The sequence below is a fragment of the Pinus tabuliformis genome, chromosome 8, assembly GCF_031772625.1.
Source record: "Pinus tabuliformis cultivar Carrire ecotype Pingquan chromosome 8, CPIR1, whole genome shotgun sequence".
NCBI lineage: Eukaryota > Viridiplantae > Streptophyta > Pinopsida > Pinales > Pinaceae > Pinus > Pinus tabuliformis.
In genome coordinates, this window is record NC_142294.1 from 1,549,594,705 (window position 1) to 1,549,666,793 (window position 72,089).

Sequence of the window (72,089 nt, forward strand, 5' to 3'; positions counted from 1 at the left end):
CTTCAGTTTCAGTGGTTTATTTTCTTATTTTGGTGCCTCACAGCTCCCTGGGAGACCCCTGGTCATGTTCACAGCTGGATCACACTTTTTGGGCCCATAATTGTGCTCTGGCTCGTAGGAAAGAGAGGAAAACCTGCGAGCTCGCAGGTTCTAGGCAGAAAAATACGATCTGGAGCTGAGAAGGAGAGTAGTCTGATGGCCTGGTGGCAGATGTAGGTTGAATAGTCAAGGCCAGTGTTTTCTTCTCTAAACTGACAATACATGTGGTGTTTGGTAGGTATGGCAGATTTTAAAATCAACTCGTGCAACCGAAATTCAGACACCCTTCAATCCAAGATTCATGGGGATCATGTGGTTCAAGGGACGCTAGCTCACTGTGGGGTTCTCAAGTTGTTAGAGAACCCATTGATGAGGGTAGGTGAGCCCTTGTATCGAGGATCATGAGCTATTGGGACCCTGACCAAGATTTCTTTATAGTGCATGGGGTAGAGGATCGAGTTCACGTTACAGGATATTTATTCTTTGGCTAGACTCTCCCCCTTGAGGGTGGTGGGGGATATACATCTGGTGTTGCCTCATGGGAGGAACATTTAAGGGTTTGTGGATCATCATTTTCCACGGGGTGTCTGTGTGAAGGGCATGACCATTCCAATCAATGATCTATATAGGCTAGAGACACGGGTTGTTGTCGCAGCAGTGCTATGGATTTTGGGCAGCCAGGCATTCCACCACATTACTGGTGGGAAGATGATGCTTGTGGAGAGTGTATTGATAGGGACCTACTATGTGTGGGCCCAAATGATGTTGTTGTTGGTGAAATGACAATTGAGTCTATGAAAGAGATAGGTGAACCATGACTTTGCATTTGGTACAGTGTTATGTGCTTTCTTATTTGAGAAGATACCCACCATCTGCCCTCCTGTACAGATCTTGGATGGAGGCCCACAAGAGCCCAGGATGTGCCACTGGGGGCATCTACTGCAGAGAAGGGGAAGAGGGGGGGTCGGGCATGTGTTCCGACCTGAATTTGTCACACACTAGGATCATATGCCCCTTTACATAGGTGATTATCCTTATAGCGGGATGAACTACAAAGGTGATCCTAACCTACCACTTCCACCCTAACGAGCACGGGGACCAGACGGTAAGTGTTAAGTTGCTATTTTTATGGTGCATTTCATATTTTTATCACATGTATATGGTACTGAATGTAAAATATGTGGTATGTATATATAGCACTGTAAAACCGATAGGATATGCAGGCTGAGCCTCAGCGCCTGGGGCTGCAGATCAGGGAACATCATCGTCACGGCAGGGTCCATACGACAGTGCTCTACTTGTTAATATACATCGAAGATGTGATGTACTCTTGAACAGAGTTTCTGAGCGCAAGTGGCATGAGTTAGAGGATCAATACACAGATGAGTGTACAAGCCTTACCTCGAAGTGGTGAGGGATCATGCGGCGCATGGCGATGGCTGGTCAGGTGGTACATGATTTACGGGTAGGTGTAGCAGAGCCTTTGAAGTGGGATCTTCCAGACAGTTACTAGGGATGGGGACATGTGGGTCCCCTTTGTTTTGATTTTTTGTAACATGCTATGGGCATGTCATATGTATTTAGAGATATGGGCTCCAAACACTTATATGTTTTATGTGATACATAATGTGATTATGCATCTTTTATATGATGATGATGGTTCACCATGTGTTGAGTTTACGGTTGTCTTATGTGGTATACATGTGATAAATGAAAATCCATAATGTTATTCACAATGGTATCTACAAAGTTATTTTGGGCTCTAGGAACATGACTGAAATTAATGGTTTCAAATTCACATACCAATAGCTTAACTCGTAGATATTTTCTAAATAGGACTTGGTTATGCGCATGATACACACCATTCAATTGCATGACAAGCAACAAGGAATCTAAACGAACATGAAGATGAAGGATGCGATGAGCAAAGGTATGGACTAACAAACCTATCACTGCATCATATTCGGCCTAGTTATTGGTGGAAGATCTAATGCACACACCATTAGAATGGATTGATGTATGCAAGGGGGTGAAAATGGCCCATGCTGTCGAGGCTAGATACCTGGAGAAGCGACTCCCACAGTTGGAATAACCGATATACAGTTTGGATGATGGATCTATCTAGAGGGTGCAGAAGATAACAAATGAGATGATGCAACCTACCTAAATGCATGGCAAAAATAAATATAAGCAAATCAATGGCATATTCTATGGGTAAAATTTCTTGAGGTAGAGTGCATTGTGAGGACTAGGAAGGGGTTGGCCTTCAAAATCCTCCAGAAGATATGCCCCCTTTCCTAAGTCTTTACGAATGATGTAAGCTCCTAGCCATAATGATTTGAATTTCCCATGTCCCACAGTATCATGGGCTTGGTCATACACCAAAACAAGATCACCTTCATGGAAGGCACAAGGGTTGACTTTTCGATCATACTAGGCTTTGGTGCGCTTTTTGGCAACTTCAATGGTTTGAAAAGCAACACGATAGTCTTGAGAGGCGCACTCAAGCATGATAAGTCTTTGTTCTAATGGTTGCGTGTCAGGGAAAAGTTCGACCGCTAGGTGAAGAGAAGGGATCTCACACTCGATCGGTAAGACTACCTCCTCACCAAAAACAAGGTGGAAAGGAGTAAACGTGGTGGCAGTTTTAAAAAAAGTTCTATAGGCCCACAAAGTTGGGAAGAGCATAAGATGCCAGTTGGTCTTGTGCTTATTCATTTTCCATTGAAGCATCATTTTGAGAATCTTGTTGACTGCTTCAACTTGTCCATTGCCTTTTGGGTAATAAGATGATGAATATTGGTGCGGGAATCCCAACAACGAACATAGCTCATGCCATACCTCGTCTTCAAAATGTCGGCCATGGTTGGAGACCAATTACTTCGGAACCCTGAATCAAGCAATAACATGGTTAAAAATGAAAAGGGTCACGGTGGTCGACACTCCATAAAAGCAATGGCCCATTTACATAAAGGACCAATGGCGATGAAAGGATGGAGGGGAGCCAGTGGGGCTCTTGCCTTAGGGAAAAAATGCTGGTAGTTGGGGCAGCGTTTGTCTGCCTCAATGCAATCGCTGAAGAAAGAAGGCTAAAAGTAACCAGCGCGCATGATTTTATGGGCAATGGCCATACCGGAGAGGTAACCACCACAAGCGCCACTGTGACAGGCATTAAGAACTTCCTCTACTTCAGGATGGGTGAGACAATGAAAAAGGATAGAATCCACACTAAGACAATAAAGCTCATCACTGATGAGAAGATAGCGAGGGGCCCAGTATTGAATTTGTCATCGATCATCACGAGTGAGATGCGGGGAGAATTTCGTGGTTCACAAATATGGAAGGAAGTACGCAAGATGGTGCATATCATCCCAAGGGTAGTCAGGGGTAGTCATGGCTTCCATTATGTCCTCATTAGAATGGAAGATGGGCGGACGGGAGGAATATTGACTACATGATGCGGAAGAACTACTTGGTGCATCATCCTAAGAAAGAAGGTTCACATATGCATCATATGAAATGGTAGATGACAAGCTAGTAGATGAAAAATATACTGATGTTGAGACCTAGGTTTTTGATGAAGGAGGTTCGATAAAAGCATGGGCAGAAACCTCAGAAAGGTTTGCATGCGAAGAACGCAAGGATGATGACAAGTAAATAATATGGATCGTGGAGTCCGTCATCTCGACATCGGGGGGAGGGATCACGATGGTGGGACCAGGGTCCCCCTGTTCTAGTGTACTGGTGGTACCAGAATCCATAAGTAGAGGGGTAGATAATCCACCGTGAGTGGCCTCGAAGTCACAAAGAACTTGGAGGCAATAACAAAATTTGTCGAGACAAGGGCAATAATGGGAATAATGACCATAATGGTCACACAAGGCACAAATATGCTTTGTGCGCAATGTTTTAAGGCTCTTGGCTTAATCTGGTAAGGTAACTTGGACCTCAGGGTTATTAGAATCAAGAAATGTTTCATGAACCACAGGTTTAAGACGAGGAAGTTCAGGATAGTTATCGGTGGCATGCCCAACAACATCACACAAACTACATGCAAATGTCAACTTTGGAGGCTTAGGCACTCAAGGTGCTTGGGGAGCCTTGTCCTTAGGTTCCTTCTTCTTGGCTTTGCCCCCTTGTCCAGATGTTTTCGCAACAGGAGTGGGTTCCTGTTGAGGTTGCAGTGGAACTGGACTAGCGGCAAGGTTTGTAGGAACCGTTGAACTGGGGTCAAAGCATGATATGGTATGAACTGACTAGGCGGATTGCTTGTTGGGGGATCAATGTACTAGACTAGGAGACTCAATGAAGCCATGACAAGGACAAAAAATATTCCGGGAGGGCAAAACAAAAAAGGTATCTATCCTAGAGGTAGTGTCCTAGTAGAATAGCTCCTAGATGGTTAAGACCTAGAGGAGTTTTCCTGGTGGGAACAAAAGGGAGGCACCCAGAAAAGGAGGAGGTCCTGTAGGGGTGGATCTGGATGGCTCGGCTGAGATGGTAATAGCAGGGTGTTGAGAAGTTGGTTGTTGACCATAGGTACCAGACGACTTTTGAGCAGCCCGTGACGCTTGTAACTTGCAAACACTCAATGAGTTGGGCTCAAAGATGGGAGGGGGGGGACTAGGGAAAGCACCCAACAAGGTGGAATCTTTGTAGAATCCAGGTGAAACATTGGTAACAGGGGTGGTAGACTACTTGCCAAACATCGATGAGATAATGGACTCAGGGGAGGTTAAGGATGATGGCTCGTAATTGGCCAACTAATCAATAGTGGAGAACTTCCCGTCATGGGGGAAGCACATCTTGCGAAAATCCACAGACGTGACTGCTGACATGCTGTATGTGTAACTATGACCCAAGAGAATGTTGTAATCTAGAGGGTCATCAATAACATCAATGTCCACATTGACAGTCTTTTCTATAAGAGTCACTGGACAATTGTGATACATGTTGAGAGCCTTGGAGGGGTGACCGCCTTAAGCACGCAAAGTGATGGTGGATGGGGCCAGTTGGGGTAAATTGAGTAGCTTTGAAATAGCAGCAGACATCACGCAGGTGGATGCACCTTCGTCGATAATGCATCGGGAGATGATGGCATTACGAACTCAATATGGTATCTTGAAAGCAACAAATGGAGGTAAGGGAGCATGTTCTGATGCATCAACAGGAAAGACAATCAAATGATCGTATGAAGGATCTACTACTTCCAAAGCAATTGGTAGAGCTTTCTTTTGATATGGGCACTACTGGAGAACCTCCAGCATCAACATGGAAGAAGGTGATTGCTCCAAGTCCTCTACTATATTGTATGTGTGGGCAACCCATTTAGAAGTTGCGTTACAATGTAATGGCCATTTGGGGATCTTGGGAATTGACTCAAATTTAGGCAGAGGGATCTGTAACGAACCATTTGGTGTCATAAGAGGTTCAATAGATTCTTTTGTTTTGGTCTCAGTTGCGGAGGAAATCGATGGGTTATCGTATTGACGCGACTGTGTTTGCAAGATGACATCGGAGGTATTGACCTCGCCAATATTCATCATGAGGATCTGGTAATCACCAGGACCAAAAGTTTGGGGAGGATGGGTTGCTTGATCTTACCAAGGTTGAGCAGTAGCAAATCCTTGCTGAGGGAAAGGATTTGTAAGCACAGTCGGTTGAGATGGTGTAGGATTCTGAGGTGGTTGTTGCATGGGCGTTTGACCTCTAGAAGTTGCTTGGGCTTCCCACATTTGGCACATTTGGGTAAGAGAGGACACTCATGAGTATAATGGACATGTACACCACAACATGCACAAGGCTTGTTTGTACGAATGTCCTTGTTCTGCTTGGGTCAGTTGCCCTTTTACTGGTTGTTAGTGTTAGGCTGGTTCCCATGGGGTTGATTACACTTCCCCTTATTATTTTTCTTCGAATTTTGGGGATTGGTCGCACTCTATTGTGCATACACTTGGCCCTAAGGGGGCAGTCACTGTTGCAGCTGAGGATACATGGGAAGCAGAGACGCTAATGCCTGAGGGGCTGGAGTGCTCGATAGTGCATAGGTGTAAGATGGTGAAGGCGCAACGGTCTGGTAGACAGGTTGAGCACTAGCTGGCCCTGACATTTGATGATGTGGTTGGGTGAACACATAAGATGTTCTTTGTCCTAAATAAACGTTGTTCATAGGAAGGGGATAAGCATTGGAGGAACTGGTACCCCCGTGCGGATGGCCATAACCCTGCTGAGTCTATGGAGAAGGATGTGAAATAGATCCAATGATACCATCGACGACGTCAGATTCCCTTGGTGCATTGGCACCACCAAGAAGAGGGAGGTCTGGTATAATGGTATAGACATAACCGGATTGAGCATAAATCAAGTAATATCTCAGAGCGGTCTGGAGAGCTTCTTCCTCTGTCTGAGGAAAGTGAGATGCGACATATTTGGCGATGGGTGCTAAAACAGTCCTAAGAAACTAATCAAGGTAGACACGGTCTTCAAAGGAAGGAGCATTTCGTATGCTCCTTCTTCTACTCCATTCCTGGAAATGGTCGGAAATACGTGTGGAAGAGGACTGATGAAATGTGGTCAAGAGCTTCGTATTGATGTCGTATCGAAGAGGTAACTGAAAATATGAAACAAACACTTTATCAAGCGTCGCAAAAGTGGAATGAGAAGCAGAGGGTTGATCAATGTACCATTTCATAGCATCTCCAGTGAGCGTGCATTGGAACAATGAAAGATGAATGGATTCATCGGTGAAGGAATTAGACGAACACCACATATGAAAGGAGTGGACGTGATTAGTGGTGTCCTCTCTAGAATTCCCCACAAACTTGGGGATATCTAAGGGAATCTTAGTTAACATAGCTAACCAAACAACATCGTGGTGTATGGAGTCATTTATCAACTGGTTGATATCCGAAAAGCTTAACCCAGCCATAAAAGGAAGCATAGGAGCTGTCAGAACAATTCCTGTAATGGTTCCACTAGATGTGACTACCGGGATAGAACCAAAGCCACCAACAGGTTGGTATCCTAGACCTACAGTGGGTCCTGACATGATGACAGTGTGTGGTGAAGGAGGCTCGGAATCAGATGAGGAATCAAATGAACCAGAAGAAAAGTCAGTATGGGGACTTAGAGGATGACTAACACGAACCTTGCAGGGAGGAGTAAGACGTCCAAGAGGAAACTAAGGATGAATACCTAAAATTCCCTGCGACAAACACCTTAGTGGAGCAATAGTTACAAGACAAAAGTGACATAGAAATGGTGAAGGGAGATAAACAAAACGTCTTTGTCTCTGTTTTGGGAGATAAATTAATTAAGTCTTGGCTTGGTGGTGTAAACCAAGCGCCCTTCACTTAAGGTGTGCTTGTGTGTGAAAGTGTGTTTATCAATTAAGCCCAAGTTGTGTTTGAAAAAAATAAAAAGATTGTTGAAATTAACTGAAATTAAAAACATCACATGAAGAACAAATTAACTATCTAAAACCCCACCTAAACTAGGTTATCAAACATTGTGTTGGTTGGTGGTGAAATCAATTGAAAACACACAAAAAAGACCAAGAGATCTAAGCGTCGATGTGACTCGGATCAAATGACACTATGATGTTGGAAAGTGGTGCAGCAACATCAAAAAAAAGTGAGGAAAATCGCTGCAAAAGATAGGGAGATGGGTGTAAAACATAGGGAAAACACACAAAAAAGGCCAAGAGTTCTAAGTGTCAATGTGACTGGGATCAAATGACACTATGTTGCTGGAAAGTGGTGCAGCAACATCAAAAAACAGTGAGGAAAATCACTCCAAAAGATAGGGAGATGGGTGTCAAACCTAGGGCAAACAATGGCACCTTATGGCAAATGACCAAATAAGGTTCAAGAGGGAACTTTGGATGGAAACAACCTATCTATGAAGATCTAAAAAAGGAAGGTACAGATCGAGAAAATATGGCTAAAAGCTCTGTAAAAACTTAGACTTCTTACTCATCTAAACTCCTCCTATAAAGGTGGAAGCATACTAGATGCCCTAAGGGGATAAATTCCACTTTGATGAGCAAAAAAGAGTAGATCAAGGCCTAAGAAGGCTAAGATAGTGGTCAACCAACCCGGCAGACTGCTCTCGACAAAACCCATAAAAAAATCAAAAAAAAATTCCATATACCCTAAAATTGCAGGTACGGACTTGATCAAGGGGACATCACACTTTTTGGGCTAAAATGTGCGCTCTTGACCTCCAGACCACAGGTTTGGGGTAGAAAAGTGTGATTTATGTTCCTTATTTTTCGGGCGGCAAGTCTTGAAAAAATTTCCCGTCTATATCACGGCTAGTTCTTGTGACCTGCAGAAATAACTAGAAAACTTGCAGAAGTTAGAAATTTGATTGATTTAGGGTTATAATGCTAGTAAACAACATTAAGAGATTGAAGAAAGAAAAACCCTAAACTAAAAATTGAAGGTCACCCAGGTTTTTGAATCAAAATTAAAAACACAGTGGACTCATCATTTGTTGGAGTGTTTTCTTCTCGAAGGTGTACAAAAAGAAACCACTTTAGACTGTGGATGAAAAATAGACTCAACAGTAAAAATGATTGTTAAACAGTATAGATCTACAACAAATGATAGAAAAAAAACCTGCCAAAGCCCTGATCTATGCAACAAAAATAGTTAAACAGTAAAATGGAATAAGAAAATGAGCGCATGTAACTCAAATAATCCAATGGAAACCAGATATATAAAGAATATATTTTATTAAATGACACCTGTGAAGGGAACCAATAATGTTACCAGTCCCGTCTATGGGATGGGTTCTTGGCTATCCTCAATGTCTTTAGCTTTTTGTAGAGTCTCTCTCCTCTATAATGTGTAAAACCCAACAAACAAAATGTTTGAGCTCAATGAGAACTAGAAATAAAAAGGCAAATGGTGAGCGACAATGATAATAATCAGAGCTACAAAAGTGAGTGCAACAATGAAAATGATCAAAAGTGAAGAATGAATGTAAAACCTTCTATTTATAACAAAATATTAGGTTATTCTTGAATAATGGGAAATAATAAAATATTATTAACCAAATTCTAGAATTAACCATCTGGAATATTTTATTATATTTGGTTGGAGCTAAAAAGTATTTAAATTGGTTAAATACTTTTATTCGGAAATAATAAATAAATAAATGATTTATTTATCGTCTCAAGAAATATGGTTAAGAAATAATAAACAAATAATTATTTATTTAAGTATTCCTAGGGGATTTAGTCAAACTTGACAAGGAACAATAACTAATTAGTTATTAATTAATTATTCCTAGAGAAAAATAAGATAAATAATGATTTAGCTATTTATTTCTCATGATTGGGTCAAATATGACAAGGAATATTACTTAAACAATGGTTTAATAAATTATTCCTGAAAGATAATTAAATAAATAATGATTTATTTAATTATTCTTCTTGGGTTTAAGAAGAAATAACTTAACAAATGTGGTTTGTTAAGTAATTTCTTACAGTAAATGCAAAATTTTTTCTATGGTAAAATTGGCCCTACATGGTGTACTTCGATCCATCTAGTAAATTATGACTAGATGACCAATTTTTTGGTGATAAAAGATTTCCCCCCAACGTACGAGTGTTTGGAACAAAACGTATGACCGAAGTATGTTGTAAGGACACAATCACTAGACACCAAAGGAGAGTCAGAGAGAGAGAGAGAGAGACCAATGGCGTTGAATCAAAAGAGGATAGTGATAGAGGGGACGATACCAACTAACTGATGTAAGTCTCCTTTTATGTTGTGGTACCTGATCTCAGTGAGGTGGGGAAGGCATACCTATACCCGCCGAGATAACTCGGTACACAAATAATGATGCGCCTAGAAAAATGAAACTTAGCAATAAAGTACATGTTGAATGGTACATGACATGCTTGCATAAATGAGCTAGAAAATAATACAATGTGTCCCATATGCATAATGCACCTCGAAAAACATGAGTCAGGAATGAATATAATAACATCTTAATACATGAGATATAATGTCCCTTCCCTCAAAAAATGGGTGTGAGGGAGGGTATAACAATGAAAGAAGCCCTGGTGAACAGGAAAAGGGCTATGCAAAACTGAATGGATCATCTTAAGGAGACATGCATGCTATGAGCACTGCAAGTGGCAGGAATCCAACCCATCAAATCTGTGGAACTGCATCTTAGGCTATAACATAATATTAAGTCATATGGGCATGTGGGGGGCTACCTGAAGGACCACCACCTCATGAGGTCTAAAACATCTCACACACACCCAGGAATCACTAGCACAATCTGTTGCATCATTGGTGTAGGTTTTAACCCCATACAGAAATTTCCTGCATACGATTTCTAAAACACATAAAATAAACAATGCGAGAGCATAACACATAAAACACATATACACAAAGATTTTCCCCTGGATCCCAAAACCGGGACTACTAGCTTGATTTTTCATTATGTTCCTTTCAATGTTACAATACATATTTATACATGCCGAAGCATCCAATACCATGGTCCAAAAACCATCGCGTCCAAAACCATGGATCGAAAACCATCACGTCCAAAAAACATGTGCGAAAATCATGCACAAAACCATAGGTGGGTCTGCCCAACCTAACATAGGTTCCAAAACCAAAAATTTTCGGGGGCTGCCTCGGACCCCATAAAGTGGAGTTACAGGTACCCCTCAAACCCCCTGTGACCGCCCCCCTCTAACCCCCGGTTAACTACATGGGCTAGTCATGGAAAGAATATAACACAACCTAACAACTGGACCATCAAGTGTACAAATCATGAGCATGAAACAATCAAGTCAAAGGGTAATGATGACTCCCTTTGCTTGATTTGAGGCACCGAACAAGAGTGGAAGATGAAACCAAGAGACACCACCCTCTTGATGAGCCCCAATTTTTGGTATAATTTGGGCTCATTTGGCCTACTTGTTTTGCTCAAACCATTCACTTTTTACTGCTTATGCATGCATTTCTTAGTTTATTCGTGTTGTTTGTAGGAAGAAGGGTAGACACTTTATCTACGTGACTAATGCATTATGATTTCAGGTTTTTGCATTAAAAGGGAGAAAAGACCACGTGAAAAGGAGACAAGGAGACAATGAGGTGGCACTGCTGGTTTTTAGGAGAGGATGTCCACAGTCTTGGGACCCTCCTCGTGATTCCCACCATAGCTCCGAGCTCCAATCCATCTCCCCACCGAGCTTAGAAGCAGCCAGCTGTTCTACAGGAACAACAGTTATAACTGTTCTACAGGAACAACAATTATGACTGTCCTACAGGATCAGCAGTTTAAACTTCAGTTGGACAGCTGAGCCCCTAAAATCAAGGACACCTGTTGGATGATCGTTTTGCATAAGTATGGAGGCCGTAGCCTTTGATAGGTTGTTGAAACTTTCGCATTACTGTTGTAATTTTTGAGCACAGCTCGGTCTTTGTTCCTTTTTGTAAGCCAATTTGGCATGACATCAGATTATGAATAAAGAAGGCAGATTTTGATCTAGTTCTGAGTTTTCTCAAGGAGCTATAGCTCTCAGGTTAGGGCCTAACCTGAGAGCAATATATCTCCTCAGTGTTGTAATGTGTTTGCATTTCGTTCCAGCACTTTGAGTTTGGTTATTTTTACATGCAATTCGAATTCACAGTTTGGTAATTTAGTCGTTTTCATGAGCATAGATAGGACTAGTTTATGGTTGAATTGCTTTCGGTTGTTCAGTAGATTAGCAGGTTGATAATACATTGGAGCTCCAACAAAAAAAAGGTTGAGAAAGTCTCCACTACCATCTCCGTTTGGAGATTGGAGTGCAGCCTATACCAGCCACAAAAATACGCAGTTCTTCACTTTATACATGCTGCAACATAGTCTCGGTTATTATAGATCTTTCCATGCACTTCACTCTTGCTCCATACACCTTCATCACCGCTTCATGCACATTCTTCTACACGCTTTATATTGTTGTTCATTGAGTTCAGGTAGCTTAGGTTAATGAATTTTTATCTTAACAGTCATAAGCCATTTGTTTCATTTACACTGCTTTTCGTCATTCTATAACCTCCTTCTTCATCTTGATCACGCATACAACCACATTCTTGACCTCTGTTACGCTCTGTTATCTCCCAAACTCCTCCACTCCTCACGTAACTTCGTTCTTTAGACATTTCGTTGTTATCACCTTTCATCCATCAACCCACTTCACACACTCGTTCTCCATCCTACTTCTCCACTCCTGAGCCATCACCAGCCCTATTCCTACCTTACACACCTTCCCCTACCATTCCATCACTCCTCCATCACTTCAAACACCCATGGTAGGTCATCAGGTAGCAATTTGTAGACATCCTGTAGAAACCCCTGCGTTTCCTGTAGAATCCCCTGCAGACATCCTGTAGGAGGCCACTCACTCGGTTGCTGAGCCTCTGAACGTGAGGAACCTCTGTGGATGGATGCTAAGGATCTCTGGGAACCTCTCCTAGCCTCCCCAACCTTTCCCAAGCTTTCCTTCCTTCTACATCACATCTGCACAACCAAACCCTAATAAGCACAAAATCACAATCACTCCATCCACTTAAAGAAAAAATACAAAAACATGTCTTTTAAGCTGCAAGTAGATTAGATTCATGCATCTTCACTTATTAGAGGTAATGGCATCATTGGTAGAAGTTTCCTTCACATTCTTTGCATCATAGAGGTTAGACTAGTTAAATTAGGGTTTCCTAGGGTTTCCATGTTTTGATTTGCTTTCAGTTCATTCTTGCCAAGTAGATTAGTCTTCTTTGAGCTAGCTTTCATCCATCATTGATAAAGCTTCTTCTGTGAGCCTATAGAAGTTGGCTTGAGCCCTAGCGGACTTGTGCCAGCTGACCAAGTGACAGCTGCGACAAGAGCTAGTACTTGTGCATACAGCACCGTCGCTTCCAAGTTTGTACGAACTACCGGGTTGATAAAATTAAGAGACAGGAAGCCCCAGGAGTTGTAGCATTATTGCTACAATACTGGAGCTCACCATCTTTTTGGCGCCGTTGCCGGGGAAGCGTCAGAGTATTAGTAATTGTTGCTTTTCTTCTACTTTCTTACTCTTGCCTTCTGCTAGTAGTTTACTTCATTTCCATTCTGCAAAAGTAGCATAGACATTTCCTGCTTTCATAGATTAGCATTTCCTGCTTTCATAGATTAGCCTTTCCTGCTTTCATAGACTAGCATTTCCTTTCCGCAATTTCATTTGAGCAAAGTAGATTAGTTCTTTCCTGCTTTCAGTTAATTTTGCATCTTTCATAGTTAGTTGTAGATCAATCTGTCTCAGTTTTGCAGGTACCAAAAGAAAAGCAAAGCAAAAGCAAGAAAAAAGAAAAAGAAAGTCTTTTCCATTTCATGCCTCGTAGGAACCGAGATAGATCAGGCAAATTCCTACCAAACACCCCCACCACATCACTGAGTCACCCTTCTCTCTTCTTTGGTGACAGTGACCTAGAGGAACCTATAGGTGAACAACCTGAGATATCCAAAGACCCTATAGTAGAAGAAGAGTTAGAAACCAATCCATCTGAAGCTATGGCTGACAATAGAAGAGAAGATGAGAGAATAGAAGGTGCCTTCCCCATCCGAGAGACCAATGGAGAGATGAAAATGAAAAACATTAGCCCCTCCGCCTTACCTCACTTCCATGGGTTGACCACTGAAGATCCAGATACCTTCCTGTTTGAGTTTGCTGTCCTTTGTAGAACCTATGACTATACTGAAGATGAGCAAAAGTTGAAACTTTTCCCTTCCACTCTCAAGGATGCAGCACTACGCTGGTTCATGGGTTTACCTGGGAATAGTATCACTACTTGGGCTCAAATGCAACAAGCTTTCAACACCAAGTACCGGGATTACTGTAGGTCCAAGGAAACAAAGGGGGAAATCTTTCGGATGTCCATGGGAAATGATGAGTCCTTAGAGGATTATGAGGAGAGGTTCCAACTAAGCTATAAGCGGGCCAGGTGCACACTTGACCCTGAATCCCTCAAGTTGGTCCTACTCCGAGGAGTCCCTGAGGACCTCTTAGATACCCTTCACATGTTAGCTGGGGGGGACATTTACCAACTGCCTTATGAGGACATCAAGACGGTGTTTAGAAACCACTCCAGGGCAGCTCGGAAACGAGGTAGAGGAAACCACCTCTCAACTAGTGTCCCTTTCTCCAAACATGAGCTTGCAAACCAATTAGAAGATCTTAAGAGTGAGGTGAGACAAACCATTGCCATGCAGCTTGATACATTCAGGATTCAGCAAAAGAAAGAAGAGGCTGAGAGAGCCTTGGCTGTCTTCTGTCCTAGGTGCACAAGGAGGCACCCTAAGAACGAATGTCCATTGCATTCGGTTGAAGTGTGTTTCGTTTGTGAGGAGGACCATCCCACAAATAAATGTCCAACCTTACCTGGGTTTAAAGCCATGTACCAAGGGACCGAAGCTCCCATAGAGCCTCTCTATTACCTCAACCAAAGGAGGCCACAAGGATCTAGACCTTATCAGCAGGGGATGCAAGGGGCACCTCAAGCTTATTACAACCCCAACCAGTCAACTCCTATGCCTTCCTGGGGTCCCCCTGCTCATCCTTCATGGTCCATGCCTCCTCCATGGTCTTATCCACCTCAGTACCCCACTCAACCTACTTCTCATCTATACCACTCACATACCCAGCCACAGCCTCAATGGAATGCACCTCAGTCGGGGTGGAGGCCCCAATACAACACTCCTCCTGCCATTTTGCCTCCACCACCAGTGCAACCTCAACCATTACCTCCTGCTCCTCCAAGGCAACCTCAAATGCCTGCTCAACCGAACCCGAACCCCAACAATAGACAGGCCCAGCAGGTATACACTGGGGAAACCTCATGCCCTACCTATGTTGTGGAGATCCAGGAGATCAATCTTAGATCTGGAAAGACTCTTCCAGATCGCCAGCCTCCTCCCCCAGAGGATGAGGAAGACCATCAGGAGAGTGAACCAAAGCCTATTCCACCCTTTCCTGAGAGACTAACAGCCACCACACAACCTAACCCAGAAGAAGATGAGCTTTTGGGTGAGCTCAAGCAGTTGTGTGTAAAAATCCCACTTCTCCAAGCCATCAAGGATGTGCCAATATATAATAAGCTGATTAAGGAGAAGTGTTTCAAACACCCAGGCAGACGGAAGAAAGATGCTTCAACTATCAATGTCATAGGACAACTGTCTGACCTTATGCTAGGACAAGTCATCTGCCCTAAGTACCTAGATCCTGGAAGTCCTGTAGTAGATGTTCACATCAATGGCACCATCATACCTCACACCTTGATTGATCTGGGGGCTGCCATTAATGTGATGACCAGGGATACCATGCTTAAACTCAATCTACAGGGTTCCTTGAGGAAGACCTCGACAGTACTGCAATTAGCAGATCGCTCCACCGTGACTCCCGAAGGGATTGTGGAGGATGTCATGGTCTCCATTGATTCTTGGGAATACCCTGCAGACTTCCTGGTTCTGCAACCAAAGGCCAAGCTTACTGGATATCCTCTCATTTTGGGAAGGCCTTGGTTAGCTACTGCAGATGCTTACATAAGTTGTCGGGCAGGAAACATGACCATCAAAAGTGGTCCCATGTCCAAGCAGCTAGTCCTATACCCTCCTGCCCAACCTTCTTTAGAGCATGATTTACCACTCTGGTTGGAAGAAGGAGAAGAAGACGAGGTGTACTCAGCACCTCTGTGCACCTTAGATACCACTAGAAAAGACCCTCCAACCGAGGATGACTTGATCGAGACCTTGATCCAGAATCCACCTTCCAGTGCACTACCCTTAGAGGAATTGGTGGAGGATGCCCAAGCTAGCACCTTAGTGGATCTTTGTACAACCAACCCTGTTACTCCCAGAGTCAAGAATGTGGAGTTCGGCCCTGAGAAAGCATTGAAGATCAGCTCCTCCTTATCTCCTTCTCAGGAGAAGGAGCTGTGTAGTTTGTTGGCCAACCACCTAGATGCTTTTGCTTGGAGCTAAAAGGAAATGAAAGGAGTCCATCCTTCAGTCTGTACCCATCATATATACATCAAAGAGGATTGTAAACCGGTTAGGCAACCTCAGAGGAGAATGAATCCAGCCCTTAAGGACATTGTCAAGGAAGAATTGCAGAAACTGTTAGATGCCGGATTCATCTACCCCATCTCAGATAGTGAATGGGTGTCCCCTTTAGTGTTGGTTCCTAAGAAGAATGGGAAGTGGAGAATCTGTGTGGATTACTGGGAGCTGAACAAAGCTACCAAGAAGGACCACTTCCCTCTACCTTTCATAGATCAAGTGTTGGATGGACTGGCAGGAAAGAAGTTCTTCTCTTTCCTAGATGGGTTTAGCGGGTACAATCAAATCCAAATCAGCCCGGAAGACCAAGATAAGACCACCTTCACTTGTCCTTGGGGTACCTTTGCCTACCGAGTCCTTCCCTTTGGGCTATGCAATGCTCCTGCTACCTTTCAGAGAGTTGTCCTGAGCATCTTCTCGGAGCTGGTCCATGATGCAGTGGAAATATACATGGATGACTTTACTCCTTATGGGGCCAACTTCCAGGAAGCATTGTCCAATCTGGGAAAAGTCCTAGCCAAATGCATTGAGATGAACTTGTCCCTTAGTCCTGAAAAATGTGAATTCCTAATGACTGAGGGGACCGTGCTAGGCCATACCATTTCTTCCCAAGGATTGCAGGTGGATCCTAACAAAATTGCTCTCATCAAGAGGGTTCCACCTCCTCAAAAGGTAAGGGATGTCCGAAGTTTCTTGGGATTAGCAGGATACTACCGGAGATTCATTAAAGATTTCAGCAAGCTAGCCTCACCATTGTTTGGCCTATTGGCAAAAGATGTGGAGTTTAAATGGACTGACGATTGTCAGAGGGCTTTGAATGAGTTAAAGGACAAGTTGGTGTCAGCCCCAATCCTGAGAGGTCCAAACTGGGCCCTACCTTTCCACATCCACACTGATGCCTCGAACAAAGCCATAGGTGCAGCTTTAGGACAAGTTGAGCAGAAACTTCCATATGCCATTTACTTTGTTAGCAAAAACTTGTCCAAAGCTGAGCTGAATTACACTGTAACCGAGAAGGAATTCTTGGCTGTGGTCCATGCATTGAACAAGTTCCGACATTATATTACTGGTTACCAGACCTTTATACATACTGACCATGCTGCTATTAGATATTTGATGAATAAACCAGATGTGAATGCTCGTATTATTAGATGGTTACTTTTATTGCAGCAGTTTGATCTAACCATTGTTGATAAACCAGGTAGAGAAAATGTTGTTGCTGACTTTTTGTCTAGATTGGATTTGTCTGCAGAGGAAGATGGGACGGTGGATGACCAGATGCCTGATGAGCATCTGTTTGCTATCTCAGTACTCTCTCCATGGTTTGCTGATATAGCAAACTACCTTGTTTCAGCTCAGTCCCCTTCGCATCTCTCTTCAAAAGAGAAGAGCAGAATCATCAGAAAAAGTGCCTCATTTACTTGGATCGGGGGCAACCTGTTCAAGCTTGGCCCCGATCAGATCTTAAGGCGTTGTGTAAGGGAGGAGGAAGTCTTTGATATCCTCCTCACTTGTCATGATGGGCCTTGTGGAGGGCATTTTGCAGCAAAGAGAACTGCCTTCAAGATCCTGCAGGCAGGCTACTATTGGCCCACACTTCATCAAGATGTCAGAAGATATGTCAGTCAGTGTGACCAATGCCAAAGAATGGGGAAACCGACCCAAAGGGATGAGATGCCTCTCCAACCTCAAGTGACTCTTGAGCCATTTGAGAAGTGGGGCATGGACTTTGTGGGTCCAATCAATCCCTCTTCGAAGCAAAGATCCTACATCATTGTGTGTACTGACTACTTGACAAAGTGGGCAGAGACTAAAGCAATCAAAGCAGCAACAGAAGAGAAGGTGGCCGAGTTCTTAAGAGAGAACATCTTCTACAAGTTTGGCTACCCAAGAGAGCTGGTGACCGATCAAGGGAGCCAGTTCACATCCAACTTGGTTGAAGATCTCCTAGCTCCTCACAAGATCAAGCATAGGACTTCCACTCCCTATCATCCTCAAGCAAATGGGCAGGTGGAAGTCACCAATAGAGCATTAGAAGGGATCTTGACCAAAGTGGTGAGCAGCAGCAGAAAAGATTGGGCAGATCGCCTGGTTGAGGCCACATGGGCCTACAACACCACTTGGAAGACCACCACCGGCTTCACACCTTATGAGCTGGTCTATGGGAAGAAAGCTTTGCTGTCCATTGAGTTTGAGTATAACACTTTGAGGATGGCAGCTCAGCTGGACCTAGATCTCAGCCATGCACAACAAGAAAGGCTGTTGCAGCTGAATGGACTGGATGAGCACCGCATGCAGGCCCTCCTTCACTCAGAAGTGGTTCAACTTCAGAGGATGGTGTGGCATGACCAACATCTCCATGACAAGCAATTTCAGCCGGGAGATTGGGCTTTGTTGTATGATTCCAGATACAAAGATTTCAAGGGGAAGTTAAGAACCAGATGGATAGGACCATATACAGTGGAGAAGTGCCATGACAATGGATCTGTCCTCATTCGAACCATTGATGAGGAAGCCATTCCCATGCTTTTCAATGGGCATCAATTGAAGATCTACAGGAGACCTCTCTCAAGGCAAGAGTTTATCAAAACTATGGAAAAATCTGTATTGGTCATAGAGAAGGGTTCTGCCTCTGCCTCTGGCACACCCTGAAAGAAGATCTGAAAAAAAAAAAAAAAAAAAAAAAAAAGAAATAAAGATCCTTGGGTGAAAACCTCTCTGAGGCGCCCAAGGCAGGTAGTAGGGGTGAAAACCTCATTGAGGCGCTCCTATTGCTTTTTCAAAAAAAAAAAAGAGAAAAGGTTGAAAAAGATCCTTGAGTGAAAACCTCTCTGAGGCGCTCAGGGCAGATGACACGGGTGAAAACCTCCTTGAGGCACCCCTGTTATCTTTCAAAAAAAAAAAAAAAGAAAAAAAAAAAAAATAATAAGCACAATATGAAAATTGCATGCAGGTTGCAGATGTTCTATGGAGGAGAAGAAGCCTCTTCAATCACAGCCAAGGGTCCTTATCATGCTGTCAAGGAACCTCATCAGTACTTTCTCCAAGAGCACCCATGTTTTTCAAGGTATGTGCAATTTTATCATGGTTTGAATCTTCTACAGGAAGCTGCTATCTTTCTACAGGAAGGCACAGTCTTTCTACAGGAGGGCGCAGCCTTTCTACAGGAAGGCGCGGATTTTCTACAGGAAAGTGCAGACTTTCTACAGGAAGGCCGAACTTTCTACAGGAAGCTCTGTGTCTACAGGAAACTTCCTGTAGAAGTTTGGGACGGCCAAAAATTTGTTTCAAACAGAGATCTAGCGGCTAAGGAATGGGTTGGATGCATGCATGCCACTGTTGGCACCCCTGAACATTGCTGTTACCTTGCTCCACCATCCTCGTCGCCATGCAACCAAGATCCCTGCACCAGTGAACCAGATCAATGAGTTCTCGTGGTAAAGCCATTTGTCAAAGAAAAACAAGCACCGAGAGCTCATACCATATCCATGTCGAGCATCAGAAGCTCCGGGAGCGTGATCAGAAGATTCTATCCATCGTCGTGCAGCATGCACCCAAGGAGGCGAGACTGTTACAAGGCACCCCGCGGGAATCCTGTAACAGTCAAACCTGCATGAGTGGATACCATTCACAGCACCGCCCTCTGCAAACAACACACGGGCGCAGGCAACCAGATCACCCACTCCATCGCCAGCATCCTGTAACCATGAGCCTCCGGAACTGTGTAAGCCGCATGCAGCAGGTAGATCCGCTCCCCGTCGTCCAAAAACCGAAAAATCGTGTGCAGCCGCGCAGGTAAGTGTCTCAACCCTTCCTTCCACCAAATCGCATGAGTATTACTTTGATTTTTTTTGCATGGCGTAGAAATGAATGGTTGAGCGGCCGTATGGCCAGTTGACTGGCCACGTCGGCTAGTTATGGTATAGTCAGATGCTTGGGTGGCAGCCACGACAAAGAAAATACGCAGCACGCACGTGAGGATAGTCCCGTCAACCGAGAAACGAGTTTAACCGAAAAGGGCCGCGGCAGATCTGTGGGAATGAATGCGGCAGCGAGTGAATATGCAGGTGAATGATGGGTGACGTTGCCCAACGGTCCGGCGGGGACAGCTCACCCCCGCGCCACGAGCTGCGCCGATTCGAAATCTAATCGGCTAGATTATGCACATGTATTCATCAACCTCCACTTCAAAACTCGAGTGGCTCTTCTGATTTCCTCTAAACGTTGATACGCCGAGCTTTCGGCTACCAGAACACCGGTGAAGCACCTCTCGACCGCTGGCCAACTACAGTCCTCCCCGAAGTTTGCACACCGCTCCTACAGGAAAAGTTTCTACAGGAACGCAGTCCTACAGGAAGCAGTCTCTACAGGAACGCGGTTCTACAGGAAGGTGAATTCTTCACGTAAGAAAAGGTGGCAGAAAAAAGGTAACCCTGAAACTCCTTCCGCAATTGGATTTCAAAGGTGGCAAGATCATTATTCACAGTCTGGTCATAAAAATATCGGATTGCAGTGCCTATACTATCGCTTCTACAGGATAGCAGTATAATTAGACTGTGTTTTGTGAATTGTATGCATGCTCTGCCTAAAATAGACCGAATCTCCTTTGCATTTGTCACCTTTAGTCAAAACCCCCGTGTTCATCATGCCGGGTGGGTTTATCAGGCGGGAACCCACAGATTCCACTAACTTAAGGAGAAACCCCGCAGTGGTAGAGCTCTTTACCAGAGCACAATGGATGCCTTTTTGTGATAAGCTGCAAGGCTACGATGATGAAGTAGTCGAGGAATTCTTGCAGGCTTTGAAGCCTAAATCCCAGACACTGGCCACAGTAAGCTTCAGAGGTCTAAGCCTCAAACTCACCCCAGAACATATCAGTCGGATCACAGAACTTCCTATGGGTCTGCCGTGGGATAAAGAAGAGCGAAAGCAGAGCCAGCAAGCAAAGAAAGAATTCTTTCCACCTGAGGAAGAATTCTCGGAGGATAAAAACGGGGTGAGAAGAACGAGTTTATCACCACCTTGGAATGAAGTCAGTTTGCAAATCATGAAATATATTACTTGTGAAGGTCGGTTCAGCATCGTGTATGCATATCACTTTCGGTTACTCACTGAGTTGAGGCACCGAATTGACCTTCCTGTAGAGCAAAAACTGAGAATCCCTCATTATCTCCTGCAGTCCCTAATGGAGTGTGCTACAAAGCTAAGAGAGGGCATACCTGATCAGATAGCCCACCATGGGTTAATAAAATGGCTTGTGGAGGATGCACTGCACTCATATAAAGTTCCCCTCTCCTGGGAGTCATTTAGGAATCTAACACGAGATGGGGACATTAAAATGTTGATCGAAGATAGTGGCTCCTCCAGCAGTGAAGACAAGGAAGCAGTGGCTGAGGAAAAGAAGGACGAAGAAAAGGGTGGCACACCGATCCTGTCAGCAAGGGAAAGGAGGATGAAAGGCAGAATGGACAAAGCAGAGGAGGCCCACATCAGCCCAAGTACCTCCACAGCACCTGCACCCAAAGCAAAAAGCAAAATTCAGGCAGGTAAGCAAGCAAAGACGGAGACACCTGTGTCTACAGGAAAGCAAAAATAGGCTTCTACAAGAAGCCCGAAAACAAAGACAAAGGCTTCTACAGGAAGCCCAAAGATCAGTGAGAAACAGGCTTCTACAGGAAGCCCAAAAACGAAAACAAAGGCTTCTACAGGAAGCCCAAAAGCAAAGACCAAGGCTTCTACAGGAAGCCCGAAAATTGTTAAAGAACAGGCTTCTACGGGAAGCCCAAAAATGGAGACAAAGGCTTCTACAGGAAGCCCGAAAGTGCAACCACAGGCTTCTACAGGAAGCCCGAAATTGGAGAAAGGGGCTTCCACCAGAGGCCCAAAAGTCATTGAGAAACAGCCTCCTACAGAGAGTCTGAAGACAGAGAAAGAATCTTCTACAGGAGGCCCGGAAGTGGGCAAAGCAGGGTCTTCCATAGGAAGCCCGAAATCTGAAAAGGAGGGGCCCTCTACAAGGAGCTCTGAGAGAACAAGACGCAAGAAAGAGAAGGCTGACATTCTCGAAAAGGAGGCAGCAGCGGCACTGTCTGCCCTCAGCACACCTCCAAAACCGAAGGAGAAAAGGGAGAGGGAGACCCCTCTACCATCTGAAGCCAGGAGAAGCAAGAGGCTGACCACGGGCAAGCCACAGCCTCCACCCAGCAGCCAAACCACTTCAGGGGATGTCCCTACTTCACCCAATGCAAGAACCCCTTCTAAAACATCAGCCACCCCCGAAAAGGGGAGCCCAAAAATAACTTCCTGGACACGAAAGATAGGCCAGTCGCCTTCCGAAGCCCGGCTCAAGGAAATAGGAAAGGGGAAGGAAGCATCACCTTCGTCACCACCAGGGGCAGCAAAGGCAGGGCCGCCAAGAACAGGAAAGGAAGAAGCACCAACCTCGGCAGAAAAGGCAGAACCACCAAAATCAGGGGAGGAAAAGCGTGCTCCGGGCTCTAGTTCTTGGCCAAAGACGAGGAGCCAGGGCAAAGTTGCTCAAGGATGAGCAAATAGTTTTGCTGGGGGGTGATGATGAGCCCCAATTTTTGGTATAATTTGGGCTCATTTGGCCTACTTGTTTTGCTCAAACCATTCACTTTTTACTGCTTATGCATGCATTTCTTAGTTTATTCGTGTTGTTTGTAGGAAGAAGGGTAGACACTTTATCTACGTGACTAATGCATTATGATTTCAGGTTTTTGCATTAAAAGGGAGAAAAGACCACGTGAAAAGGAGACAAGGAGACAATGAGGTGGCACTGCTGGTTTTTAGGAGAGGATGTCCACAGTCTTGGGACCCTCCTCGTGATTCCCACCATAGGTCGAGCTCCAATCCATCTCCCCACCGAGCTTAGAAGCAGCCAGCTGTTCTACAGGAACAGCAGTTATAACTGTTCTACAGGAACAGCAATTATGACTATCCTACAGGATCAGCAGTTTAAACTTCAGTTGGACAGCCGAGCCCCTAAAATCAAGGACACCTGTTGGATGATCGTTTTGCATAAGTATGGAGGTCGTAGCCTTTGATAGGTTGTTGAAACTTTCGCATTACTGTTGTAATTTTTGAGCACAGCTCGGTCTTTGTTCCTTTTTGTAAGCCAATTTGGCATGACATCAGATTATGAATAAAGAAGGCAGATTTTGATCTAGTTCTGAGTTTTCTCAAGGAGCTATAGCTCTCAGGTTAGGGCCCAACCTGATAGCAATAGATCTCCTCAGTGTTGTAATGTGTTTGCATTTCGTTCTAGCACTTTGAGTTTGGTTATTTTTACATGCAATTCGAATTCACAGTTTGGTAATTTAGTCGTTTTCATGAGCATAGATAGGACTAGTTTATGGTTGAATTGCTTTCGGTTGTTCAGTAGATTAGCAGGTTGATAATACATTGGAGCTCTAGCAAAAAAAAGGTTGAGAAAGTCTCCACTGCCATCTCCGTTTGGAGATTGGAGTGCAGCCTATACCAGCCACAAAAATACGCAGTTCTTCACTTTATACATGCTGCAACATAGTCTCGGTTATGATAGATCTTTCCATGCACTTCACTCTTGCTCCATACACCTTCATCACTGCTTCATGCACATTCTTCTACACGCTTTATATTGCTGTTCATTGAGTTCAGGTAGCTTAGGTTAATGAATTTTTATCTTAACAGTCATAAGCCATTTGTTTCATTTACATTGCTTTTCGTCATTCTATCACCTCCTTCTTCATCTTGATCACGCATACAACCACATTTTTGACCTCTGTTACGCTCTGTTATCTCCCAAACTCCTCCACTCCTCACGTAACTTCGTTCTTTAGACATTTCATTGTTATCACCTTTCATCCATCAACCCACTTCACACACTCGTTCTCCATCCTACTTCTCCACTCCTGAGCCATCACCAGCCCTATTCCTACCTTACACACCTTCCCCTACCATTCCATCACTTCAAACACCCACGGTAGGTCATCCGGTAGCAATTTGTAGACATCCTGTAGAAACCCCTGCGTTTCCTGTAGAATCCCTGCAGACATCCTGTAGGAGGCCACTCACTCGGTTGCTGAGCCTCTGAACGTGAGGAACCTCTGTGGACGGATGCTAAGGATCTCTGGGAACCTCTCCTAGCCTCCCCAACCTTTCCCAAGCTTTCCTTCCTTCTGCAACACATCTGCACAACCAAACCCTAATAAGCACAAAATCACAATCACTCCATCCACTTAAAGAAAAAATACAAAAACATGTCTTTTAAGCTACAAGTAGATTAGATTCATGCATCTTCACTTATTAGAGGTAATGGCATCATTGGTAGAAGTTTCCTTCACATTCTTTGCATCATAGAGGTTAGACTAGTTAAATTAGGGTTTCCTAGGGTTTCCATGTTTTGATTTGCTTTCAGTTCATTCTTGCCAAGTAGATTAGTCTTCTTTGAGCTAGCTTTCGTCCATCATTGATAAAGCTTCTTCTGTGAGCCTATAGAAGTTGGCTTGAGCCCTAGCGGACTTGTGCCAGCTGACCAAGTGACAGCTGCGACAAGAGCTAGTACTTGTGCATACAGCACCGTCGCTTCCAAGTTTGTACGAACTACCGGGTTGATAAAATTAAGAGACAGGAAGCCCCAGGAGTTGTAGCATTATTGCTACAATACTGGAGCTCACCACCTCTAGGTCATTCTTCTGGAATAGATGTGCTGATGTCGACAAAATAGAGCCCGCCATAGGTGAGGCAATGAGGATCCTCAAGTAAGGCATGAGGGAGAATAGTAATGTGATTGATGGACTGACACCAGGGAAAATCAGGAAATGGGATTGAGGGACAAACAAACGACTTCCATTGTGAGAGCATAAAGTGCATGATTCACCTGGAAGTGACTGACACAACTCCGGAGGGGATGGGGGACAATATGACTAAAGGCCAAAATGGTCAACCCGGGATGAATGGTATGCAAATATGTATAGAATACTGTGACATGATATAATGGGATGCGAAACAGACTCCATGGATGCAAAGGTGACTCATCGCAGATGCTCTGAACTAGGGTGACTCGATGATGCTTCGACACAGAATAGGCTCAGTGGGGACCGTGAAAAGATGAGCAAATGATGGTTTCTCATGACGAAAATTGACACGTGAGACGACAAGCACCAAGGGAAGGTGGTCCCCAAAGTACAAGCATATCATATGAATAAATAAGATTTTAAGAGGTAACGAAGTGACTCTTCTTGGGAAAATGGCTTCCAGGTGAAGTGTCAAATAATCAAAAACTAAGAAAGACCCATTATATTACTCAATGATATCTTTCAAATGGTGATGATGGTTCATCAAATCAAGCTACGGTTTGGTCACAATGGGCAACAGAAAAACTGTGTGTTTTTCCATAAAAGGATGTTTTCCCTGCAATTCAAATTCATTTTCTAAGTGAGTTGTGTGGAATTCAGAGAGGAGGAAAAGGCCATAAATCTTGTGGAGATCATAGCAAATAAACTGACTGTCGCAATCAGGATCTGTAACTTTCAGGTAGGTGGCCTTACTCATCTCTTAAAGTTCAGTGGTTTATTTTCTGATTTTGGTGCCTCACAGATACCTGCGAGACCCCTACTCATCTTCACAGCTGAATCACACTTTTTGGGCCCAGAACTACGCTCGGTTTCGCAGGAAAGAGAGGAAAACCTATGAGCTCACAAGCTCTAGGAAGAAAACTGCGATTTGGAGCTTAGAAGGAGAGTAGTTTGTTGGCCTGGTGGGGGATGTGGGTTGAACAATTAATTCCAGTGTTTTCTTCTTTGAACTGAAAATACATGTGGCGTTTGGCAGGTATGGCAGATTTGAAAATCAACAGGCATGATCGAGATTTGGACACCCTTCGATCTGAGATTCATGGGGATCAGGTGGTTCAAGGGTGCTAGCTCATTGCAGGGTTCTCAAGTTGTTAGAGAACCCATTGATTAGGGCAGGTGAGCCCTTTTTATAGAGGATCATGAGCAATTGGGACCCCGACGAGGAGGTCTTTATAGTGTAGGGGCACAGGATCGATTTCATGTTATAGGATATTTATTTTTTGACTGGACTCCCCCCCCATGGGGGTGACGGGGGATATACATCTGGTGTTGCCTCGTGGGAGGAACATTATAGACTTTATGGATTGTCATTGTCCATGGGGTGTTTGTGCGAAGGGCATGACCATCCCGATCAGTTATCTAGATAGTCTAAAGACACGGGTTGTTTTGTAGCAGTGCTACAAATTCTGGGAAACTATGCATTCCACCACATCACTTGTGGGAAGGTGATTCTTGTGGACGGTGTATTGGTAGGGACCTACTATGGTTGGGCCCAAATGATGATGTCATCAATGAAATGACAGTTAAGCCTATGGAAGAGATAGGCGAACCACAACTGTGCATTTGGTACAGTGTTATGTTCTTTCTTCATTGAGAAGATACCCACCATGTGCCCTGATGTATCGATACAGGATGGGGGCCCATAGGAGCCCAGGAAGCGCCATTGAGGGCAACTACTATGAAGAGGGGGAGGAGGGAGGGTTGGGCATGTGTTTCGACCCAAATTTTTCACACACTGGAATCAGATGCCCCTTTACATGGATGATTATACTTATAATGGGATGAACTACCAAGGTGATCCTGACCTACCACTTCCACCCGAATGAGCATGGGGACTAGATAGTAAGTGTTAAGTTGTTATTTTTATGGTGTATTTCATATTTTTATCACATGTATATGGTACTGAGTGTAAAATATGTGGTATGAAGATATAGCACTGACAAAACTGGCAGGATATGCAGGTCGAGCCTCAGCGCCTGAGGTTGTAGAGCAGGCAACATCGTCATCACGCTAGGGTCCAGATGACAGTGCTCTACTCGCTGACATACATTGTAGATGTGATGTGCTCCTGACTGAAGTTTTTGAGCACGGGTGGCATGAGTTAAACGATCAGTACACAGATGAGTATAAAGACCTTCCCTTAGAGTGGTGAGGGATCATGCGGTGCATGGCGATGGAAATTCGGGTGATACGTGATCTATGGGCGGGTGGAGTAGAGCCATTGGTGTGGGATCTGCCAGACAGTGACTAAGGAAGGGGACATGTGGGTCCCCTTTGTTTTGATTTTTGTAACATAGTATGGGCATGTCAAATGTATTTAGAGCTATGGGCTCCAAACACATATATGTTTTATGTGATACATAATGTGATTATGCATATTTTATATGACGATGATGGTTCGCCATGTGTTGTTTTTATGATTGTCTTTTGTGGTATATGTGTGATAAATGTCAATCTAGAATGTTATTTTCAATGGGATATACAAAGTTATTTTTGGCTCTACGAACATGACTGAAAGTAATGGTTTCAAATTCACGTACCAATAGCTTAACTCATAGATATTTTCTAAAGAGGACTTGGTTATGCACATGATACACACCTTCAATTGCATGACAAGCAACAAGAAATCTAAATGAACCTAAAGATGAAGGATGTGATGAGCAAGGGAATTGAAAAAAAAACCTATCAATGCATCATATTTGGCATGGTTATTGGTGACATATCCAATGCACACGCCGTTAAAGTGAACTAATGTATGCAAGAGGTTGAAAATGGCCCATGTTGCCGAGGCTAGATACTTGGAGAAGTGACTTGCACTGTCGATATAACTGATATACAGTGTGAATGGTGGATCCATATGGAAGGTGAAAAATACAACAAATGAGATGATGCAACCTACCTAAATGCATGACAGAAATAAATACATGAAAATTAATGGGATATGTTATGGGTAAAATTTCTTGAGGTAGAGTGCATTGTTAGGATTAGGAAGGGGTTGGCCTTCAAAATCCTCCAGAAGATATGCCCCCTTGCCTAAGTCCTTACGAATGATGTAAGGTCCTCACCATAACGATTCTAATTTCCCATGTCCCAGGTTATCATGGGCCTAGTCATACAAAAGAACAAGATCACCTTCGTGGAAGGCACAAGGGTTGACTTTTCAATCATGCTGGGATTTGGTGCGCTTTCTGGCCACTTCAATGGTTTGCAAACCAACACGAGGGTCTTTAGAGGTGTGCTCAAGAATGATAAGTATTTTTTTTAATGGTTGGGTGTCGGGGAGAAGTTTGACCGCTGGGTGAAGGGAAGGGATCTCACAATCAATCAGTAAGACTGCCTCCTCGCCAATAACAAGGTGGAAAGGATTAAACCCGGTGGCGGTTTTAATATAAGTTCTATAGACCCAAAAATATAGGAAGAAAATAAGATGTCAATTACTCTTGTGCTTATTCATCATCCACTAAAGCATCATTTTGAGAATCTTGGTGACTACGTCAACTTTTCCAATACATTGTGTGTAATAAGACGATGAATATTGGTGTAGGAATCCCAACAGCGAGGATAGCCCACGCCATACCTCATCTTGAAAATGTCGGCCATGGTCGAATACCAATTTCTTCGAAACCCCGAATCGAGTGATAACATGGTTAAAAAAGAAAAGGGTTGTGGTAGTCGCCATTTTGTTGAATGTAGGCATGGCCTCAACTCATTTGGTAAAATAGTCAACCGCCACTATAATATACTTATGTTTATTAACAGACGATGGTCGACACTCCATAAAATCAATGGCTCATTTACAGAAAGGACCGACTGCAATGACAAGATGGAGAGGAGATGGTGGGGCTCTTGCCTTAGAGGAAAAATGCTCGTAGTTGGGGCAGCGTTTGACTGCCTCAATGCAATCATTGAACAGAGAAGTCAAAAATTAACCACCGCGCATGATTTTCTGAGTAGTAGCCATACCGAAGAGGTGACCACCACAAGCACCATTATGACAGGTGTTAGCCTCCTGTTGCAACAGGTGTTCATCTTTCATGATTGACATTTTTTACATGCCAAATATGTCATACTTTGCATGCTGCAATGCTCCATATTTCCTAAAAGAGGTCAAAGAAGAGACCATGAAAGTGTGCCAGTCTAAGTGCCACTACTGTATTTCAATTTTGATGAGTTATTCCATTTTTGAAGAATTTTCTGTTAAGGGAAAGGCCAAATAGCCTAATCTTGGCTTCCCTAGGTTTCAATTTCTTGTTTTAGAATATAGAGAATGAATATCTGTCCAAACAGTTTAATCTTGGCAGATTTGTAGATAGGTAGAGAAACAAAGGAGCCCAACTGCTTAATCTGGGCCCTTGGAAGAAATAAGTGCAGATTTAGATAGGAGGACAGAAAAAAGAAAAAGGATAAATAGGGTCTGCAAGTCCAAGTGCGCCCATGCAAAAAAGAAGAAAAAATGCTAGGTAAGTAGGCTGGGTAAGTAGTTTTGTGGTTGCAGAATTATGCTGTGTGATACATTTCATCTTTTCAAGTGTTATATCTATTCAGATCACAGGGCAAGGCAATTCCCCTTTGGAGAAGCTCAAGCGAGGCATGTCTAACTCCCCTTTCTTCTCATTCCCCAAATCACTCACTAACATCCCCTTGAGGACCTTGGGATCTGCCCAACCAGTCTTGTTATAACTTTATTTTTGTAACAGCACCAAGTCAAGCTTTGACTTTCTTTTGTGAAAGGAAGCCACATTTCTTTTGTAAAATCATGTCTCCACAGTCCATTCACTTTCAATATCCAAAGTTTTAGCTCACAAACTTAGCCTCCCCCCTATACTTCACCTCATTTTCATATTAACCCATAACTCTATTATCTATCTCCCTATATCATCTTCCCTATCCCTATTATACTAAAACCATATAAAATCCCGAAAAAAATAATATCCCCACCCCTAGGCATTGTAGCCATATATCCTAAAAAATCTCGGGAAATATTAAGTCCATCTGGGACCTATATTTAACCCATCCGCGTTCATAATTTGTGATAAACTTGGTTCGAATCACACCCATGCCGCATTAACCCATAAAAACCCACATCATTAAAGTTCCCCCCCCCCTGCCATATAAAAACACACAATAAAATGCACGTGGGCCTTGTCCCTAACCATCCGCCGCCTTATTCATGCTGCCGACCGTCAGATCTGGTGCGCCCGAGATCTACGGTGGGCGGGCCTTTCTGTGCCCCGACGTGCCAAGGGTTAACGCCCGGGAGATGGGCGATTTTCCCATCGTACTCCCGCCACGCGTCACCCTCTCGACTGTGGCGGAGCCCCCTCCTCCGAAACCACCTGCGCACAAAAGCGGTGCGCCCGAAACCGGATACCCCCTTCCCCCCTCCTGCATCAGCGCCGCGTCATGCTGACGTCATCATCCTGCGTCGGCCTCCTGCCGCCGTGTCCTTGCCATGTCACTGCCATGTCACCTCCTCCACCGTACCGCCACGTCACCCGGCCGTACTGCTGACGTCACCCTGCTGATGTCACCCTGCCACGTCACCACCGTACTGGGACCCACCGCATGACATCATGCTAACGTCACCGTCAAAAAGCGCGAAAGGCGCAAATCGCAGCCTAGAGAGCCCGGAATCAAAATCTGAGGCAGTTTTTGATGCGCGATTAGCGCTAGGTGCTAATCGCGCATCGCTACGGGAAATAGACCAAAATGGAAAGCCCTTTCGTGGCTCAGCCTCCAGCATGCCCGAAAGTCACAAAATGACAAGAATTTCTTCACGCAGCATTCAGAAAGGGGCAAAGACAGTTTGTAAAGTAGTAGAGGGCCAAAAAGAAGCCATGAAAGGTCGAGGCAACAGTTTAAAGAGTATCAGAAGTGAGAAAGGCGCACATTCAGTGCCAAAGCATATCAAGGAAGCGGCAAAGAGTATCAGTCGAATGTTTTTAATGAAAAACTTTTATTCCCAATGCAGGTGAACATTGAATGACCTCCAACAAAGTCAAAGAAAACGGTGGAGCTTTAATCAAGGCTCTCCCATCACAGTTAATGCACTTCAGAACCACTCAGGAGCATGGATCAAAACCCAAAGCACAGTTATGGCTAAGTGATCAGCACAGAGCCATAAAGACAACACATTAAATTCTTTTTTGAGACAGCTGCACCCAGCGCAGCTCGAGGATATTTTCCCGCATTTATTTCAGACATATGTTAGGTTAAAGACACTTATTACAGCAGATCTATCTGAGATCTGCTTTTTATAGATATTTTATCTATAAAACCACCCTAATTCACTGTTTAAAGGGTTGGTTGGTTGTATAGCTCCAAGAGAGACTCGCTCTGCATATCTAATGTTTTATTTAATCAAAGACTGCTGAAAAGCTTGGAGGAATGACTGTGTGCTGTGTATTAATGTTTTGAAGAATTGAATGTGGAATTCTTGTGCTGCAACATGACTCAATAAATGCTTCTTATCTCTGTTTCAATTTCATATATGTCTTTATCACACCTGTATCACCATCTAAATAGCAGAAAGAAAGGTTAGCTTAGAACTTGTTTAACTGCACTCTATGCTCAATTTCTGTTGTTTCTTTATGTTTTCATCTGAATTATTAATGAATATGAATTCCCTGTGGCTCATATTTCCCCTAATTCACTCATGTTTGACAGTTATCTAGGGATTCTTCACTGCTCCTAGATAGAGCTCATTCACCTTCCCTCTGCTAAGCTGAACGAGAGATTCTTAACTGCCTCTCATTCCTAGCCCTCATTCCATCCTTTTAGCTTGAATCATTGTTTCATGTGCAGCTAGCTTGCTCCTTATTCCCTCTTGTGACCAAGAAAATGCACTAGCAGTCCTACTCCTTGACTCCACGCCCAATGGTCCTAAAACTTTCATGATATCCCTGCCTCTTTACTTGAAAGTATCATCCTTCCCACCAAAACTCAAACAAAACCCCTTGTACTCAATAACTAGCCTAAAATCATCATCAACAAAGCTAAATCCTAAAGAGAGAGCCCTCTCTGACTGCTGGTAGGCTAGGACCTACAGTCCAAAGATTGGTTTGTGGTTACCTCGGCCGTATCCTTTAAGGAGCTTTAAGGACAACCTGAGTGATAACATAATGGCGACTCCACTGGGGAACATCCTCAGTTAAATCTCACAAATCAAGTTAGAAAGCTCCATTAGGGAAAACAATGAATTTTCAAATTGCTGCATATTCCTTAAAACTACAGATGAAGCCTGAATGTCAGCCAGGAAGCCTTTGGAACTGTTCTTGCTTTGCATTTACAGGAGTAAACAAATGCTGCTTCAGTCAATCCTCATGCTAGTTTTAAGTTATACATAGCTATTTCAAAATTTGATTAGTTCCTTGCTATTTCTAAAAACATTCACAGAAAATACCAAAACAAGTTCAGAATCTGGCTCCCAAAAGGAATTCACGGTATACAAGGTCAAATCCAGACCCAAACCCCCCAGCTATTTTTGAAAATCCCAATTTAATCCCAAGGAACCTCAGGAAGCTAGAGCAAAGAGAAGATTTTGTTGACTTTAGCCCTGAAACAGTTCAGCCAAGCTATGTTCCAACCCCTGTCAAGGTTTTATTTCATTCAACCCCCACTTCCCCTTGTTCATCATCCACCTCTCAAAGCACTCCTTCCACACCTCCATTTACTGCACATACTCCCATAACCGCTGTTGTTACAGCTGTTCCAGTTGTTCCTATTGTTCCACTTATCCCCGTAAACATGGCTAATAGATATGCACCCCTGCAATTACCTGCTAATCCAGGGGCTATGCCTCAGGATTATCAAACTAAAATCACATATTTTGATGGAACTGGTTCTTGCACAGCCCTTCAGCATACAAAGAAGATGCAAGACTATTTTGAGAACTACGAGATAGATGACGATAGCGTGAGAATGAAGATTTTCGTCCAAAGTTTGACCGGTGATGTTAGAACTTGGTTTAGAGCACTCACAGCCAATTCCATAGCAGACCCAGAAGCCTTATACCAGTCATTTATCAACAGATGGGAGAAAAAGAAAGACCCCTTGCACATATTATCTGAATATGACACCATCAAAAGAGGCCCTCAAGAATCTGTCTTGGACTATTGTGCAAGATTTAATAATGTTTATAATGCAATACCACAGAACCTAAGACCTCCACCTGATCTTGCTTTGTATAAATTCCCTGATGGTTTTGACACTGACATGGCTTATCAGTTAAGGGAAAGAGCCCCTCAAACCCTTGCAGACATGCAAAATGTTGCTGTTAGCATAGAGGCAAATCTAATTGCCAAAAGAAACAGAGCTAGAACTAAGAGAAGAACCACCTTTAAAGAGGAACCCTCAGCCTTAGATCAAAAGCTGGATGCTATTATCACTGGCATGCACAGGCTGGGAGACAAAGTAGAGAGTGTTGAGAGGAAATCATCATGGGAAGGACAACAAACTAATACCATAAGGAACCCAAATTTGCGCAAAACTCAGAATACAAATGCTGGTAGGTCTAAACCAAACCATGATGTAAGGCCTCCTTTTCATGAAAATTACGCTGAAGCATCTACATCTAGTGAACAGACGGAAGACACTCACATGAACTTGGTGGATTTAAAGGCTGAGCAACAAATTTTCCTAACTCAACAAGACCAAGATGAGCATGACTTTAATCGATTTCAAACTAAATCTGGTGAGTCTTTTGATTTTAGACAAGGCTATGATACGGCTGTGTATGAGGTCCACAAGCAATATAAGCTGAGGACAAGCACCATAGATGTGCCTGAAAAGGTTAAACCAAATGATACCAAGCAGCCGAAGAAGATTAAAGAAAAGGTTGCCCTCATAGAAACTGCTGATAAAACAGTCCCTAATCCAAAGGATGTCACCATAGAGGATGTCACGGACATGCAGTCCTCTAATGATCAGCCTCTGCCACCTTCTTCCTCGAAAGAGAATTTTAACAGCGTTCCAAAAAGCCCTCCTAAAACTGAAAAACCGCAAGCAATTACTTCCCTTAACGCTGATAAGCTAGACCGAACTGCTGATACTCCAACAGAAAAAGAGAAGCCTGCCTCTCAAAATACTAAAACCCAATCTGAAAAATCATTTGACTTAGAGGCAGAAATAGGTAAACTGAAGATATCCATCCCCTTATCTGAACTTGCCAAACATGATGTGTATAGGCAACAAATTCAAAGATCACTTCAAATGCCAGAGGTTAAGGATGATGTGAATGTTCTTGATGATCAGCCTGAACTGCTGTTCGGTCCAGAAGTTAATGGAAAATCAACATATGGATCTGTTCTACCTTTTTATGTCAGTTTGCACATACATGACAAAGTCTTGCACAATGCTATGTTTGACTCAGGTGCCTCACACAACCTTATGCCCAAAGCTGTAATGGAAAAACTGAACCTTGATGTTACAAGACCCTACAAAGATCTATTCTCCTTTGACTCAAGTCAAGTCAAGTGTTTAGGCCTCATCAAAGACTTGTGTGTCTCCTTAGTCCAATATCCCAACAAGACAATCCTCATGGATGTGGTGGTTGCTGACATTCCACCAAAGCATGGCATGCTATTATCAAGATCTTGGGGGGAAAAACTCCAAGGATCCCTCCCCTTAGACCTCTCTTATGCCACTATATCTATCTTTGGGCAACCAAAGAGACTATATAGAGAAACACTGATGAAGTATGTGGTAACTAGTGAGGACAAGCCTCAAAATTTTCCTATTCACTCAATCCATTATGATATGGATTCTTTTATTCTATTTAATGATGAAACAAATACTCTCACTAATGACAAGCCCTTGGCTTTAGAACTGAACACACACACCGATGAAGAATTGGTTGCCCATACTGATGAAACTGTCAAAACAATCAAGGCAACCAGCATACAAGAAAAACCTCCCCAAACAGAAATTTCAAAACTGCCCAATCTTAAAGTGACTGAAAATCTTGATACTAACCACAAGCAAGAAATCACATGGTATTTAGAGTTTGATGGCTCCGTTAACAAGTTAGGAGCAAGGGCAGGTGTCTGGATTCACAATACACATAACAATCATGCAGAAGGTCATGCCTACAGACTAAATTTCAAATGCACCAATAACATGGCAGAGTATGAGGCTCTCCTTTTAGGCCTTAAACTGTTCAAAGCTCTAGGAGCTGCAAAATTGTCTATTCTAGGTGACTCTGATTTAATCATACAACAAATGAAAGGCAATTTTGTTGCCAATGACAATAGAATGAGGGCTTATAGGACTGCTACTACTAATATACTCAATGCATTCACTGAATCAAAGCTTGCCAAGATTTCAAGAGATCATAACATTCATGCACACAGCTTAGCCACTTTTGCTAGTACATGCAAGCTTCCCTTTGAGCCAAATCACCATTTTACTACTGAGATAAAACATAGGCCTGCTATCCCAAATAATGTTAAATATTGGCAAGTGTTTGAAAGTGATGCCCAGATTAACAACTTCCTCACTCTTGAGCATGAGTTTTCAAATATTAACATTGACATGGATGCTATGACGGATGAACAACAGCAAACAAATGAAAATCAGCAGGCTGTAACTGTTGTAACAGCCAAACAAATGCTGAACCCAACTGTTTTTGACAATGCAAACATAGAAGAGCTGAAACAGATGCATTTGGAGGAAATAGCAGAAACAGAGGCCATGATCGTTGATCTAAAAGATAACTTTCTCCCTGCTGGCCTCACTCCATTATAAGATATGTTTGATGCAAATGATGTTCCCAAAAAGCCAAAAATACAGCCCCTAAAAACTGCTATAGAAGAACACAACATTGGGACAGCAGACAAGTCCAAAATGATCAAAATATCTCAATCTTTACCACCCGATCAAAAACCCAAATATGTTGATTTGTTCAAAGAATTCCAAGATGTATTTGCTTGGAGTTATGAGGACTTGAAGTCCTATGACACCTCAGTGATCCAATACACCATTCCTTTAAAACCAAACCAAAAGCCCTTCAAACAGAAACTTAGAAGAATCAATCCCGTACTCCTTCCTTTGATTGAAAAGGAAGTGAAAAGGATGTTTGAAGCAAGTATCATAGCACCCATCAGATTCTCTAAATGGGTATCCAATCTTGTTCCCACAAGGAAAAAGACAGGTGAGATTAGGTTATGTGTAGACCTAAGAAATTTAAACCAAGTCTCCCTAAAAGACCACTACCGCTTGCCAAAAATGGACCACATTCTACAAAGAGTAGTGGGGTCATCTAGAATATCTTTGCTAGATGGCTTTTCAGGTTTCAATCAAATACTGGTTCACCCAGATGACCAAAACAAGGCAGCCTTTACCACACCGTGGGGAACATTTAAGTATGTGAAGATGCCTTTCGGACTTAAAAACGCTGGTGCTACCTTTCAAAGGGCAATGGATATTGCATTCGCCAGGGAAATACATGATTTCCTAGTTGTCTACCTTGATGACTTAACCCCTTTCTCCAAATCTGATCAAGAGCACCTCAAACACCTAAGGAAAATATTCATGACATGTAGGAAATATGGCATTTCCTTGAACCCCAAGAAGTCCCTCTTTGGCCTTGAAGAAGGCAGGCCATATCATCTCAAAAGACGGTATTAGAATAGATCCGGAAAGGATCCAAGCCATCCTCCAAATCCCATACCCAAGGAACATAAAAGAGTTGCAAGCATTCCTTGGAAAAATCAACTTCTTAAGAAGATTTATTCCAAATCTAGCCGAGCTAATAAGACTGTTAAGAAACATGTTAAAAAAGGATGCTAAGGTAAAATGGTCTCTTGAGACCAAGCAAGCCTTTGAGAGTATCAAAACTGCCTTAACCCAAGCCCCTGTCCTCACCAGTCCACAATTTGACAAAGATTTCATCATATTTTCATTTGCATCTGAGCACACCATAGCTGCTGTCCTTTTGCAAAAGGATGATCAGGGAGCTGAAAAGCCAATTGCATTTTTCAGCCGAGCCTTAAGAGATGCCCCTTTGAAATACCAAATCATGGAGAGGCAGGCCTATGCCCTTGTTAAAGCAATGAAAGATTTCCGAGTTTACATTTTATATTCACATGTGATTGCCTATGTCCCAAATGCTGTTGTAAAAGACATATTAACCCAAGAGGGGTTAGAAGGCAAAAGAGGCAAGTGGATTGTTAACATCCTTGAGTATGACATAGAAATTAAACCAACCAAGCTCATAAAGGGACAAGGTTTAGCCAAACTGATGTCCGAAACAAACTTTCAAGCCTTAGACATCAACCAACTGGACAATGAACAGGAGCTGGCGACTCCACAGATCAGTGAAACCTTTTTGCAATCCCCATGGTATGCTGATATATGCTTTGTATTGTTAAACCTGTTTGCTCCCACAAGATTGTCCAGAACCAAGTAAAGATTTTTAAAAATGAAGGCTTCAAAGTTTTGTGTCATAGATGGTGCATTATTTTGGAAAAATCATGAAGGTATATTGCTTAATTGTTTAACCATGAATGAAACTAACAATGTCATGAAAGAATTCCATGCAGGGGACTGTGGAGGACATCTATATTGGAATTCCACTACTGATAAAATTTTAAGGGTTGGTTTCTATTGGCCCTCTTTATTTGCAGATACAAAGAAGTTTGCTATCTCATGTCATAAATGCCAAATCTTTGAGGGCAAAAGAAAGTTGTTGCCCTTGCCCCTTAAGCCCATCTCAACCGAGAAACCTTTTCAACAATGGGGTCTTGACTTCATTGGAGAAATCCACCCCTCTTCCTCAGGCCAGCACAAGTGGATTTTAACAACCACCGACTATTTCACTAAATGGATTGAAGCCATCCCATGCAGATAGGCCAATGACTCCATTATTATCCAATTCCTTGAGTGCAATATCCTTTCTAGATTTGGCTGCCCTGAGAAGATCATCACTGACAACGCCGCTGCTTTCAAATCCAAAAAAATGATCAGTTTTTGCCATAAATTTCACATTACCTTGGGCCACTCCACAGCCTATTACCCCCAAGGTAATGGCTTGGCCGAGTCATCTAAGAAGAGCCTGATTAATATTATCAAGAAGATCTTAGAAGAGAACAAGAAGAACTGGAATAAAAAGCTCACAAATGCCCTATGGGCAGATAGACTTTCAACAAAGAAATCCATTGGGATGAGCCCTTATGAGCTAGTGTATGGCATGGAGGCCAGATTTCCATCTTCCTGGGGCACTCCTATCATCAAAATGTTACAAGAGATCCAAGCAGAACCAAATGATATTCAAAGAAGAATAAATCAGACCATTCATCTTCAGCAAACCAGAGAGCAAGTTTACAACAGAGCTCAAATTTTGCAAGAGAAACTCAAAAAGATGTTTGATAAGAGAACTAAGGCTGAGGATTTCTACATTGGCGACAAAGTTCTAAGGTGGGACTCACAAATAGAAGACAAGGTAAAACATGCAAAATTTGATTTTTTATGGAAAGGGCCATTTGTTATTTCTGTTGTTCAGGGAAATAACACATATTTCCTAAAAAATGTAGAGGGCAGCACTGCTGAAGAAGGCCCTGTTAATGGCCGAATGCTAAAACATTACCATGATCCCTTTTAAGGGGTACAATCCAGCCCTGTACATATCTCTTTGTACATTGATATTTGTATATATCAGCACTTTGTTTTATTTTTTTTAGATAAGCAGTCTGAGTATTAGGGGAGCAGCAGCAAAGTTTGCTAAGACACAGCCAATGCAAGTATTCCAGTTCCAAAAAGCTCTGTCTCTGCATTAATCTCAGCAAAACAACAAGAGTAACGCTGTCATATCACAGCAATTCATCGTAAAAAGAAACTGTTTGCAGCTCGCAGTCTTCAGTCAAACAGTATAAATAAGAGAGGAGCATTGTTTAGTTTCACATCAGCCACTGTTTCTAGACCAAAAGCTAAGGGAGATACATCAGTTTTGATCCATGTTTTGGTTCTATTTCAAAGGCAATACTCTAGCAACATGGTATATAATATCAAGCACGCAGAAGAAAGAAGGCAGTGCTATGAATTTCACAATATTTCAATGAAGGAGATGGTTGCTCCTATTTCAAGAGTTTCACACTTTTGACAACCAGCACAAGGAAATTTTTCAGTCCACAGCAACAATAGAAGATCAAGGCAGTCTGACCTGCTGTTCTTGGCTTTTCACAAGGAGAAGCCATCCCCAAGTGGAGCCACTGTTAGCCTCCTGTTGCAACAGGTGTTCATCTTTCACGATTGACATTTTTTACATGCCAAATATGTCATACTTTGCATGCTGCAATGCTCCATATTTCCTAAAAGAGGTCAAAGAAGAGACCATGAAAGTGTGTCAGTCTAAGTGCCACTACTGTATTTCAATTTTGATGAGTTATTCCATTTTTGAAGAATTTTCTGTTAAGGGAAAGGCCAAACAGCCTAATCTTGGCTTCCCTAGGTTTCAATTTCTTGTTTTAGAATATAGAGAATGAATATATGTCCAAACAGTTTAATCTTGGCAGATTTGTAGATAGGTAGAGAAACAAAGGAGCCCAAATGCTTAATCTGGGCCTTGGAAGAAATAAGTGCAGATTTAGATAGGAGGACAGAAAAAAGAAAAAGGATAATCAGGGTCTGCAAGTCCAAGTGCACCCATGCAAAAAAGAAGAAAAAATGCTAGGTAAGTAGGCTGGGTAAGTAGTTTTGTGGTTGCAGAATCATGCTGTGTGATACATTTCATCTTTTCAAGTGTTATATCTATTCAGATCACAGGGCAAGGCAATTCCCCTTTGGAGGAGCTCAAGCGAGGCATGTCTAACTCCCCTTTCTTCTCATTCCCCAAATCACTCACTAACATCCCCTTGAGGACCTTGGGATCTGCCCAACCAGTCCTGTTATAACTTTATTTTTGTAACAGCACCAAGTCAAGCTTTGACTTTCTTTTGTGAAAGGAAGCCACATTTCTTGTGTAAAATCATGTCTCCACAGTCCATTCACTTTCAATATCCAAAGTTTTAGCTCACAAACTTAGCCTCCCCCCTACACTTCACCTCATCTTCATATTAACCCATAACTCTATTATCTAGCTCCCTATATCATCTTCCCTATCCCTATTATACTAAAACCATATAGAATCCAGAAAACAAATAATATCCCCACCCCTAGGCATTGTAGCCATATATCCTAAAAAATCTCGGGAAATATTAAGTCCATCTGGGACCTATATTTAACCCATCCGCGTTCATATTTTGTGATAAACTTGGTTCGAATCACACCCATGCCGCATTAACCCATAAAAACCCACATCATTAAAGTTCCCTCCCCCCCCCCCCCCCCGCCATATAAAAACACACAATAAAATGCACGCGGGCCCCGTCCCTAACCATCCGCCGCCTTATTCATGCCGCCGACCGTCAGATCTGGCGCGCCCAAGATCTACGGTGGGCGGGCCTTTCTGTGCCCTGACGTGCCGAGGGTTAACGCCCAGGAGATGGGCGATTTTCCCATCGTACTCCCGCCACGCGTCACCCTCTCGGCTGTGGCAGAGCCCCCTCCTCCGAAACCGCCTGCGCACAAAAGTGGTGCGCTCGAAACCGGATACCGCCTTCCCCCCTCCTGCGTCAGCGCCGCGTCATGCTGACGTCATCATCCTGCGTCGGCCTCCTACCGCCATGTCCTTGCCATGTCACTACCACGTCACCTCCTCCACCGTACCGCCATGTCACCCGGCCGTACTGCTGACGTCACCCTGCCACGTCTCCGGCGTACTGGGACCCAACGCATGACGTCATGCTGAAATCATGCTGACGACACCGTCAAAAAGCATGAAAGGAACAAATCGCAGCTTAGAGAGCCCAAAATCAAAATCTAAGGCAGTTTTTGATGCGCAGTTAGCGCCTAGCGCTAATCACGCGTCGCTACGGGAAATAGGCCAAAATGGAAAGTCCTTTCGTGGCTCGGCCTCCAGCAGGCCCGAAAGTCATAAAATGACAAGAATTTCTTCGTGCAGCATTCAGAAAGGGGCAAAGACAATTTGTAAAGTAGCAGAGGGCCGAAAAGCAGCCATGAAAGGTCGAGGCAATAGTTTAAAGAGTATCAGAAGTGAGAAAGGCGCACATTCAGTGCCAAAACATATCAAGGAAGCGGCAACGAGTATCAGTCGAATGTTTTTAATGAAAAACTTTTATTCCCAATGCAGGTGAACATTGAATGGCCTCCAACAAAGTCAAAGAAAATGGTGGAGCTTTAATCAAGGCTCTCCCATCACAGTTAATGCACTTCAGAACCACTCAGGAGCATGGATCAAAACCAAAAGCACAGTTATGGCTAAGTGATCATCACAGAGCCATAAAGACAACACATTAAATTCCTTTTTGAGACAGCTGCACCCAGCGCAGCTCGAGGATATTTTCCCGCATTTATTTCAAACATATCTTAGGTTAAAGACACTTATTACAGCAGATCTGTCTGAGATCTGCTTTTTGTAGATATTTTATCTATAAAACCACCCTAATTCATTGTTTAAAGGGTTGGTTGGTTGTATAACTCCAAGAGAGACTTGCTCTGCATATCTAATGTTTTACTTAATCAAAGACTGCTGAAAAGCTTGGAGGAATGACTGTGTGCTGTGTATTAATGTTTTGAAGAATTGAATGTGGAATTCTTGTGCTGCAACATGACTCAATAAATGCTTCTTATCTCTGTTTCAATTTCATATATGTCTTTATCACACCTGTATCACCATCTAAATAGCAGAAAGAAAGGTTAGCTTAGAACTTGTTTAACTGCACTCTATGCTCAATTTCTGTTGTTTCTTTATTTTTTCATCTGAATTAGTAATGAATATGAATTCCCTGTGGCTCATATTTCCCCTAATTCACTCATGTTTGACAGTTATCTAGGGATTCTTCACTGCTCCTAGATAGATCTCATTCACCTTCCCTCTGCTAAGCTGAACGAGAGATTCTTAACTGCCTCTCATTCCTAGCCCTCATTTCCATCCTTTTAGCTTGAATCATTGTTTCATGTGCAACTAGCTTGCTCGTTATTCCCTCTTGTAACCAAGAAAACGCACCAGCAGTCCTACTCCTTGACTCCACGCCCAATGGTTCTAAAACTTTCATAATATCCCTGCCTCTTTACTTGAAAGTATCATCCTTCCCACCAAAACTCAAACAAAACCCCTTGTACTCAATAACTAGCCTAAAATCATCATCAACAAAGCTAAATCCTAAAGAGAGAGCCCTCTCTGACTGCTGGTAGGCTAGGACCTGCAGTCCAAAGATTGGTTTGTGGTTACCTTGGCCGTATCCTTTAAGGAGCTTTAAGGACAACCTGAGTGATAACAACAGGCATTAAGAACTTTCTCTGCTTTAGGATGGGTGAGACAAAGATGAAGGATAGAATCCACACTGCAATGATAAAGGTCATCACCGATGAGAAGATAGTAAGGGGCCTGGTATCAAATTCGTCGTTGATCATCACGGGTGAGATGGGGGCGAATTTTTGGGTTCACAAATATGGAAGGAAGTACGCACGATGGTGCATATCATCCCAAGGGTAATCAGAGGTAGTCATGGCTTCCATGATGTCCTCATCAGAATGGAAGACGGGAGGATGCGAGGAAGATTGACTACATAATGTGGCATAACTACTTGGTGCATCATCCTAAGAAAGAAGGTTCACATATGCATCCTCTACAATTGTAGAAGATGAGATAGTATATGGAAAATCTACTGATGTTGAGACCTAGGTTTCCAAAGAAGGAGGTTCAATAGAAGCGTTCGCAAAAACCTCATAAAGGTTTCCATGCGAAGAACTCAAGGATGATGACAGGTAAAGGATATGGACTGTGGAATCCGTCATCCCAACATCTCGAGGAGGGGTCACGATGGTGGGACCAGATTCCGCATGTTCTGGTGTACTATTGGTACTAGAATCCACAGGTAGAGGGGTAGATGATCTAGTTACGAGTCGCCTCGAAGTCGTGAAGCACTTGGAGGCAATCACGAAATTCATTAGACGTGGGAAACAATGGGAATAATGACCATAATGATCACATAAGGCACAAATATTATTTATGCGCAATGTTTTAAGGCTCTTGGCCGAATCCGGTAAGGTAACTTGGACCTTAGGGATATTAGAGTTAGAATACATTTCATGAACCAAAGGTTGGAGATGAGGAATTCCAGGATAGTTATTGGTGGCATGCCCAACAACATCGTACAAAGCACATAGAAGTGTCGACTTTGGAGGCTTAGGAGCTAGTGGTACTTAGGGAGACTTGTCCTTAGGTTCCTTCTTCTTGGCTTTGCTCCCCTGTCCAGGTGCTTTTGCAACAGGAGTGGGTTCTTGTTGAGGTTGTGGTAGAACTAGCGCAATGGCAGGGGTTGTAGGAACCTATTGAACTGGGGTCAAAGCATGATATGGTCTGAGATGACCAAGTGGAGTGCTTGTTGGGGGATCAATGTACCAAACTGGAATCCCTAGAGTCATATTAGGGAGACTCAACGAAGCCATGACAGGGACAAAAAAGATTCAAGGAGGGGGAAACAAAAGGGTATTTGTCCTGCAGGGTAATGTCCATGCAGAACAGATCTTGGATGGTTAAGACCTGGAGGAATAGTTCCTGGTGGGAACAAAGGGGAGGCACCCACAAAAGGAGGAGGTCCTTTAGGGGTGGATCTGAATGGCTTGATTGATATGGTAACAACAGGGTGTTGAGCAGTTGGTTTTTGAGCAGACATACCAGACTGCTTTGGAGCAGCTGGTAACACTTGTAACATGCAGACACTCAATGAGCTCAGCTCAGAGATGGGATGGAGAGGACCAGGGAAAGCACCCAACAAGGTGGAATCTTTGTAGACTCCAAGTGAAATGCTGGTAAGAGGGATGGCAGACTTCTTTTCGAACATCGATGAGATAATGGACTCAGGGGAGGTTAAGGATGAAGGTGCATAATAGGTCAACTAATCAATATTGACGATCTTCCCTTCATGGGGTAAGCACATCTTGCGGAAAATTGCAGACGCGACGACTGACATAGTGTATGTGTAACTATGACCGAAGAGAATATTGTAATCTAGAGGGTCATCAATAACCTCGATGTCTACATTGACAACCTTGTCCGCAAGATTCACTGAACAATTGTGATACATGTAGAGAGGCTGGGAGGGGTGACCGCCCTAAGCATGTACAGTGATGGTGGATGGGACCAGTTTGAGTGATTGTTATAACACCATTTACCACTCTTGGTATATGCGTTGCTTTGTTTATGGCCTAGGGAAACCCCTCCTTCAAGACTTGGTCCATATATATAAAAAAATAGTGTTTTATTCCCTGTACGCTAATTTGCCCTGAGCTAAAAGCGTGTACACGAAGGTCAGTCAATACCTAACCCGCGTATATGTATTAAAACACTTAAAAAAAAAAATTCCCTTAATTATGGGTGGATTTCATGGGTTTTACCTGTTGATTACCTCCTATTGCCCAAGGCCCAACTGTTCCCCAACTAAAAAACCAATTGGGAGAGGTATAAATAGACCTCTATGGGAAGACCTTAAAGAGGAGAAGAGATAGAGTTATTATACTAAGATTATCTGTCACTGAGTCTGATGAATCCCTGTGCCTCATGCACTTCCCCAAGCTTCAGGACACCCTTGTTTCCTTGATTATAGATATCCTTCATTTTTCTTGAGATATCATGGTGTTGGTGATGGAAGAAGATTGTTGAAGGCTGGGATAGAACGAATTCGGAGGACGATTCCACTTGGAGCCAGAGAAAGACTCATGTGAATTCTCTCCATGTTATTTATAGCTTACTGCAATAAAATAAATGTAGTCTTGTTTCTGAAATTAACTATGTTTATGCATCAAATTATTTTAATTCATATATGAATGTCGTTTTCATGTATGATCAATCATTTTTTTATATGATATAAAGTCAATTTCATGAATATGCTTTACTTCTATACTACTATGTATGTTCGAATTGAATGATTTTCAGGTTTGAAGAACATCGGGAGTTGCAGAGGGTCTAAACCCTGTGGGACCTACTCGAACGAAGGAAATCCGAGTACGATCACTCTTACATAGTTTGATAATATAAGAATTTTTCCTGTGTTGTATGAGTATTTCTTGTTGTAGTTTGCTTCTGCTCTGTTTGGGTTCTAACCCAAGGCCCTAGGGTGCTTTCACCTGAAATAGAATTGGTGACTCCACTGGCGATAACAATCTTGTTATTCCTGGTTTGGGTTGTTCATTATCAATCAGAGCTCAGTCTTTGGTTTGCTTGCTATTACAGCCTTATTTGGCCTACTAGAGTCCCAGGCCTTAAGCCTAATCTTTTGGATCATACTTTGTTTTTTTATTTATTCTTGAAAAGCTTTGTATACACTCTTTACTTTTTTTATAGTAGCATATACACACTTGTTTCTGTAAAGTGAACTCGCATATACACGAGTTTCCTGTGTCAGAAGCATGTGTGCATGCTTCTGTGTTTGAACACAATCGCATATGCAAATTTTTGCATTGTTTTTTCAAATCTTTCGGCCCAGATAGATTTGTTTCCTGGTCTTTTCAGTATTTGTGTGGTCAATTGCTATCTGAAGAATTTAATTATTCTGCAAGCTTACTGTGTCGAAGTCTCTTCCTCATTGAAAATATTTGGTTTAGGTTTGCCCTTTTAGCAAGTTTCTAATTTGTTTTTTGGCACACAAGATTGCGTCCTGAAGTTCTTGATTTTTCCGGATTTTAGTTTCAGTGTCAAGCCCGGATTTCGCATATACTTACTTTTCTTTCCTTTGTTTTGTGGCCTCATAGCTTTTCTTGCTTTTTGAAAGTCTTTTTGACAAATTTGGAAGTATTTCTTTCCTGGCTTCTTGGTCAGTTTGTCAAACTCTTTGCTACTATTTGGATCGTTTTGTGCAAGTTGAAGTCTTTTTGCTCAAGTTTTTGTTCATTTTCGAGTTTGTAACTTGAAAAGACTCCTTGTGTTATTTTTTGATATTTTGAGTTTTAGTAGCATTTTGGTGATTTCAAAAAGTTGTTTTGGTTGCCTCTTTAAAAAAGAAAATATCTCAAAAAAAATTGTTTTTGTTTTTCTTTTGCCAAGTTTGGTTTATGGTTTCTTTTTGTTGTTGAAAGAGAATTGCGATATTTTACAATTTGTCCTTCTTGTTTGGAGAGAATTTTGTGTTCAAAATTTGTATCCTCTTCAGTACTTAAGCTGGCTTATTGTTAGTTATAAACAATTGCTTCTGCTTTTTTAGTGATTTAAGATTTTGCATCTCCATTATATCTTGCATTAGGGTAATTTGCATTGTTAAAGCATTGATAGTCTTTTAGTTTTTGGGTGTGTGAAGTGTGTTTCAAGAAAAGAAAAGAAAAAATTACTTTGCTTTGTAGAAGTTTCGTAGAACCATATAGAGATCTGTTTTCATCGAAGAAAAAATGATTGCATTCATGTAGTTAGTTTTTCATTGATTTCTATTGCGTCATACAAACATCATTGGTTTCACTCCCACATTTACCCTTGACTTAAAGAACAACCATTAAAATCAAGCGATTAATTAAAATAAACTAGAAATTTTATGTTGTTATCAGAATACACCAACAAGTTTAGGTTTATCAGGGCCTTGGATTAGGCGAGAGGAGAGTTAACTCTCCAAGGTCGCTCAAAAATTACAAAACATAGAAGTTTGATTAATGAGTGAAATCCAATAGCGTTAGGGAAACTGGGAAAGCTCCATAACTGGGAGTAAAGCACGAGGGAGAGTGAATATAAGGACGAGAGATACCCCCTCTCTTACTTGTCGGATCCTACCTCACGACTGTTCCGCCCAGCTTCTGATACGAGTTGGTGACCATAGTTTCCAATTCTATGGATCACATAGGTGGCTGCAGAGGGAAATCCCGTGGCAACTGAGGCTGACATTGTATCACGTTCAGCAGTACTTCTGGAGGGTACCCTTGCAAAGCTTGGGTGCTTGCATGGGCAAAGGATGTTGTCTGGAGGTCAGCGTAACTGCCTCTGATAACTCTGCTAGTAGGCCTGGGGTGTAATTATCCCAGTCTATTTTCGGAAGGCGCTTGTTATTAACTTTCTTGTATTTTTGTGTCCAGTCCTAATCACCCGGAGTAGAAATACTCGAGAGTTGTTTGATTGCTGATATCTTTAGGGACTTTTTATTGAGTGTTATTTGCTCCTAGTTGGCCTAGCTTTATAATTTTTTGAGTCTTTAAGTAGATCTTTTAAATAGTTCAAAGTGGTTGATCGACCATCTCGACAGTCTAGGAGACTTTGTGGGCTATCACCTACGAGTCTTGAGCCTTCCCCTAAAAGGCGTAGGAGCGATTATGCCAGTGATTTTCAACCAATGGTAGCAGGCACATGGGAGATTGATCCTCCGCTTAGGGTCATTAATTCACAAGATAGACCTGGAACTAGTAGAGAGTTAGAGAGGAACACACCAGTTCTTTCTCGATTACTTTTCAATCGGAAGACAATATCGAAGTTGAAGAGCTTTCAGATTCAGTTGCGGCTCTGAATTCTCCTCTTCCTCCTGATCATCCAGACGTTCTATTGTATGTCAGAACCCAGAATCATAGGCCTTTGAACCCAGGTTTACACCCATTTATTCCTTTGATGACCATTGCTGGAAGCATGGCATCTACGTCAAGTGTTGAGAGCATGCAAACTCCCATATCTGTACAAGGAGGAGGAACTATTTCCATCCCTTCTATTACTCCTAGCACGACTATATTTGGGTCTACTTCCATTCCTTCAACGAGTGGAAGGTCTCAGACCACTACATCCAGTTTTGGATTTATCCCTTATGGAATGTCGTCTCATGAGATTCCTGTTACACTAAAAAATGTCACCATGACTATTTACAGTTAGTATGGCTCTATCAACAGTCATGCTATCCTCTTAGGCAAGTCTTATGCCTCTGCTCTCCATGTCAAACTCCAAAAAGAGAGAAAGTCTTTATAAATGTATTTATCTCTGGGTACGTAGGTTCTCTCAACCTTACCTGCGGGTACGCACCCAATGTTCACAAAAGCTGCGTACTTGTACGCTCTGTATGTAAAGGGGCAGGTGCGTCCCCCTGTAAAGGTCAAAATGCGCAAGTTTCATCTTTAAAAAGTTACTTGTGGTCATTTCTAGAGCATTCTAGAAGGTTGTTCGACGTGTATTGAGCGCCTCCAGATGGTTCATGTACCCCTACCAAAGAGGAACTTATCCCATCAATGAGGGAGCTATCCCATCCAAAGAGGGGATTATCCCATTGATGGTGGACCTGATTAACTTCCTCTTGAGCACTATAAATACAGGCATTGGGCCAGAAGGAGGGGAGGTTGAAAGCTAAACATTTCTAAGGGTAGATGCTGCTGGAATTAGGACTCCCATTTAGAAGCTTGTGAGGAGAGATTGCCATCTTTGCTTGTTCTATTTGGAAGTGGGTGAGCTTTGTCAAAGTAAAGGAGAACTCTTGATGGACCCTGGGAGGGACTTGCACAACACCAAGGCTCAGGTTGTAATTGTTCCTTTTGTTTCCTATTAATGCAAATGAGTCCATTCTTCTCAATAACTTGTTATTTATGAGTTATTTCATGTACTCCTTGGTCTATGTGTTAAATATGTTTTATTCTATGAGATTATCAAGTGCTATTTAATCGTTTGATTGTTAGTGGATGAAGGTTTCAAAGTGAAGGAGGAGCTCATCCGGATCAGCGAGGCTGGACTGCTACAACTGCGTTGGACTACAGGTATGATCTAAACACTTGATTTCTTATATAGTAAATGCATGTTTAGAGAAGGATTGCTCTTGTTTGTCTTGTTTGTCACTAGAGAGTCTTAGGCTCCTAGGGAGGTTGGTTGTGTCCGCACTATCGACTCTTTCCGCCTGACAAATTGGCGACTCCACTGGGGAATCCATTGATGTGAAAGTCTTTTCCTTTGTATGCAACTTTGATCTGAGAAAAGTCATTTATTTTCTGTTTTTGGCTCTGTGACTTTGTTTTTGGGTGGGTTAGCTTAGAGTTAGATTGAATTTAGTTTTTCTTGGTTTTTTCAGTAGTACGCACCCTCTGAGTATTGCACAGTGCGTACTTGTACGCACTGTTGCTGTGTGCACAGAGCGGGCCCGCACCTGGCTTAACAGGTTGCCTGCGTACCCTGCTAAAAATTAAGAAATTTCCATTTTTTGCATTTTTTCTCTTAGATTTTGCTTTTTCTTAGTTTTTACTGCCCAGATCCATTAGTCTCTTGTCAAAGATCTTCACCTGAACTTGTTTCGATAGCATTGAGTGTTTTAGTGGATTTCATAGAAGTTTAAGCCCTAGGGTTTGATTTTTTAGTAGGTCTTGTAGTGACTTTGGCGGTAGAAGTTGTCAAGCCTTAGATCTCTCTGGTTTTGTCAGCATTCTTAGAAGTCAGACCTGTCATAAAGTCTACCTGTGAGAGCAACTTACCTTTGAAGTTGTCTCTTTGGCAAATTTCGAAGTACTTGTTGATTGAGTATTGAATTCCATTTTACAAAAAGAACAAAAAGATTTGAGTTTTGTTTTGACTGGTCTTTTGATTCTGCATTAGCTGGTCCTTGACTTGATTTTGGTCAAGTAAAACAACCTAGAATCATCTTTGTAGGCTTTTTCCTCGTTAGGTTTGCTTAGAGTAAATTTCTTTTTGATTTGCTTGTGAGTCAAGTTTTCATAGATTTTATAGCTTTTGAGATTGATTTTCGTTAAAATAGATTTATATGCTTTATTAAATAAGAGAAAATACAAAAACATCTCCTTTGAAAAGTTTTGTTTCAAGTAGCTTTGAAGAGTTTTGAAAGAAAAAGAGTTTTTCGTGCACGTAAGGAGTGGTCATGTTTGTATGCTTGGAAAGATAAAGAGAATTGTTTCTTTGATTGTCTTTACTAAGAAAGTTGTTTTCTATAAAATTTGAATTTCTCAACTCTCTTAGTTAGGAATTTCATTGAAAGAGAAAAGTAGCGTAAATCATCTTAGGTGCATCTTTGTAGTGGTTTGAGTCGAGTCTACACACCATTGGTTTCACTTCCGCTACCTTTTGTCTTTAAGAAAAACCATAAAATTAACGCTTAAAGTAAAATCAACGTAGTAACTTTTATTTACTAGGGCTCTGAAACACCAATTTAGATCAGGCTAGTGTCTTGGAGTAGGGGAGTAATTAACTCTCCAAGACAACAAAACCAAACAAGTAGCTTATCTTGTGATAGAATAAATCCAATTGTCTCATTTGTACTCTGGGAAAGCTCCTCTTAAAGGAGAAGCACGAGCTCGTGTCCGAACCAGTGAGGGGATCAATCCTCCCTCGTTGGGAACGACGCCAGACACGCACGTATTACAAACGGTAAACCTCGGATTAACCATTGTCGAGGAGCCAGGGGTCACTTGTCGGTAAACCTTGGATTATTGTCAAGGAACCGGCAAGGGGATTGAGCTTGATACTCTGCCCTTGCGTGCTGTCGGAGTGTAGACTGTTCCCCCAGGTGCATTTGTTGCGGTTGGTAACCTTAGTGACCATTATCTTTAGGATTCTACCAAGGTGACGGTGGAGGGAAGATCCCACTGTACCTGGAGCAGACGTCGGCTAGACTCACTTGGATTTTCCGGGGGGTTCACTTCACTCGAGACGGTTAAAGTGGAGGAACTTGTGCCGGTCTATTCATTAAGCAGGTTGCCGGGGTAACTGTTCCACCCGCCACTTCTGTACTGAATCCGGCGATGTTGGGTTTCATCTCCAACTAGCGTTTTCGGTCTGGAAGGCTACTGTTTGTGCTTGGTTTGACGCCCTAGATTCTTTAGGCGTATGATTCAAATTTGTTTGGTTCTTTAGAGACTTTAGGTGGTTTGATTTGAGATTTTACTTTGTTTTCGTGTGTAGTAGTTAAAAGTTTTTAACTGTGGCGGAATTACCGAGACAGTCCCGTAGACTTCGGGGCCAGTCTCCTGAAGTTGTTTCTGTGGCCGAATTGTTGAGAAGATCCCGTAGACTTAGGGGTGAACCTCCTCGAGACGACCCCAGTAATCTAGAAGGTTTGAAGGTCCTTGTAACTCCTCCTAGTGGCAGTAGAGTAGGTTCACCTAAAGAAGGAGAATCTTCCTTGGTAGTCCATTCAGATTACCAAGGTCTAGAGACAGGTTATAATCCCGAAGCTGTTACAGTTTCTGAGCTTGTTGGTAGTTTTTCGTCTGCTAGTGATACAGGCGAAGAACCTGAAATATCTGAACCTGTTACTCCGACTTCTAGTGTTCCAGATTCACCAAGAGTAGAACGAGTTATCACCGAAAATCTTCCTACTGGTCTGATTGCTATCGAAGAACTTGCTCCAGAGGAAGAAATAGGCGTCTCTAACCTTGAAGATCAACTTACTATTGACCTCAAGGAGTGTGAATCTATCTTTTACAGTCCTCCTAGAAGTACTACTTGGTACCTTTCGTTAACCAATTATTTAGACAACTCAGGGGTAGGTTTTTCTACACCTCGTACTCCCTTTCCACCTGGAGGTATTTATACTCCTGTAAATATGTCTGGTCAGTCGTCCGTGTTTACTCAAACTCCTGAATCTTTCTTACACGGCGGTCCTTCTGTTCCCACCGGGTATCAATCACTTTCTGGTACCTTTGCGGGGGCATCTCCTCAACCCGTTGATCATGGGTTATTAGCTGGAAACAATGGTAATATACCATTGGGTGTAGGAGACATTTACATGATGTCAGGTTCAGTTCTCGTTTCCCAACCTCAAGGTGGCCAATTACCGCCTGGGGGGCAGCCTCAGTTAACGCCTGGGGGGCAACCTCAAGGTACACAAATCGTGTCTGGGGGCAACCTCAAGGTCAGTATGTACCTATGGTGCAATACATGCCTCAAGGTCAACCCCAGCCTCAATATGTACCCCAGGGTCAACCTCAGTATCAATATTTACCTCAAGGGTATCAACCTCAAGGGTATCAACCCCAAGGGTATCAACCTCAAGGGTATCAACCTCAAGGTCAAGGTCAACCCCAGTACCCGTATTTACCTTAAGGTTATCAACCTCAAGGTCAATACTCAGGTCAAGGTTATCAACCACCTCAAGGTCAGTCATATATTCAAGGTATGGGAACTGCACCTTTCAATTATCAATCCTATCCTCAATCCGGTTATGGATCTCAGTATCCTCAACCTGTTACGGGTCAATAACCCGGAATGTTAGTGTGGGATCCATCACAGGGTCAACAGGTGTTGCAGCCAAGTATACAGTTGGTACCTCAAGCTGGACAACCCGTAGTTTCTGGTCCACCCCAGCAACCGCAACCTGTCCAGTCAAATGTTCAAACTTCTGTAACTTCGGTAGTTACTCAGCCGCCAATTGCACCTAGTACTCCATCTCAAACGGCTGCTGTAACTACCGCTACATCTGCCACACTTACTTCTGGAGTATCGACAGCTCCGGTTTCTACTGTCTCTGTAACCACTCCTCAGACATCTTTACCGTTGTCTGGATCTACGATTCAAACCATGGTCCAGATGCCTACAGGTCAACCTGGTATAAGTACGGTTGTCACTACTCAACCTCAATTTGTTCAACAACCGTACCAGGGACAGTACCAACATGGGCAAGCTGTCCAACAGCCGGTTTACCAGTATCAACCGTATCCTGGGTACACTTATCAACAACCTCAACAACCCCAGTACGGTCCGGTTAATCCTGGTTTTCCAGGAGGATATAATATCCCTAATGCGACTCCTGTTCCTAGTTATCCTGGATATCCTCCTCCTGGGACTGGTCTTGTGACCCAGAGTTTTAGAGATCCTAACCGGCAGTTACCGTTTATCGCAACTTTGGATTTACCAGACTTGACGCGCCTAACGAATGATCCAATTCAATATCTTCCGTTCTGGCCGCCAATGCCAAATAAGTTGCCCAGTGATATACCCAAGTTCGAGGGTAAGTCTGGAGAGGATCCGTCCAATCATGTGATGACTTACCACCTCTGGTGTGCTTCAAATTCTATCTCGGATGATTCGATCCGCTTACGTCTTTTCCAGCGTACACTCATTGGTCTCGCGGCCAAGTGGTACATTGAGTTACCACGGGCCTCTTTTTACAATTTCAGCCAGTTAGCTACCTCGTTCTTAACTCACTTTCAGTTGCCGGTCAGATACGATAACGGCACGGAGTTATTAACTTCACTAAAACAATCGACGCCCACGTATATTTCTGATCACATTCATGAGTGGAGACGTCGAAGAAGGTTAGTGAAAGTTTTTATCCCAGACCAAATCTTAGCTGAATGGTTTGTTAAATCATTATTACCGAAGATTACTGAAGATGTAGCTAAGGCCGGAGTAGTTACTGAGGAGCAAGTCATTGCTCAGGCGCAGTACCTTGACTTAGTTTATACTCAGTCGGGTACGTTACACGAGAAGATTCCAGATCTTCCAAAATCGAATCAAATCGCTGCTGCTCCTTCGGGATCTCATGCCACTGATGGTATGATTGGTATCGTGAATACAAAGAGTAAGAAGAAGTCTTCCAAGGCTTCAACTACTCCTATAATCACTTTACCTGATTCCCCGACAGGAGAGTCTTCTCCTGAACTTTCCGCCGATATTCACGCTGTAGAGTCATCTACGGCCAAATCAAAAAACGGTGGAAAGAAGAAAGGAAAGAAGAAGGCTAAAGCAGACAAGGCTCCAAAGGAGAAAACGGAAAAGTCGGAAACCAATGACGAAAAGCGCAAACCTCGATATCCTTGTCTTATTTGTGAAGAGGATCATTTTACGAGAGATTGCCCTCATCGGGCCGAGGTTGTGAAAATAGTCAAAGGTTCTCCCACTCCTGCTGTGTTAAAAGATCCATTTCCAAAGCAGGAGAGTAAGATGATAGGTTCTTCCTCGACTGCCAGTGAAGAACCCATTTTGATGATGTCCCATGTGAGGATTGCGACTCGATCGCAAGATTATGGTAGTAAGAATCCTGTTGATGGTAAGGAAGCAGAATCTTCTCATTCTAACCCATCAACCTCAGCTCCTGGTTCCGATCCACTACAGATCGAAAAACCTAACCCGGACTTAGTAATAAAACCACCCGCCAAGGGTGTACTTCGAAGGTCTGCTTTCAATCCACATGCGAGAGCAGCCCAGAATTACAACATTGTTGAGGACTTAGCTGTTTCACCCTCAGCAATGTCGGCTTTAGAAGTGCTGCAATCATGCCCAGCACAACGAAAATTACTTTTGTCGGCTATCGGAGCTGTTGATGTTCAGGACCCGAATCTGATAATCTTCGATCTAGAAAATAGTACACCGCGACTACCCCATCAAATGGCTTTCCAAATTCCAGTGATAGTCAAAAACAGGCCTATTCATCGGACTGTGATTGATGAGGGAGCTTCTACGTGTATTATGTCGATTCAATGTTGGAGATCGCTTGGTTCTCCTTCGTTGAACCAATCCCCCACCATCCTTAAGGCCTTTGATGGCCGTGGGTTCCGTCCGTTTGGTATTCTACAGGAATTGCCTATAGGGGTAGAAGGTAAAACCGTTAGTCTGGATGTGGAGGTGGTTGATGCCCCTCTAGACTACAACCTTCTTTTGGGTCGAAGTTGGTCATATGCTATGACAGCGGTCGTTTCATCGGTCTTCAGAGTAATTAAGTTTCCACATAACGGTAAGATCGTGACGATTGATCAGCTGACATACTTTTCATCCGACCCAGCCTCTTCAGAGAGTATCCAGCATGTCGGTAAGACGACAATCCCTTACAGGGACGTTGGCGTAGGTTTAGTTAAAGATTCTGGTTTACTGGGAACTCTTCCTTTCCCTCCAATCAACGCAGACCCTTCATTTGCATCAATTCATATGATTACATCAGACAACATTATTTATGATGATCCTTGGTTTGTCCCATCTGAATCTGAGATAGACTCATTCGGTGATGCTATGCCTTTGAGTCCATATGAAATTGCTTATGAAGCCGTCATGTCTTTTACCGACTCGCGTTCAACCGAAATCGACCAAATGAATGTGGTCAGTGAAGAATCACTTTTCACATCACCCTTAGAACAGATAGCGTTTCCCGAAGTCGTGTCATCTGACGAGCAACTTCGCGAAATCCTAAGTGTAGACGATCTACCATGGGAAGATCTCCATCACAGATCTTCGTTTTTACCTAAGGATGATGCATTTGTAAATGATTTTTCATCTATCTTTACCGCTGAATATGTCAAAGACGCTCAGAATCCAACGAAACATTCTGATTCAGAGTTGAATTTAGGGAATATTTCTCGCACTATTCCCATTGATATTTCAGTGAAGCCCGGAATTGAGGAAAACATTCATATAGGTGCATCATGTACAGAAGATGACATCCAAACTTACAAGGCCCTATTCCAAGAATTCCGCGATGTGTTTGCCTGGTCTTACGAGGAAATGCCGGGAATCGATCCTGCCATTGTTGTTCATGAAATAAAGACCTACCCGGACGCTAAACCCGTCCGGCAACGGTTGCGTCAGATTCACCCTCAAAAAGCGGCTGCAATTAAAGCAGAAGTCGAAAAGCTGTTGAAAGCAGGTTTCATTTATCCAATCCCGTTAACGGATTGGGTATCAAATATTGTTCCGGTCAACAAGAAACAAGGAACAATAAGAATCTGTATCGACTATAGGGATATAAATCGAGCTTGTCCAAAAGACAACTATCCTACGCCTTATATCGATCAAATTATTGATGATTGTGCCGGAAGTGAAATGTTTTCCTTCATGGATGGTTTTTCGGGCTATAATCAAATCAATATTCTACCTGCCGACCAACCAAAAACGGCATTCATTTGTCCATGGGGGACATTTGCTTATTGCAAATTACCTTTTGGGCTAAAGAATGCTGGAGCCACTTTTCAACGGGCGATGTCTTACGCATTTCATGACATCAAGCACATTGTGCAACCGTACCTCGATGATTTGCCTGCTCATTCTTTACATCGAGCTGATCACCTTGTCCATTTACGAGCAATCTTTATGAGGTGTAGGCATTATCGAATTCGGTTGAATCCCCACAAGTGTGTTTTCTGTATAGAGACGGGTCGATTGCTGGGATTTGTTGTTTCAAAAGCCGGCATTCGCGTCGATCCCTCGAAGGTCGAAGCTATCATCAAATTGCCTCCTCCTTCAAGTTTGCGCCAACTCCAAAGTTTGCAAGGGAAAGCGAACTTTTTACGCCGATTCATTCCAAACTACGCCGAGGTCACTAAAGGGTTTACACGGTTGTTGAAACAGAACGCTCAATTCTTTTGGGATGAGATTGCCCAACAATCTTTTGATGCACTTAAACACACGTTGACCCATGCACCGTTGTTGCATCCTCCCAACTACAACCAGGACTACTTCTTATACCTCGCAGCTTCGCATTCCACTATTGGAATGGTGTTAGTTCAAGAAGATGAATTCGGAGCGGAACATGTGATATATTATCTTAGTAGGACATTAAACCCCACTGAGCTAAAATATTCACATGTGGAGAAATTGGCCCTGGCAGCCGTTCAAGCTGTCCAACGTTTTCATCACTACATTCTTCTCCGTAAAACTACAGTTATTTCGGATTGCAACCCTATGATTTATATTTTGACAAAACAACTGCTAGGGGGCAAGTACTCTAAATGGATCGTTATCCTGCAAGAGTTCGACTTGGAGTTTGAGAAGTCCAAGTCTAAGAAATCCTTAGTTTTTGCGGAATTGATGTGTGATTTCCCGCGTGCTGACACAGAAATTGTGGCAGAGGAGTCCATTGCGGACGAATCTTTGTTTCTTATCAGTACTTTAGATCCATGGTACGGGGATATAATCATCTATCTCCAAACCCAAACCTTTCGGCCTGAAGCTTCAAAGTCGGAACGTCGAAAAATTCGGTTTCAATCCCAGCAATACAAGATTACTGGAGATACACTTTATCGCCGGGGGGCAGACCTAGTTTTTCGACGTTGCTTAACTCACGAAGAGGCTGAGAGGGTTTTGAATGATTGTCACTCTGGAGCATGTGGCGGTCATATGTCTGGGTATGCCACAGCTCAGAAGGTGTTGCGCGCTGGCTATTTCTGGCCGTCCATGTTTAAAGATTGTATCATTGCAGTCCGGAAGTGCCACAACTGTCAAGTGTTTGATCGCAAGGTGCGCGCACCACCTGCTCCTCTCCATCCTATAATTGCCGTTGGTCCTTTCGCCAAATGGTGTATCGATTTTATTACTTGTAACCCTCACTCGGCCGGGGGGCATGCGTATATCATCCTCGCGGTTGATTATTTTACTAAATGGGCCGAGGCGATGCCTACATTCAACACAAGCGGAAAAACAGCTGCAGTTTTCGTATTCAATCATATTATAACTAGGTTTGGTGTCCCACAAGCAATCATCACTGACCATGGGAGCCATTTTCGAAACATCATGATGACTGAGCTTACAAGCCAGCTTGGTTTGCGCCACGATAGCTCTACTCCTTATTATCCGCAAGCCAACGGTTTGGTTGAGTCTATCAACAAAGTTCTGGTTATCATGATCCGACGAACCATTGGTATTCATCGGTCGAATTGGCACAACATGTTATTTTCAGCGCTATGGGCATACCGAACCTTAGTGAAAACTTCAACAGGGTTCACTCCTTTCCAGCTAGTTTATGGCTTGGAAGCTGTGTTACCCATTGAATGCGAAATCCCATCACTTCAAATGGCTGTCGAATTACTCCCAGCTACTTCCGAAGAGGAGAAACGTTTATTATACTTAGCTAAATTAGATGAGACTCGACGTGACGCTGCATTGGCAATCGAGACTCACGCGAAGCGAATGAGAGCTCAGTATGATAGAAATGTAACCCCTCGAAGTTTTTCGGAGGGAGACCTAGTGCTATTATATGATCAAGCTAACGATAAGCTAGGTGCTGGAAAATTCGTTCCTATGTGGCATGGACCCTACATTGTAAAGCGAAAGCTAGCAAAAGGGGCCTATGAGCTGGTAGATTTTGATGGGGACTCTTTGGGTAAACCCAGAAATGGACTTTACCTAAAGAGGTATTATGCTTAAATGATGGGTATGGAGAAATTTTAGTTAGGTTAGGTTTTCTTTCTAGCTAGTATGTTTGTTAGTTTAGATAGTGTGCTTAGCTTAGAAAGTGTGTTTTTTCGTCGTTATTCTGGCTTATCTTGGTTTTACTCTTGATATTGCAGATGTCGACGCCTCTCCAAACATACATTGGGTTTGCTGATGGTGCTTGTCGTAGTACACGGAATATCTCTTCCACAGCTTGGGTTATCTATTCGCCCTCTGACGAGTTAGTTTCTATGCATGGGGTAAGCCTCAGTCAAATGACAAACAACATTGCAGAATACAGTGCAGTGGTTGAATTATTATCTGAATCTATTTCATTTGGAATTCGACGTTTGATAGTGAGGTTAGATTCTGAACTTGTTGTATTACAGCTTAATAGAGTATATGCCATTAGAAATCCTGTGTTATTAAGGTTGTTTTTGAGAGTGCGTCTCTTGGAACGTGAATTTGATTACATTGAATATCAGCATATTCCAAGGTCTTTAAATACATTAGCAGATGCGATTGCTTCTCGAATGTTGGACAGACATTTACGATAATCATGCAAGTAAATTTAAAAACATTTCATCACATATGTTAAACAAAATGAGCCGGTAATAATGATATATATATGGATAGGAGTGTGTCAAAAAATATACATCGTCTTCGATCATAGGTTGAAAAACACCTTATGATCGGCAAAAATGATAAGTACAAAAAACCAAAAATGTCATATGTGTCTAAAAAAGTGACTAGCCAATCACTGGTGGTGCTCTCTATACGAGACCACTGCCCGCGCTACCCTACACAAGAACCTCCTAAAAGGTCCTGGAACTGCGACCACATAGCGCTAAAGTCGAATGGGAATGTCATCTATGGTGGTCTCTGGTATATCTGCCGTCAGACGCTCTAGATCCTGTTCCAGCTCGGCTAAGGTCTCTGCGGCCGCATCCTGTGGGGGTGGTGCTGGTACAGCTGGTACTCTCCTCTCAAAAGGCCGGAGGTTGGCTGGGCGCTGTGGACCAACATCTGCATTTTGAAAATTTTTACTGTCAGTTTTGAGACGATATATATAAAAAACAAAAAAAGTAGATAAATTTAAAACTTGTGAAAAATAAAGTACCTCTGTCGTCCCATTGTTCTCCCTGTGGAAGAACCATGTCCGGATCACCTCGAAAATCTACTCCAGCATACGGAAAGTCCTAGATCGCAAAAACCTGGTCCTCTAACCAGTGAAAATAACCAGCAGGGAATCGAACAACTGTCGCGCCCTCGTCAGGATGCCGGGCCATCACCGTAACCCATCGTATCAGCTTTGGCTCCCGAGGACCCAAGATATCAACAGTGAGATGCTGAGGGATCAGCATCGGAACTCTCTCTAAGGCAAAGCTCACAACTAGAGGCCCATATCCAAAGGTCTTCAGTTGTCCGTTCTTTGCCCTAGTCAGTTGGCCCTTCATGTTGGCCGACACAGCATCGCACTAGTTGAAAATGGTGCCTCGAAAACAGTCAATCGCCATCCGCATTTGGTACCCGGTGGCAATATGTAAAGCGGCTGCGCCGCAAATTCTGGTAACCGTGAAAGCTATAACCATGAGTTCACGCCGAGAGATGTATTTGATTTCTATGCCTTTCGCATGGTTTTGATTGGGTATGCACCACTCTGCCCGGAGACTAGCAAGGGATTGGCCACCCGGCCTAGTCCCGGCTAGATTGAGTTGCTCGCCCCTATTTGGCAAGCCAGTGAGAAAGTATATGTCAGAGGGCTCTATCTCGAGCTGGTGCCCTCCGATGTAAAAGCATTGCTCATGAATGTTCCATCTCTCAACCAGCCACTCCAAGAATCTCACCTGAGCCCTCATGCCAGGTATGGCCCAGTATTTATATAGTCCGCATGCTTTTAGGGCATCAATGGAAGGTTGGTGACCAATTGCGGCTAAATCGACGTCCTCGTGCTCTCTTTCTCTCCAATCCAACATGGTGAGTGCCCTACACACCAAGAAATAAAGGTTAGAATTAATTTGGGAAAATTTAAATGGTTATTTTTGGGGTTTGGGGTTTCAAATTCCGCCCTTCGCGGGGTACGCACCCCGCGTTTAGGACACAGAGCGCCGGTACGCAGCTTTCCTGAAGGTGGGCTGCATACCCCGACCTTTTTCCTCTGTAGGAAAAGGTCGGGGGACGCAGGTCACCCTTAGGGCACCTGCGTACCCCGCAGAGCGGTTTTTAAAACCTAAAACCCCCCAAAAACCAAAACTAAAACCTAAAACAAAATTTTAATCGGATGAAATTGAATAGGAGGATGTTGTGAAATACCTGGAAGAGACGGCGTTCGATTCTGACGGTCGGATTCTCCGCAATGACCACGGGAAGTTTCTTGCCAAAAGCCCTTTTCTCAACCTCAACAGTAAAATGGTAAAAATGACATGGTAAAAAGTCTTTTTATAGGTTTTTTGGATGAATGAATGCTAGGTTTGTTTATTTTTCACCATGGAAGGATATTTTTCAATGTATTTTTGCCTATTTTAAACAGGTATGAGTAATGTGTCGTTTTTGTGCAGGACAAAGGGATTTAGAGGGAAAATTGTCATTTTTCACGAACCAAAATATCAGAGTCATCTTTTAAGCCCTTTTCTGACTCCTAAAAAATATGAAAAGATTGCGAGCGTTTCTTTTACACTCGTTAAAACGGAATTAAAAGACGGTCCCCTTATAGCCCTTTTCTGACCGTAAAAACAGGAAAAGGTTGCCGGGTTTTTGTCGTTTCAAACTCGATACTGGAAATAAAACGACGTGTCCTTGATCGCTTTTTACTTTTCAGGTCAGAGACACTAATCATGAAAGTACTCCTTGGTCGCAAGATCAAGCGGTTCCCCCAGGTATTATTTTATACTTTTTCGGGCTTGGGGGACACAAATTTACGAAAAAGTTCAACCTGGAGTCTTCTTAGGTTTTTCAGACTCTCTAAAATTGAAAAACGCCGAGTTTCTCCTATACTGGGCTCGTTAAAATTTCACAGTAAAGGACCTGTTCAATTACAAACAGGAACGAACCACTCCTTCCTAGGGTTCGAATCAAAACTAGGTTGGACTCATCCGAAGGATGAGCTTATAATCAAGCATATGTTATCCTCCTCAAGCTTGTTAAAAATAAAGAGGTATTTGCCAGAAATGGTGGGGGAAAAGAGAGAAGAATGAGCCTATTTGTTATCTTTTGTCTCAGAAGAAACTTTATTACCACTCTTGGACACGACACTTTTCATTCACCTGGGTTGGGAAATCCTTTACCTCACAGTTGATCAAACCACATTGAAAGACTTCAGCCGGGTTCCCGGGATTAACTTTGAGTCGTTTATCACCAAGCCATCTGTTGTGTCGTTATGTGTTCAAGAGGTCTGCAAGCAAAACTTTCATCTGCAAAATACTTGTCATCCATTTGACCATCCCTGAGTCAGTCCTTACAGCAACATTTCTTCAACTTGAACAATGATTTCGTGTTGTGGGCTTGCCTGCAACGGGTCGCTTTCTATCGACATCAGCACATTATCTAGAGAGATGACTTAGAAATCGTCAGTACCTTGAAGTCTGCATGCATCAATGGCAGGTTTCTCGCCTTTGACGTCAGTTTACATCATTAACTTTCGATCAAAGGATTCCGTGAAATGTTCGACATCAACTCATTCATTCACATCTCATGGATTGTACTGGGTACTTTGAGAACCATTGACATTACTGGTGGTCTCTCTCACACTTGTTAACAGTTTACATCATCGACTGGTAATCAAGTGGTTTCTACCATGTTCAACATCAACTCATTTATTCGCATGGCTAGAATCGTACCAATTCGGGAAGCAGAAATGAAGACCCTGGATCTAGTTTCCACCATCCAGGCTGCGAGGAGTTTTGTATTCATTATCTAAGTAGACTAATCATAAACAGATGGATGCGCCCATACTGTGTCTACAAAAGTCTATGATTATGATGTACTGCAAGATCATTCCTGTATCAGAGTAGTTAGTCTGTTAGTTAAAGTTTTGATCTGAGTATGGGAATGCCTACCTCAGTGATGATATAATCTTATACATGTATTTTGTGTTGAAAATTGCAGGTTCTGACCAGGCTCTCCACGAGATAATCCTTGAAATGATAAAGCGCTTCACCCTTCCTAGATAATACAAAACCCTAATCTAACTACAGGCTTCGCACTTTAGGGGGCAATCTGTTACACTAAAAAATGTCACCATGACTATTTACAGTTAGTATGGCTCTATCAACAGTCATGCTATCCTCTTAGGCAAGTCTTATGCCTCTGCTCTCCATGTCAAACTCCAAAAAGAGAGAAAGTCTTTATAAATGTATTTATCTCTGGGTACGTAGGTTCTCTCAACCTTACCTGCGAGTACGCACCCAATGTTCACAAAAGTTGCGTACTTGTACGCTCTGTATGTAAAGGGGCAGGTGCGTCCCCCTGTAAAGGTCAAAATGCGCAAGTTTCATCTTTAAAAAGTTACTTGTGGTCATTTCTAGAGCATTCTAGAAGGTTGTTCGACGTGTATTGAGCGCCTCCAGATGGTTCATGTACCCCTACCAAAGAGGAACTTATCCCATCAATGAGGGAGCTATCCCATCCAAAGAGGGGATTATCCCATTGATGGTGGACCTGATTAACTTCCTCTTGAGCACTATAAATACAGGCATTGGGCCAGAAGGAGGGGAGGTTGAAAGCTAAACATTTCTAAGGGTAGATGCTGCTGGAATTAGGACTCCCATTTAGAAGCTTGTGAGGAGAGATTGCCATCTTTGCTTGTTCTATTTGGAAGTGGGTGAGCTTTGTCAAAGTAAAGGAGAACTCTTGATGGACCCTGGGAGGGACTTGCACAACACCAAGGCTCAGGTTGTAATTGTTCCTTTTGTTTCCTATTAATGCAAATGAGTCCATTCTTCTCAATAACTTGTTATTTATGAGTTATTTCATGTACTCCTTGGTCTATGTGTTAAATATGTTTTATTCTATGAGATTATCAAGTGCTATTTAATCGTTTAATTGTTAGTGGATGCAGGTTTCAAAGTGAAGGAGGAGCTCATCCGGATCAGCGAGGCTGGACTACTACAACTGCGTTGGACTACAGGTAGGATCTAAACACTTGATTTCTTATATAGTAAATGCATGTTTAGAGAAGGATTGCTCTTGTTTGTCTTGTTTGTCACTAGAGAGTCTTAGGCTCCTAGGGAGGTTGGTTGTGTCCGCACTATCGACTCTTTCCGCCTGACAATTCCTTCAGTTCCTTTGAACATACCATTGACCGCCTCTACATCCATGATGAGTGGATCGGCTTCTTTTCAGGGTTTCCCATTTGGAAGTGGTCATATACCACATTCCAATCCAACAATAGGGTCAATGCCTTTTTCTTTTACAAGTCGAGGTAATAACCCATTCCAGAGTTGGACAAACCCTACGGTTAGTGGGATGGGAGCTAGGAATCAATTTTTTTGCCAACAAGGGAATGCGTTGTATTCTTTAGTTAATTCGTTTCAAAAATTTTCTCCCTTTGCTAATGCATGGAATCCTTATCAGGGGCTATCAGCTCCTTTCAACACTTCGTTGGGGGGTAACCTCACTGGTTATGGACGATTTTCGGAAAAAGTTCGTCAAACTTCGAATTTCGTTGGACGATAAGGAGCACCTTTTGGTTCAGTAGGCTCTACGAGTTACTTCAGGAAACCTGATGTTTTTCAGAATTTAGGTCATTCTTTTCAGACCCTTGGGAACCCCGCCCGCACTGGATGGAATTCCCAAGGTCTACCACGGCTCCCTTTTCTGGCCACGTTGAACTTGCCAGACTTAACTAAATTGACAAATGATCTGATTCAGTACAATCCGGCCTGGTCTTCGGTCCCAACTAAACTCCCCTCGTTTATCCCAAAATTCGAAGGGAACAGTGGTGAAGATCCGGGAGACCACGTAACCACATTTCACTTACGGTGCTCATCCAACTCCCTGATAGATGATTCGATCAGGTTGAGGTTATTTCACCGCACCCTAACCGGAAATGTAGCCAAATGGTATATAGAGTTTCCAGGGGCACCTATACTTCTTTTTGTGATTCGGCTAATGTCTTTTTGAACCATTTTCATTTGTCTGTCCGATATGAAGCTGGAACTAAACTTCTGGCTAACTTTCAGCAAGACACCGCAACTCACATTTCAGATCACATCCAAGAATGGAGGAGGAGGAAAAGGCTTATTAAAGATGAAATCCCACCAGAATTCCTTCTCGAATGGTTTCTCAAATCATTACAACCTAAGATCTCAAAGGATGTGTCTCTCTCCAGTGTTGAAACGGTAGAGCAGGCCATTTTCAAAGCCTAGCAATTGGAACTAATATATGCTCAGTCTGGGGTTCTTCATAAAATTCTACCTGATGCTCCTAGATATAAGGTCGATTTAGACAAACCGAAACCAGGTCCCCATGCCGATGGTATAGTCGAATCGACAGATATTAATGCGGTGAACCTATTGAATCAATTACAACAATTTTCTCTACAAACTACTTCTTCTACACAGGTAGCACCGTCTGTACCTACACCTTCCCAACCTACCTCTATAAACGTTGTCCAGACCTCTAACCCCAAAGGAAACCAACAATTTGATGGGAAGAGGAAGGGACGAGGTAAGAAGAAGAACCAGGAAGGGAAAGGCAATGCAAACAAACCCGGCAATGATGTCGGAGAGGGTAGGAAAGAGTCTAAGAAAAAGGTAAAATTTCCATGCAAGTTATGCAATGGAGATAATTTGACTCATCTTTTCCCTAAGATGCAAGACGCTCAGTGCTTGTTAGTACAGCAAGGGTCCTCTAACTCCCAAGCTGTTCTAACTAACCCTTTTCCCCAAGGGTAGTAGTTACTTGTTGGGGCGAATTCTAACGCTGGTACCTCCGCAGGGGGCAACCAAGAAGGGGAAAATTCATCAAATGTTTATAAAAAGAGCTCTCATATTGATGTTGCTATGCGAGCACACGGTTATGGTGAATCGGAAACATCTAAGGCTAAATCTGTTCTCGAAGCCATAGAACCACTTCATATTGAGCGGCCCTCTGTTGCGTTTATGCCTCAGCTACTGAAAGGCTCTACAAAGCGCTCGACTATTAACCCTAATGCTAAGGCAGCCCAGAACTACTCGATTGTAGAAGATCTGGCTCAAAGTCCTTGTGCCATGTCAGCATTGGAGGTACTCCAGTCATGCCTTGCTTAGAGAAGTGCTTTGCTTTTGGCAATTGGTGCAGTAGATCCAAAGAATTATTTAGTGTTCACTTTTGATATGTTGAATGTCAAAAAGAGACTTCCTCACCATATGGCTTTCCAGATAAAGTCCACATACCGAAAGACCAATATTTTTCGGACTGTTATAGATGAGGGAGCTTCCACATGTGTGATGTCTATGTCATGTTGGAAGGCCATTGGATCACCTTCAGTTGTTCCTTCACCGACTCTTTTGACGACATTTGATGGACATTCTCATAGGCTGCACAAGATTATCCCGGCCTTTCCTATCTATGTTGGGGGAAAGGTAGTGAATATTGAGGTATAAATTGTCGATGCGAACCTGGATTATAACCTCCTCTTAAGAAGGAATTGGATTTATGAGATGGATTCCATAGTTTCATCATTATTCTGCATCCTCAATTTTCCTCATGAGGGGAGGATTGTTAGAGTTGATCAGTTAGATTATTCTCCAGGTGACTCTCACACAACTTCAGATTTTATCGTTCCATTGGTGGACAATCCCCGTCCACCTATTGAGAATTTAGGAGTTGGGATGTACTCTTCGTTAATGGGTATATTTGACCTCCCTGCTCCTACAACTAGAATTAATGTGATTTCATCCTCTAGGGGACCTTCTCAGAAAGAGTTCTTTCGAACTCATTTTTTTCATACCCTTGTCCATACCTTCATCTACCACCACATTAGATGGAGGGCAGGTAGGTGGAATGGCATTTCCCATGTCTACAGCGGAACTTTCTTATCAATCTATATTTAACTCTACAGACAACCATCCCACTCCTTTTTCACAAGAGGATTTAGATGGTGATGTGGCTCCGGCTTGGACCCTCGATTCTACTTCAGCTTGGATTGCTTGGATATAGTATTACCATCTGAAGAAGCAATTTTGGAAGCAATGATGGGTGTGGATCGACCATGGGAGGATTTACATCATCGTTCATATTTTCTCCCTCCATTACATGAAGTTGAATCTAGTTTTTCCAATCTGTCTACTAGTGATGTTTGTATAGTTTAAAACCCTTTGGCTCCAACACAATTTTCTGCCGAAGGTAACATGTTGGTTATCTCACAAACTGTACCTGTAAACATCTCTAGGAATCCAAACGTAATCTAAAATGTCTTCATCGAAGCTGATTGTTCCCCTGAAGAAATTCAAATCTATACTGATCTCTTCAAAGAGTTTTGAGATGTTTTCATTTGGTCTTATGAGGAAATGCCTGGAATTGATCCATCTATAGTTCAGCATGAGATCAAGACATACAAAAACGCCAAACCTATTCATCAAAAACTTCGATCGGTCAATCCTCGGAAAGCGGCAGCTATTAAAGTTGAAGTTGAAAATCTACTTAAGGCGGGTTTCATATACCCCATTCCTCTAACTGAGTGGTTTTCCAACCCAGTCCCAGAAGATAAGAAGCAAGGAACGATCCGGGTATGTATCGACTTTAGGGATTTAAATAAATCTTGTCCAAAAGACAATTACACCACACCTTTTATTGATCAAATTGTTGATGAATGTCCGGGTAATGAAATTTTTTTGTTCATGGACGGATTCTCTAGTCCCATTATAGTCAAGCGTGTTTTGGAAAAAGGGGCTTATGAATTAATTGATTTTGAAGGGAACGGGCTGGCGGAACCCAGAAATGGGCTCTGCCTTAAGAAGTATTTTGCTTAGGCTTCAGTCGAGTAATTTCTTATTTGTATATATTGTATCTTTGTACATATCTATCTAGCATTTTTGTGATATCGGTATTTTTTGATCTTCTTTGGTAGGTATTGATGGACGATTCGATATATTTCAGATTTGTTGATAGTGTGAGTAGCCACACTTGGAATCTTGCTTCTGTAGCTTGGGTGATTTATTATCCATCTAGCCAGTTGATGGTGTCGAGGGGAGTTTGTGTTGGCCTTGCTTCGAACAACATTGCTGAATATACTAACGTTCTTAGTTTACTATCTGAAGCAATATATTATGGCATTGATTCATTGGTAGTTTATCTAGACTCACAACTAGTGGTGTCGCAGTTAAATAACACTTATCAGGTTCGTGATCCTTATGTATATCGCCAATTTTTTAGAGTGAGAGTGTTGCAACGATCATTTATTTATATCACATATGTTCACATTCCACGATATGAGAATTCATTAGCAAACTCTATTGCTAATCAAGCATTAGATTGGCACATTAATCATTCATCAAATTAAATAACATAAAAATAAAAATAAATAAATAATAAAAAATAAAAATAAAAATTTGAATATGTATATATATCATAAAATCGCCTGTATATAGATGGACTATTCAAAAAATAATATACGAAATTTGGGATAGGATGCCCTCAAAATTTGCACTTATGCCCATAATCATGTCCAGTCATACATAGATCTATCTATTGAGCCGGCTCAAGATGAACGACTAAAATGTTAACTACAGCGTTGGCTACACGTTGAAGTATCCGGACCCAGTCCCGTGGTACCCCTACCACACAGCACTGCATCTCCTCAGGCAGATCCTCTATAGCTATCATAGGTCCTTGGTGAGTTGGTCTCACCAAATTTCTCTAAACAACATAGAGGACTCTCTATCTCAGCTGCCGCCTCTTCGGCCCCTCTTCCGCGTTGCCTGTGCCTCGAAAATCCATCAGGTCTCACTAGACCCACATTTGGAACTTGGTCATTATATTTGTCAATATTTTTTCTCATCAAAAATATTTTTTTCTAAGTTCATTTCATATTAAAAAAAAGTCCCAAAAAAAAACTCACAAAAACTTAAAAATTGTTACCTATGTCTCCCCATGCCGCATTTGGTGGTAACACTAAGTCTGGATCTCCTCAGAAATCCATGTCGGCATATGGGTAGTCATCGACAACAATGATCTGTTGATCCCACCAGGTGAAAAACTCATCATCAAAATTCATTCTGGGCACGTCACCACCCCCAAGGCGCTTCATCAGGTCCGCCCATCTACCCATTTGTGGATCTCTAGGGCTGCTGATGGACACTAATACTTTGGGACATAGCCTAGGTACCTTCTCGAAGAAGAATGAACACAAGATGGTTCCATATCCAAAATTCTTCATTTGACCCTTCTATATAGAGGTCAATTGATTCTTCATGTTAGTCAGAAGAGGTGTGCACCAGTCAAATATTGTGGTAAGACATTCCACTGCCACGCTCATAGATACTCGTGACACCTGATGCAAGGAAACTGACCCATTTACCCGTGCAATGGTAAATACCAAAATCCTCAAGGATAGGATTTCCACATTTTTTATTGGAATTTGACTTCCAATCTTCTCTGGATGTCCAAGACAATATATATGGACATAGTCTTCTACCAAAATACTACCTCTCGTCTTGCCTGTCGATTGCACGACATCCCCTCTTCGGGAGACACTAGTAATAAAATAGATATCTTCGATCTCAATCCGTAGAGGCATCTGGTCGATCATGAAAGAGTCGTCCTCTGTGCTCCAGTAGTGGATCAAAAGTTCTAGCAAGCGCGTATTGGCTTTCATATTTGGCATTTTGAAGAATTTGAGTAAGCCACAGCCTCTCAAAGCATCCAATGCATTCTGGTCATTCACTACCTCATTATCAATAGTGGTACGCTCTCTTTCCCTCCAAGTGACAGTCATCCTGCAAAGAATTGAAGTTTCAACCATTAGTTTATATGTTAAAACTTTAACTTGCGTACACGGAGGTTCCCTTTACACACAGTCACGTGTAGGGCCATCGTATACGCAGGTTGCTCACATCCAACCCGCGTGTACGCAGAGTTGAATTTTTGGGCATAGTTTCCCACGGTCAAAAATTTGAAAAAACTTCTAAAAACTATCATAAAACATTACAAGTAGGATTTGAGGATTACTTGGAGACTTTGTTGTGATTTGAGCAGTGCAATTGTTCAGAGGAAAGCTTACTTAGTTTTGCTCCACAGCTCCTTGCTCCAAACAGAAATGAAAAAATTGTGAGTCCAAAAGTCATTATATAACTTTGAAATTGCAAAATATTTTTTCAAAAACTTATTTTTGTCTCATGGATTTTTTGACCTGTGGTCTTGGATTTCGAGAGTGGGTTGTTTTTACAGGAAATTTTGGAGACTTCTTCGAGATGTTGTTTCGGTCCCATGACCGCTGACCCGTCATGGCAAGTATCATTCTCTCACTGGAATTTACGTTAGGGAAAACCATTTTCTGCTACAGCTTGCATACTAGCCTCCATTCAGTGATACATTAACCCTGTTGGGTTGTGTTATATTCTTTCCATGACTAACCCACGTAGTTAACCGGGGTGTTATAGACATTTTTGGGCCCTACAACCCCAAGCATGAAATGTCCATAAACCAAGGGCTCCTAAGTCCCTAAAAGTGTTGTTCTAACCCCTAAAGGAACAAGGTCAACAGATTACAGCTTCTCCCAGAAGTTCTCCATGAAAAACTGCTTAGAATTGGTCAAAATAGGATCATTGCAGCTGCTCCATTGGCTAAGTGCGTTGCATCTCACCCAAATACATTGTGACGGTGCGTTGCATTTCAAAAGTCCCTTATGTAGGGTGCGATGGGCGAGAAATGACAAATGGCAGTGTCATTCCGCGAGGTGGAGAGGCAATGGAAGCTTCCAGAATCTTCTCCTGTGATACTTGCCTCACTGAATTCGACCAAGGATGAGTAAGAGGCCATCAGTCTCCAAGTGGAAGCAAGAACTATCAGAGAGAAGACACTAATCAAATCACAAGCTGACTAATCCCCCTTACAGATATCTATATATGGATCCCTCATCCCAGAGATCCAGAGGCTGGAATTTTGCATATTGTAAGGAATTGCTGTTGGTTTCCTGAGACAAACATCAGATTGTTGGGTGATCTATGCTTTGTTTGAGGTGAAGAGGGGCTTCTTTGCTGGGAGGTTGATGCTGGGTCAGAACAACTGGTTGTAACTCCTCTTGGCTCTTTTCTTGTTTATCAATAAAAGCTATTTGAGTTTTTCTCCATGCTTTTGTATCATTGATGCTTGTTACATTTGTATGGTCAATTTACATCTGATCCCAGATTGTTTATGATTATAGATCCATGTCTTTGTATAGTGCTATGCTTCTGTGGTCTTACAGGTACTTTGTGAAGCTGGGCGTGCAAGGGAGCAGGTAGCTGGGGACTATCAAAGAAGAGAGGGATCGAATCAAGAGATTAGCGCAAGACAGAGGTTGGTCTTTCTGTTCCTCTCTATCTATAATTCATAAAGGAAAAACAAAAGTAGCTTTTCTCTGTTTGTTTCTAAGGCAGCTGTCACACCTTAGTGGGATAGAGCAGTTCTATATAGACACTTTTCCCTGTAACACGGGGGTTAGAGGGAGGGTGGTCACAGGGGGTTTGAGGGGCACTAGTAACCCCACTTTATGGGGTCCGGGGCAGCGCCCCAAAAAATTTTGGTTTTGGACCCTATGTTAGGTTGGGCGGACCCACCTATGGTTTTGTGCATGATTTTCGCACATGTTTTTGTACGCGATGGTTTTCGGTCCATGGTATTGGATGCAATGGTTTTCGGTCCATGGTATTGGATGCTTCGACATGCATAAATATGTATTATAACACTGAAAGGAACATAATGAAAAAAATCAAGCTGGTAGTCCCGGTTTTGGGATCCATGAGAAAATCTCTGTGTATGTGTGTTTTATGTGTTATGCACTCGCATTGTTTATCTTATGTGTTTTAGAATTCATATGCAGGTAATTTCTGTACGGGGTTAAAACCTACATTTGGTATCAGAGTTGTTTTGGCTTCAAGGGGACGCCTTTGTTGCTGAGGGGTTTCGCTCGGGCCTATGGTAGACCGTGTTCAGTGGAGATCTGCGAGATCGATTCTGGTGGTGAAAGAAGATGGAAAGCAGTGGAAAGATAAAGATCGAGAAATTTAGTGGTAAGAGTTTTGAGTTGTGGAAACTCAAAATGAACGATCTGTTGGTGGATAAAGATCAGTGGATCGCGGTAGATCCGAGTACTAAACTAACGAGAGTGTCCGATGAAGAATGGAAGAAGTTGGATCGGAAGGCAAAGAGCGCAATACGATTGTGTGTCTTAGATTCAGTATTGTTGAATGTGTCAGGGGAAGCTATGGCGAAGGCTTTGTGAGACAAGTTAGGGACTTTGTACCAATCTAAGTCTCTGGTAAATAAACTGTTCCTACGGAAAAAAACTATATAACCTGAGGATGAAATATGGAGACTCGATGACAGAACATTTGAATGCATTTAATACTGTGGTAAGTCAATTAGCATCTGTTGATATTAAAATTTCAGATGAAGATAAGTGTATTAGTTTGTTGTCTTCTCTACTAGATTCGTGGGATAGTCTGGTTATTGCAATAGGTAGCAATGCAACTACCTTACAGTTTGATGAATAGTCTCATCCTTGCTGACAGAGGAGATGAGACGGAAAAATATGGAGAGCCAGAATGGTGATGCCTTGTTTGTACGAGGACGGTCCTAGAACAGAAACAAAAATAAGTCATCGAGTGGGAGATCTAAATCTCCAGGAAAACCTGTAAAGGTGGTGTGCTGGAAATGCGGAAAGGAAGGCCACTTCAAAAGGGATTGTAAATCTAAAGCTCCTGACAAAGGAAAGGGATTTGATGAGGCTCCTTCTGCAGAGGCGAAAACCACCTCAAATGAAGGTGGAGATGTGTACTTGGCTTCTTTAAGTACGCATGTAGATCATGAGGCATGGTTGATTGACT